Source organism: Neolamprologus multifasciatus, chromosome 19, assembly GCF_963576455.1.
Source record: "Neolamprologus multifasciatus chromosome 19, fNeoMul1.2, whole genome shotgun sequence".
In the NCBI taxonomy this organism is placed as follows: domain Eukaryota; kingdom Metazoa; phylum Chordata; class Actinopteri; order Cichliformes; family Cichlidae; genus Neolamprologus; species Neolamprologus multifasciatus.
Window position 1 is genome coordinate 4,748,408 of NC_140457.1, and position 72,089 is coordinate 4,820,496.

Here is a 72,089-nt window from a genome sequence, read left to right on the forward strand (position 1 = left end):
AGGCGCCCAGGAGGCATCCTTGTCAGATGCCCGAACCACCTCAGCTGGCTCCTTTCGATGTGGAGCAGCAGCGGCTCTACTCTGAGCCCCTCCCGGATGGCCGAACTTCTCACCCTATCTCTAAGGGAGAGGCCAGCCACCCTTCGGAGGAAGCTCATTTCTGCTGCTTGTATCCGCGATCTTGTTCTTTCGGTCACCAAGTTGTCTCTTCATCACAATTTGGCCCTTGTAAGACTTGTTCAAATCCTTAAACTTTTCCTAACTCTTCCTGCTAACAGATCAACTTTAAGGACAAAATCTTCACCTGCTCTCTCATATATTTCTGCCTGATTTGTGGCTTTTGCTGAAACAATAATGGTTGTTTTCCCACATCTGGAAATGATATGGTCTTCACTGCCATCTTGAGTATGATCACAGTCATATTTTACACTTTTATGAATTATGTAGGCTACCATGGAGTCTAATCCATTCATCAAGGATCCAAGAAGCTCCCAGACATAGTAAACGTTTCTTAGCCTCAAATTAACCAAGCAAGTGTAAAAGTGGCCGAGCCATTCAAAGGTTTCAGTGTAACCTCAGGCGAAAATATTTGTGAAACATAGCAGTGGTGGCCTAGAATCCTCTGCATAAAATTAAGACAAGCAATGTGTGGGCTTAAAGAAACAAAGCAAAAATGAAAACAGCATGCCTCTGATACTAGGAGAGGTCTTTGTTTACCACTCAGTATATTCATATGACATGTCATGTGTCAATCATCACATCTGCTGCAACAGAGAGCACCTTCAGATGAAAACCAAGGTTGTTGCCCTTTATTCTTTTGTGTTTTTTTGATCTCATAACTTCATCTTTGTCCTTTTTCCCAACGTGAAAGAGCAGAGGTGCCACAGCAGGCCAAACAATTATCCCGAATAATCTGCTTACATTCGGGTGCGTTTGTATGTGGTCGGTTTTAAACAGAACATCTGTAACGTCTGAACATCAGACAAAGAGAAACCAAAGCTCAATCAGTGGAGCATAATAATTATTGACAATCCTGCATATTATTTTGTAGTTTTGATGTCTTAAGCAGTGTTCTGATTACCGTGGACTCACTCTAAGGTGTACAATCCCAGTTTTGTAATCCACTGCCCTTGTCTGCTCCAAGCCTTTCTATCCCATCTCATTCTGTTTATTGAAGAAGCAGAGAGAAATGAGAGTGTCAGCTTAAGTTCTCCTTTCCTCGTCTTAGCCCTTTTAGAAAATTTTACATTTCTGTTTTTAGATAAGGCTGAGAGGGATGGATTTTTGTTTTTCATACAAATTGGATACATTTTCTGTGAGGAGGAAAAAAAATGTCTGAGTGTATCCAGAATCCTTAACAGTGACAAATGTGAAAAATCCTGTTGTGGAGGTGGAACATAAAAACACGATGAAATAAGTCTGTAATGTAAATTATAGAGTGACACATCGCAAGAAAGAAAACGTGCTCTGTTAGTCAGCGTGAACGAAATTACTTTTCTGCTTTTTCCAGGAGACAGAATTTGTGTAACGGTCCCCTCGTCCTCTCAGGTTCAGATCTGCTCTCTCTCTTATGCCCGCTCCATCTCTCCCGCTCTGTTGTATGCATATGTGTGTGGGTGTATTTGAGTTAGTGATGTCTATCTCCTCCCAGAAGTAGGTGTGGGTGCCCCAGATTTCACTGGCATGCCTGGTGTTCATCTACAATCACCAACGATTCTTAATCCTTACTTATATGTACTTCTAAAGAAACACTTGCCTTCACTCAAGGCTGTGGTGAAACAGAGTACCCTTACCTGCATCTCTGCCTGTGCAAAGCAATGAACATTCACCCATAACCTCCCCTGTAAAAGCAATAACTGATTACCTGAACCCACAACGCATTGGAACAAAGGTAACGCTCACTGATGCATGTGGGAAGCAAAGGTAAGTCTCAAAGTGTTCAGCAAAACCTTTTAATGATTTTTCAGTGGGTCCTGTCCTTGAGTTTTTTGCATGAACTATTAAAAGTTGACGATTTAAACTTTCATCACTGTAGATTTACTATAGAAGGAGGTAAATTGATTGAGCCCCTATTTATTAATAGATACAGGCTATATGGGCTTTTAAAGTATCAGACTTGATGTACTAGAACAGGTTATTAAAAGCACAACCACTTGAGATACTTATAACCTTGCCTTACTCGTTATAGCTTTTTTCCAGCGATTGCATTTTAAATATCTTTGAAGGTTAATGAAGTGATCATTACAATGCCCATTTAAATTGTTACTTTTACTCTCCTAGCTTCACCTTACTCGACCCTCAACTGAATCCAGCAGGATTTAAAGTGAAAATCACATCACATTGTCATTGTCCTTTTATTTATTTCTTTTGAAACTTTTTGCAATTTAAATTCGGATTGGAAAAAAGGCCAGGGAAAATGAGAAAGAAAACTGTAAGAGCCTTCAGGTATCTGGTATTAAAGAAAATACCAAAGCTCAGAAGACATACTGTAATAGACGTGTGTGTATATTTTTCTTGCCTTTGTGAGGACCATTTTGAGGCTTTGACCTTGAGGAGAAGGCAATTCACCCTTCCTTTTTTACATACCTTGAAATGACAGAGGTCTGACTTCGTCTCAGGTTAGGGTTATGGCTGGATTTTTTCTGGTGATGATTTGTGTTAGGGTAACGGGATACATAATGAAATAAACTTTGTGGTTACAAAGAATACACGTGAAAGAAGTACAAATATGTGTCAGTCAAGTTAAGGGCAGGTGATGCTCCAGGGAGAGCGGATCCTGCCAGTCAAACTACAGCCAGCAGACAGGTAGTAAAAAATTGAGAGACCTAAAACTGACCTATAGCTCAGAGCAAACCAGCAGGTGTTCTGTCTGCATCCACCTTTACTTTTCTCCTCTAATTTGCTGTGGGTTTTTTCCTAATTCTGCTTCCTTTTCTGTCCATCTCTGTCTGACACAGACGCTAGAAATAGATAGTGCTAACCAGAAAAACAAAGCTCTCACAAACAAATGAGACCCCCTTTACCAAGGGGTAAAGTCTGGATTGTCTGGATCGTCTTCTCATCTTCCTTCGCTTGTCAAGACGTTGAATCCTCAGTGGAGCAACAGTCACAGGAGCTGAACTGTTTCTATATTGTTAGTGAAACTCTGAAAACTGCAGCATCATCTCAGCTCAATACATACTGTAAATGTTCTTCATCATTTTTTAAAACTCTCCTTCTTGATATTCAAAAGAAAGTACAAAAAAGTAAATTCAATGAAATGTGTCTGATTGTTACTGTCTGATGTGGTTTAAACTGGGAACCACTCCTCCAACTTCAGAATCCTGTAACTATTTGGGTGTCAAACAGCCAATTTACAGTGAAGTGTCTTGAAACTACACGCAACAGTGTTTCTGTTACACCCCTGAAAACAGGGGGAAAAGAATCACGAGAGTGATTGTGACTTGAGTCTCTCATGTAGTAGTTTATTGCAGTCAAAATGAGCAGAAATGTTTCACATTCTGTACTGCTAAATGTCACATGGTGGAAGAAAAACACTAAATAATAAACCGAAATATTAAAGTGCTTACTATACATATACTTGAGCAGGTTTCCTGACAAAACGGCTGACAATCGCGGCATTTTTAGCTCCTGCAGTTATCTTAATGGCCATTACACAGTACAAAACACAGCTCAAAACCGCCACGTATATGTGCACAAAACTGTAATATAATGCTTCTAAAGCTTACAAAACAATGAAGGATTACCTCTTAAATATCTTAACAGTGTACACATTGGAAATATATCAACTTTTAAACACTTTTACCTGAAAACAGGGGGAAAAGAATCACAAGAGTGATTATAACTTGCTTCTCTCATGCAGTAGTTTATTGCAGTGAGGAGAACGCGCGAAAGCCCCCTATTGGAGAATAGAGGCACTACTAATCGATCCCAGAAAAGGCTTACTAGCCGATCACTGATGTATAGATTGCAGTTCTCTTAAATAACATGAAAGCCATTAATATAACATGAAAAATAATAAACTCTTAACCATTTTCTTACCATATTTACATCATTTTTGTCCTTATATCAACTGATATGAATTTGTATTAACTGAACAGTTTTATATGCAGTAGTCCTTCAACCTGTCACATTTCTGTGGCAAAAAAATTAAATCAGGATATTTTGCATTAAATTGAACCACATGTTGACTATAGGACACATTTGCCCTGTTTTCTATAGTTAACACCAGCAGCACCCATTTACAAACAATTGGGGAAGGCCACAGACGGCTATTCAGAATCTCGCGATCATTTTTTGTTGTAGTTAAAAATATATGTTCCTGTTTTTTCTCCTAGCTAACAATGACATGAGTCATTAAAATAATGCGATTACTGCAATAACCAGGCTGACAAAGTAGTGGCTATACATAGATGCAGGTCTTTTAATTTGGGAAAATTTGGAGTCCTGATATAATAGAGAAAGTTGAACTATACCCTCCAGAAGTATTTGAATTTACTCTTGCAATGGCAAGACTATATTTGTACACAATTTGAGGTGATATAACTATCTAGAAAAAAAGGACATTGTTTTTCAGTTATGATGATAAGTAGCTATTGAATGTATTATGTTTGTATCACACCTTAATTGCAGAAAAATATGAACTCAATTAAAAAACTCCCTTGAAGAGCTTCCACACAACATCTGTGATTTAAGAATTCGTTTGATCTGTGTGATGTTTATTTAAAAGACAGCTAAATGTTCAGTACAGTCAAAGTAACAGTTTTCTTTCACCAGTTTGGATTTGGTGTCAGTTTTACACATTTATTGTTATTCTTTCAACTTGAAATTAAAGCTTTCTTTTGTTATGTTTACATTTAGCACTGTGTATCCTTCAGGCACAGCAGATGCCTCTGGAATACCAGACAAGACGAGCAAGGCAAGATTTCTGTGATCTTCCACTTCAGTTAACCAAGTCAAGAATACTCCTGAGAAGGTTAGTGGTCATGTGACTGTCAAAGTCAACAATCAAGAGATACCTTCATGTATGGAAATACAGAGGGTTTACAGCAAGGTGCAAATAACTGGTTACATTCAAGAACAGGAAGGACAGACAACATTTTCCCATGTGTGACTGTCACTGCAACAGGGTTACTAGTGTTTATTGATGATGTGACTACTGATATAAGTAGCAGAAGTTTCTCAGGGCATGTGACCAAGTTAGATAACTGATCTCAACAAGAGAGCATGGTTTTCAGATACTGAAAGGAGAGAGACTCCAAATTAGCAGCAACTAAACGTGGCTGCAGTAATGGCCTGGGAGAGCATCTCAATAGATGGAACAACGCATTTACATTTAAGTATTAAAAATGTAAATAAATAGGACATATTTATAGAAATGGCTGTAATGTTTAAATTTTGCTTTTGTGAACTAAACATCTTGAACTAAAGCTGAAAGTGTGCAGACCAGTCACGTCTGTACCAACTAATCAGACAGCAAGTGTCCTACTTAGTTCAGCAAAAATAAGTCATAATCTTATTGCTATTTCATGCATTTGGCACTGAATATTTCAAGCTATGTTTTTTATTTTATTTTATATATTGTTCACTAAGCAATAAGCTAAAAAAAAAAAATAAAAAAAATAAAAGAGAATAATACGTTTTTGATGTTTGGTGAAAGGCCCACGAGTGTTTATGTACAAGCAGAAGGCAGCTGAGAGAACATTCAACATTCTCACTTTCTTTGTTCTGACAGATTGTCAGAAAAGTCCCACAATGAGTGCAGATTTATAATTTGAATATCATAATGTCAAAAAAATATTTTTTTTAATATATAGGTTGTTTTGATATCACGCTCACAAAACCCTGAGCAGGGACAAGCAATCACATTGTGCTAAAGCATGAAACTGATTATAAAGTCAGTACAAAACTCGAAAGTGGGAAGTCCGTCATAATATTTGGAGGTGTTGTATTTTACATATGCTTGTTTAACATTTTGTCACAGCCTGATTGTGATTACAGACGGTCCTGAATGCTGCTGCAAAGCTTCTCACCTATTCCTCTAAAGGTCCCACGTGATCCCAGCTCTGTCCTCTTTACACTGGCTCCCCATGATGTTTACAGGTCAATATAAGATTCTGGTTAAGGCTTTAGAGCTGTTTGTGGTCAGATGTCTCCATGTATTAGAGAACTTCTACATCCATTCGTGACTCCGAGGTCTTTGAGGTCAATCGATTAATACTTGCTGGTGGTACTTGGTCCAGGTTAAAAACAAAAAGGAGATTGTGCTTCGAAGGTTGTAGACACTGTTGATACCTCAAAAAGAAGCTTAAATCCTATCTGTGCTGGCTTTCTTTTACTTAGTTATATCTATTTATACCATTTTAATTGTTGTGTCTTATTTTATATTGTAAAGCACATTAGGAGCATTACACATTAGGAAGTATACATTTATTTACACTTCATTTCTATTCTAAGAGTGTCTATATCTATGTCTATGTCTAATTTAAAAGGCTTCTTTGGTCTTTAAGCAGCAAGTTTTTAGTCTTTACTCCCTGCTGCCTAACAGCATCTATTCTGGTACCCTTGAAGTTAATACATAACCTCTTATGCCACACTGCCAGCTGGATCAAGATTCTGTCTCCTTACAAAATATTTTCTTTTAAGAAAATAAATATTCCACTCTCTTTTATTCAAATGGAAAACCTATGTGGATATTACACTTGCCTGTTTCACACACTTTGTGTTGTACTATTGCTTCTTCACAATTCACAGAATTACAGTAATATTTCATTGCTTCCTGTCTCCTTGTGGTACGTGTGGCTGTGAGGAACTTCAGCAGCTGTGCAAGACAACACAACAAAACTACACTTCAAAATTAACAGCTTAACTTGGCCTGCATAATACCAAATACCAATCAAAGCCTTTGAGGCCATACTGCACAAAAGAGTTTGAGATGTTGGTGAGAATTTCTTGATACACATTCTAAGCTTTTTGATAGAATGACCGGCAGATTCCACAGGTGAAATATATCACTTAAAATTTGGAGACAAAACATATTCACTTAGTCTATAATGTAGCTGTTTCAGGGTTTAAAGGTTAACAGTTATCACTGAACAAACGCGTAATCTTTAGATTGAATCACAGTAGCAGCCATTTATGAGGAACAAAGCTGAAAAGCTTTCTGAAGAATTTACATTATTCTTTAGCAAGGCCTGGACAAGGACAGACGTTTCTCTATGTGCCCCTTAGATGTTTCTGCAGAAATGAGAAAACAGTGATGGGCTGAAGAAACTTGGTGAAATTTGGTGAATTTCCTTTCCTTTAAAAACTTTCCATGAGCTCAGAGGCAGCAGAAAATATCAGGACACCAGGGAAATCTGGTCAGAAGTGGACTTTAAAAAAAGATGTGCAGCTAAAAAGCAATTCATATTAAAGAGCAGCAAAGCTTAAGGACTTACCTGACAGAATAAAATCTAGTTAGGGCTGGATCTGATGACCCTGAACCACCCCATAGTTATGCTGCTATAGGCTCAGCCTGCAGGGGGAATTTTTTAATGCACATCTCCTACTCTTTTCCTTCACTCCCCTTATATTTATATGCCACTATTTCACGCCTTTAACCTCTTCGTATCAACAGTTCCTAACCTCAGAAATGGGACCTTTCAGCATCCTCTTCTTTTCCCTCTGCTTTCCCCTCACCCCAACTAATCACAGCAGATGACTATCCATTCCTTAGCATGTCTCTGATAGAGATTTCTTCCTCCTTTTTTTGCTATGCAACCATGGAACCAACATTACAACATTAAATATTTGGCTCTAAGAGCAGGCATTCTTCGAATAACAGAGAGGTGAGGTGTGCATGAAAAAGTGACACATGCTTCAGGTTCTTCGCATGTTTGGGATTGCATTTAAGCAATATGAGTCAGGGTTTTGGTCAGGATAATCAATACAAAGCACCCAAACATTAAGCCAGAGACATGAAGAATTATTTGCAGCCTTAGGAAGATCAAACAGCCTGCTCTTGTATCCTGTCTTGATCCAAGCAGTGTTTTACTATATATATATATATATATATAAGAGAGAGTTGTAAATTAGCATTCTCTAATACTCTAATACATCCTCTGTACTCTCCTTGGTGTTGCATATCAACTGACACATCTAGCATAAGAGGAAACGGTGGCAAAAAAATCATTTAGATGCCATACCAGATGAGTTTTTTCCCCAAACAGTAGCATAAAATTCTCCCTGTGAAAGAACAAACCTTTAGAACTGGACGATCATATGTTTTAAATTCAGTTCAGTTTTATTTATACAGCACCAAATCACAACAACAATCACCTCAAGGTGCTTTATATTGTAAGGTAGATCCTACAATAATACATACAGAGAAAAAACCCAATAATTATATGACCCCACATGAGCAAGCACTTTGGCGACAGTGGGAAGGAAAAACTCCCTTTTAACAGGAAGAAATCTCCGGCAGAACCAGGCTCAGGAAGAGGCGACCAGTTGGGGTGAGAGAAAGAAGACAGGATAAATGAGAGCCAGAGATTAATAACAATGTGGAGAGGTTTTTCAACACATAGTGAGTGAGAAAGGTGACTGAAGAAGAAATACTCAGTGCATCATGGGAATCCCCGGCAGCCTACACCTATTGCAGCATAACTAAGAGAGAATTCATGGTCACCTGGTCCAGCCCTAACTATGTGCTTTAGCAAAAAGGAAAGTTTTAAGTCTAATCTTAAAAGTAGAGATAGTGTCTGTCTCCTGAATCCAAACTGGAAGCTGGTTCCACAGAAGAGGGCCCTGAAAACTGAAGGCTCTGCCTCCCATTCTACTTTTAAATACTCTAGAAACAACAAGTAGGCCTGCAGTGCAAAAGCGAAGAGCTCTAATGGGGTGATATGGTACTTGTCACGGCTAGTGAGGCAAGCTGCGTTGAGTGAGAGAAGGAGCCAAAAAATGCAGGCACTGACTTAGATGAGAAGGGTGAGCTTTATTGACACAAGGTGAAGGACAGGAACTAAGAAATAACCTAACTGGGAAGAACTAACTAAAGAAACCTGACACCATGACTTGCGGGGTGATATGCAAGATAACGCAAGAATAACAGAGGGAGGTAACATAGACAGACCAGTGACGAGCACAAGAGAACACACTATAAATACACATAGGGAAAGGAGGAAACTGCACACAGGAGGGAGACACGGCTGAACCTAATTGACATGACGAGACAGGGAGGATGCAAACTAAATACACTGACATAAGACATGGACCTTCACAATAAGACAGGAAACTCAATGCACATACAAAGATGCAAAGACACGGGCTTTACAGAGACCTGACTAAACCGGAACAGAGGGAAAACACAGGCAGGGATGACTAGACACAGAAGGAGGAGCACAGAGTAACACGAGGGGCAAGGGGACCAAAACCTAGGATCTGGAAATACAAAACCAAAACACAGACAGCAATAATGCACAAATAAATAATAAACAACTCAACACACTGGGTCACAGACCCAGGACCGTGACAATAAAGGTCATTAAGATAAGATGGAGCCTGATTGTTTAAGACCTTGTATGTGAGGAGCAGGGTTTTGAATTCAATTCTGGATTTAACAGGAAGTAAAAATAGGAGAAATCTGCTCTCACTTTCTTGTCCCTGTCAGCTTTTCAGGGAAATTTTAGGACATTTTTACGAGGTTTTAACATGTGTTTTAACATTTCTCTTTTTGATCTCAAGTATTTCCTCCTGAAAGTGTATTTCTACACCGTAATGTCAAGAAACCTGGTCATGACAACACTTTTATAAAAACACTGAACTCTTCCCAACCTTCATTTTATACTTCCTAGAATCTCTGGATTCTACACCAAACACAGAAAAGAAAAATCACAAGAAGTTTCTGTGTAGGAAAGTCAACTCTGTGTCTGTTTGAATATTTACAGCTTTCCTACTTTTTGGGGGTTTCAGACACTTCAAACCTCAAACATGAAAACGTATACAGTGTCAAACAATAATATTTGAAGGTTTTGTGTTGGCTTTGTTTTGCAGTCAAAAAAAGAGAGAGAAAAATAGTAATAATAAAAAATAAAATAAAAACCAGCAGGGAGAGATCAGTCACTCTCCCACCCCTACAGTGACAGCACAGATGGGTGCTGAGGTGGTGGGCGAGAAGTTCACAGGTAGGAGCATCTGAGTCAGATCTCACAACTTTATTTTGCATTTTCTGGCTTAACGTTATGCTCATTTTAATTAACAGCATACAGACAGCTGTGTATCACTTTTCAGTTTTTGTATTTCTGGCATTTTCTCAGCATCTTTAGTAAAAAAAAAACAAACATATTTATTCACCTGACCAAGATTGCCTCTGCATGTCCTCGTGACCGATTCATGTCCTCCTAAAGTCTAAAAATAATACATAAACCAACCTTCACCTTCCTCCCTTCTTCCAAACCTCCCATCTTCACTCTGTCCTCCTCTCCTAAATCCCACCCTGGCTAGCACTTTGACTCAAAAGCCTTTGAATTCTGTCTTTGTCTCAGAGCCAAATCCAGCCTGTCAATAATACTCTTGGCTTTACACACACACACACACACACACACACACACACAACCCTGTTCTGTGACTGATAATGTGGGGGCATATTGCAACAAATAAGCCTCGCTCCTACATCAGAGTTCTATCCATGTCGGGTCGGCTGAGGTGGTGGCTAAAGCAACCTGATTTATAAAGAGAAGTAACACATACCTTCTGTGAAAGTGGGCAAAGTCATGATTTTGTGTCCACCAATGTTGAGCTATATTCTAATATATTCTTACATGCTGACGACTAAGCAGTAACGAAAATAAAGCCTCAAATAGCTACTCGAGTCTTTCTCCAAACGTCAGTCAGTCCTCATAGAATCATATTTTAAAATTTCACTTTTACACCAGAAAGAAATCATCTTGACAGCTCGCAGCTGCAGTTATTGGTTTATTCTAGGCGATGGTATTTATTTCTCTGTCCAAAATTGGGGAATGGAAGATACTGTGACCTCTGACAACAAGACGAATTCGCCCAGATGACATTTTCTCTTTTTCAGATCATTCTCTGTAAACCCTACAGATGCTTGTGTGGAGCAATTCCAGTAGATCAGCAAGCTCTGAAGTCCTCAGCCCGTCTTGGCGCCAACAACCATGTGACATATGAGGTCTTCCTCCTCTTCTTTGCATCCTCTTAGTGTGCAGCATATTTCAGTTCCTAAATACTACCGAACACCAGATTTGACATTTAAGAATAATAATATCACTAAACTAACTACATGTTTTCAAACTACACGAGGAGAGTACATCAGGTTCTACCTTGAGGCTCTTATCATCACAGTGGAGCCTGTGCTTTAGTGGAGTATACATATCAAACACATTTTCAAAAAGTAAGCCTGCGACTTTTGTAGTCCCTGGAGTCCTGTTGCCGTGGGCACGTTCCCAGCTTTGCCAGGTTGATAATCCCGCCTTACACGGGTCTCCCCACCACACACATCCTCATTAAGTCTAAACAGCAGGTCTGAGCAGAGCATCTTTAATAAACTTGGTTCAAATAAATTCAGCAAGACTGAAAATGTAAAGTTGTAATAATGATAGATATGAAATTGATGCAATTTATGACCTTTTGTTTTAAATTTCAAGCAGCAATTTCCCAAGTCTTGAATCATGTTAGTAGAAACAGAAGCAATAAGAATGTTTTGCAACAGAGAAAATGGAAATATCAAGTTACACCCTGGACAGTCCACCAGGCTGTTGTAGGGCTAACACAAAGAGAGAGACAACCATTCATGTCACATTGGCACCTCCCCTTTGACTTGCCGGTTAAAATTCAAAGCTTTAGAGCAAAAATGAACACCTTTACAGGCCTGCACCTCTGAATATTAGCTTCTCCTAGCTGATGCTAATAGTATTAATGTTACAAATAAAAAATTGGTACAAACTCATCCATTTTATTATCTTAAGGCTCATGCAAAAAGTAGCAGATATATGATGCAATTTGCAGGCCTTGATACCTGAGTTAGTATCAGAAGATGACTTAGCACTCGTCCTTCTTCTTCAAATATGGTCACGTCTGTCTTGGGACAAAAAGAATTGCGTATTGATATATAGTCTGTGTGGAACAACCACAAAAGTAGCAGTGAAGTGCAGGCATCAACTGAAAGCCACCTGAGACTATCCGTACAGAGTCTATAAATAATAAGTTGAACTCAAGGTAAGACACCTAGACTTCGATCGAAAACATGGTCTCCTGGCTTATGTCTTATATTCCAGGAAATATGATTTCTTTGTCACTGTTGTCTTACCTGAATAATTTATAAATGCTGTGCAACTCCCTGGGGGTGTCACCCAATCTGAGCACAGCCTCCCCCACAGTACAGTGCCTACATTCCCAGTGAGATTTAAAGCCCTATAAATGATCATTCTTAATATTTCACTTAGGATGTGGTCATTTGTAGATTTGTCTGGCCCTGGATCATAAGGTATTTTGAAATTCTTCTTCTTAAACAAATTTGAATGCACTGAAAACAACAACAAATTGCCCAGATTTGGAGACTTAAATAGTATAAATATGACACAATAGCGGATCCCCAAAGAGAAGACTAAAACTTGCACTTTTCCCAAGAAAGCAATTAATTGAAATGAATGCATTGCTTTAAACTAATATGTTGAACTTTGAGAGTTATTTAAACAGCATCAGATGCAACTCAGGAAAGCGGGAAACTTGCTAAAAGGTTTAATCATAAACACATAAAGCAAAAAATAATTAGTCAGTGGTTATGTGCAGAGAGCACTTATGTATAAGATTCTGTTACAGGGAGAAAATAATGACAGACAAATCTTACTGGAAGGGCTAATAAATTATTCATCTGCTGTGTAGTCGCTTTCTCACAAACACACACACACACACACACACACACACACACGGGGATGTAGAGTCTATGCTCAGACACATTTGTGGTCGAGAATAAACAGCATCCCAGATGAAATAAGCTGAGTGCAGGATGACGACATGTCTGAAGCCGTCTTTTTAGTTATTCACTATTTTACACTCAAGGAACACATTAGGGATGCAATAAAATGTCACTTTGACATTTTTATATAAAGTTCTTCACAAAAAACGGCTTCCATATTGTGCTGTCAGTCAAAGAGAGTGATTCAACAAAGAAACATTTAATAGATTTTTTGTCTCTTATATGCACTCTTCTCTTCACCTGTAGTGACACCTAGAAAAGCTTAAAACACTTTAATATATTTTTTTACAAGACAAGACAAGTTCTGTGTAAAGAGCAGTCTACCCTAATTCTAGTAAAGGTAGCAGAGGAAAAATAAATAAATTCATTATCATCCATTAAATGACTAAGCCTAGCTCATTTAATGGAGAGCACAGTATATCAACAGCACACTTCACATTTCAAATAGATTTTGCACCACTCATGGAAACACAAAGCATCAAGTTAGACATCCAGGCCATCATAAAGACAGTAATCTATGCCTTTGTTACTTCTAGGCTGGATTATTGTAACGCACTTTATTTTGGGGTTAGTGATGCGTCCATTAGGCGCCTGCAGGTTGTGCAAAATGCTGCAGCACGTCTTTTAACTGGAACAAAAAAGTCTGAGCACATTACCCCAATTTTAAGTTCACTCCACTGGCTACCTGTACATTTTAGGATTGTTTTTAAAATTCTCTTATTTGCTTTTAAATCTCTTAATGGCCTGGCCCCCCCCCCCCCTACCTCTCGGAGCTACTACAACCATATACACCTGCCCGTTCCCTTAGGTCCGCCAATCAGCAGCTCCTTAAGGTACCGAAAACTAAGTATAAATTTAAAGGTGATCGTGCTTTTGCTGTAGTTGCTCCAAAGTTGTGGAATGATCTACCCTTGCATGTTAGGCAGGCCTCTTCTCTTTCTGAATTTAAAAGTCTTCTTAAAACATATTTATTCGCTGAAGCCTTTGGCATTGATTAGAGGGGTTGACTCTATTTGTTTTAACATGTTTCAATTTATTTTAGTTTTTTAGTTATTTATTTTATCTTATCTCATTTTAATTTTTATTTACTTATGCTATTAGCATGTACAGCACTTTTTGAACTCTGGTTTTATGTTAAAGTGCTTTATAAATAAAGGTGGTATGGTATGGTATGGTATAAAGGATCTTATGATAAAAAATAAATACAGTAAGATTATTAAAAGGACTTGTGGCAGTTGAGTAGGATGTACAGCAGGTGAGAGTAATGGAGTAAGGGAAGAGATGGAAATGTACTAACAAGTGAAGAGAATGTGTTGAGAAGATGGAAAGAGTATTTTGAGGAGCTAATAAATGTGGAAAGTCAAAGAGCGAAAGTGGCGGGATGGATGGAGTACAGTTGGCAAGGAGCTATGAATAAGATGAGTGGACTGCCTGTTGATATATGACAGTGGTTATTTAACCTAATGTTAGAGAGTGGGAGGAATGGAGATGAAGTCTACTGATACTGATTGTCAAGAGCAAAGGTGATGTGCAAAACTGTAGTAACTACAGGGGGATAAATTTGATGAGCTATGATATTATAAAAATACTGGAAAGAGTTTCTCTAGCTACGTTAAGGGAGAAAATAATGACAGACAGCAGTGTGGCTTCGTGCTGTGAAAGAGCTCTACAAACACAATGTTTGCTTTGAGAGTGTTGATGCAGATGTGTAGAAAAGGTCAGGAGTTGCACTGAGTCTTTGTGGATCTAGAGAAAGCATATGATAGGATGCCAAGAGAGGAACAATGCTGAAAAAGTCAGGAGTATGAGAAAAGTATGTGAGGGTGTTGCAGGATATGTACATGCATGTGGACAGTAGACAGTGGCGAGGTGTGCAGTAGCAATGACAGATGGGCTCAATATGTGTGTGGGATTACATAAGGCATCTGCTCTGAGCTTCTTGTTTGCAGTGGTGATGGGCAGGCTGATAGATTAGGTCAGGCGGGAGTGTTTGTGGACTATGAGATGGAGACATTGTGATTTACTGTGAGAGTAAGAAGCAGTTGAAAGAGAGCCTAGAGAGGTGGAGGTATGCACTGGAGAGAAAATCAGTAGAAGTAACACAGGCTACATGCGTGTGACTGAGAAGGAGACAGTTGTAACAGTGAAGCTGCAAGAAGGTGGTGAGTTTAAATACCTGGAATCAACTATCCAGAGCAAAGGACGGTGCAGAAGAGAGGGGAAGACGAGAGTGCAGGCAGGGTGGGGAGGGTGGAGATGAGTATCGGGGTGATTTGTGACACAAGGATTGTAGTAAGAGTGAAAGAGAAGGTTTAAAAGATTGCAAGAAGACGGGGTGTCCAACTCCAGGCCTCGAGGGCCGGTGTCCTGCAGGTTTAAGATCTCATCCTGGGTCAACACACCTGAATCAAATGATTAGTTCATTACCAGGCCTCTGGAGAACTTCAAGACATGTTGAGGAGGTAATTTAGCCATTTAAATCAGCTGTTTTGGATCAAGGACACATCTAAAGCCTGCAGGACACCTGGAGTTGGATACCCCTGCAGCAAGACCTACTGGAGATGATGACACTGACTAAAAGAAAAGAGCCCAAGCTGCAGGTTTTAAAATTTTCATTGAGAATGATCAGCACGGTCAAGATGGACAAGATTTGAAACGAATATATCAGAGGGACACCTCAGGTGGAGCGTTTTGGAGAGAGAGGGATGTGGATAGTGGACGAAGGACGTTGAACATGGAGCTACAGGGCAGGAGGAAAAGAGGAGACCATAGAGAAGATTCATGGATGTAGTGAAGGAGGACATGCAGAGGGTTTTTGTTACAGAGAAGGATGTTAGGGATAAACGGAGATGGAGGGAAACGATCCGCTGTGACTCATTATAGAAAGAATAAATAATCACAGCCTTCCCACAGATGTCACAGTTGTATCATCAAACACTGAAGGTTTAGAAACTGCTGATCTTTATTTAGAATGAATCTGTCCTATTGATCTCTCCATGAGCCAAACTCAATACTTACTTTTCAATGTCTATTAAACCTCATCTCTACCACAATGTCTTACCATTAATTAACACCCATATTAATTGGAGATTATGTATCGGAATTTCAGGAGCGGGACCACGCCTCCAAACACGCTCCTTCCGGTTGTCTTCTATATAGGTTCCCCCCAGTTCTGCAAACTGTTCATTCTCGTTTACGTGCCTCACCCTCCCTCCCTCCTTGCTCTCAATTCTTTAACTTCTTCACTTATATTTAGTACATGGGGATCTGCCAGGCCCGGGAGCCGTCGCCAGTCCCCTTCAAGGCCTTCCCCAAACCGCAGCTCAAATCATGTCCAAGCATTCATCTTTCCCTACTAAAACGCTGTCAAACCTTAAATGAGGACGTGGGCCCAGCTAGTGAAATGTTTTATCTCTCTTTATGAATAGGCGACATACCAAAGTTCGCCATGAGGACACCTTTAAAGATTTTTTTTTTTTTAACTAATATTAGAATCATTTAAAAATAATTGTAACAAATGTGAACATTTGCCAAGACATTCGTTCATTTAAAAAGTTTCAGTCAGTATATGGTATACATCAAAGCAGAGAAACAGCACCAGTGAAGATTAATGATGCTTTCATGGCCTCTGATCCAGGATTCCAAGTGCTACTTTTCATGTTATATATGCTTCCCATAAGCAATGCAATTAGAAGATATGTTTCCATTCATGTGTAGATATTACCCAGTTCTTTTTATCTTTGATACCACATAACATAACTTAGTTGGTTAAAGTAAAGGCATGTCCTAAAGACATAAAGCCTGACTCTCATATTTTGCCCCCTCCCCTTCATTTAGAATTGAATTTAAATCCCCTTTTTTCACATACAAAGTTCTTAATGATCAGAACTTATACCTTAGCAGTCAAAGTACCAAAGTATGCCAAAAGAGGATTTTTCTTTTAGAGCACACAAATGATACATTTTATAGTATATAAGCATCTGTTATGCAGTGTTATTTAAAAAAAAAATCTAAAGATTTTCTACTTTTTAAAGATTAAATTTACTCTATTTGATCCTGAAAACCACTGAAAGATTGTGTCTAACATGTTTAGTTTACTGTGGATGGGCGTTACTTTGCCTGCAGCACTTCTCTGGGGAACATTGGAGGCCATTTTGACCACGATGTGCACTTTTATTCTGACATTGGCAATATTATAAAAAAAAAGAGCCTGAAAAATATTTTTAAAATGAGGAACATCTTCCCTCAGAGTGTAGCTGAAAACAAAAAAGAAATACTTAGATATTTTTACTTTGAGCCTCAGTCATTGTTGCTCTACCTAAAACCACATTGAAGCAACTGCTGCTGTGGTTTGGTGCTGTTTAAATAAAATTGCATTGGATTGAATAAAACAAGCTTTTAGTTGATCTAAAACACCGTTAACTGTGACTCGAACGACAGAAAATTTCAGTTAAATTTAAAATGAAATTTATATACAAAATCCTGAATAATCAGGTTCTATCATAATTTAAAGACATAAGTCATAATATCATATTATCCCTATAGACAACTTTCTCCAAATGCCTGCTTACGTTTGGTTCCTAGAGTTTCAGAAATTAAAATGAGAGAGAATTTACTTTTGGTTATGTTACTTTACGCTTCTCCGTCACCTCTCGGTAACAGTAGCGGTCAGATTTCACTACAAATGGATCACTTTGTCTTGGATATGAATGCGAGCTTTCTTGAACTGAGTTTAAACTTTCTCTAGTTTGTACAATACAGCCAACCAGTGACAAAAACACTTTCAATTTTCTTTCTGTACATCACACATTAGAATAACCTGTGTGTGAGCTGTGAGTTGATGTCCAAATATTGTGGTTGCACATGTAAATGATAATCCTTTAGTAAAAACATTTAAATTGCCATTAAATTGCCTTGAGACTCAAGTGTTCAAATGTACAATTATCATAACTTCACTAAGTAGTTCTTAAATTTATTTGATCTGTTTTCTTTTCACAGGATACATGTTTTAATTTGACCTCATAAATTACTGGAAGGGATTCTGTCACTGGACTGCACTGTGGCTGGAGACTATTAAGTGTTGGCAGTGTCAGACACATCCACCACACATGAACTGTCTACACTCAGTAAACAAGCACACTCTCTTTGCACGTGAATAGGCAATGGAATTGTTTCAGGTCAGGCAGGCTTACAGCTCAGGCTTGGTAAGAAAATTCTGTGAACAGATTACATGGTTCTATGGTTTGTGACAAATTCTCTAACCTGCGGGTGCATAAAACCGCCTTCAAAGCCACTGGATGAACTCCAAAATGCCTGGTGGTCAGGCTAAAACTAACACTGTTTTGTTTAGATACTGAAATCCAGCAGAGATGATGTAGAATATACTGTCTGCACACTGTTTTTCTTCTCTTCTATTGTTCCCCTGTGCACTAAAAATCCATTGTTCTTTATTATCTCTATACTGAACACACAGAGACATCTCTCAACAGTGCAGGAAACTTTTCCAACAGATCTTTAGAGTTGGGTTCAGGTTTATATGTGCACATATTTTCAGACTCACCATAACAAGGAATATAAGGGAAGGTGTAGATTTTATAACATCAATACGCATATCCTGAATTTTTAATGCTTCACATGTCATGTTGCATAAATTACTTTTAAGAGCTCACTCTGAACTCTGGAAAATGTTTATGGATTTTTTTTCACAATTTATGACGATTAATAAGTTAAATTGAAAAACAACTGATAGTTATAGTCCTAGTGCTCAGTTTGGACTCTATTTAAAATTAATATTTCTTTCAAAACACTTATCATGGTCACCAGTGTTGGGGAGTAACGGAATACATGTACCGCCGTTACATATTTAAAATACAAAATCTGAGTAACTGTATTCCGTTACAGTTACCGTTTAAAAAGGTGGTATTTAGAATACAGTTACTTTGTTGAAATAAATGGATTACACGGCGGTACTTCCCTGTTTCATATTGTGGCGGGTCAGGACTGTTTGGGTTTTGTTTGACAGCTACGTTCTGTTGTTCCAGGCGGCAGCGTTGCGGTTGCCATGGTTACAGGGTGACGCTCTCGCTCTTTTTGTTGTTGTTGTGCTAAGCTAATAGGCAGAATGCAGAATGAAACGGGAGCTGGAAGCATGTAAATATAATAATAACCACTGCAGCCAAGAAGAGTGCCTGACGAGCCCAGTTGTAGTAAGTAGTAAGTAAGCTATTAAGACTCGACTGTACGCTGTGTTCGTGTTTTCCTCCGAAACAATAAGTTCTGTTGGAGCAGCCTTTCAACTCCTCTCTCTCTCTCTCGCAAGCAGAGTTGACCCAGACAACAAAGTAAAGCTATTTTTCGGCTACGAGCCCGACACGGAACCCGTATTAGCCAGAGGTCCCTTTACTACGGTTCGGAGCCGCGGACCTTCAGTAATAGTAATAAATCACAGCAATAGTACATTCGCGTAGTTGTAAAATGCATGATAATATGTTAAGTAATCCAAAGTATTCAGAATACCTTACTCTCATTGAGTAACGTATTCTGAATACGTTACAGAATACATTTTGGGGCATGTATTCTGTATTCTGTAATGGAATACATTTTAAAAGTAACCTTCCCAACACTGATGGTCATTTTCTTGTGTTAACTATACTAAATACAAAATGTAAAATGTCTATATATTGTGACAGGTTCAAGTTATTTAACTGGAGAACACATTAAAAATAATAAACTATTACTGGGGTGTTTTATGGGAAATTTACTCTAGTGACAGACTCTCATTCAGCTCCAACAAATTGAGTAAAGCACATGAAGTGATCTTAGTTTTGCAGTAGGAAATTTCAGTAGCAAATTTTTCACAGCTTTCCTTTTCCCCATATCTTTTTAAAAGTGGAATAACTAAATCTTATTTTATGGTAATTGTCCTGCCTAGAGAGGATGTTTCAAAAGTGTCACACTTGGAAAGTAGTCGAAAGAAAGCAATCTACAAAAGATGTCCTAGTTCTACATTACAGGGCTTTTGTAATATTGTGCACACTTAATGGTCTTTGCTGAAGAGCCGTGCTTCAGTTCTACATGTATCACTCTCTTATCACACTCTGTGTGTCTGCCAGAACTTTGCAATTTTGAGAAAAAAAGGGGGATACACCCCACATAAATGCCCTTTATTGCTTTGGTTTCACCTCATTCCATAGCAAATCTGGCTGATGAAGCTGCCAGTGGTGTTTGTGCAAGAATATCTCAGGAAGTCCATGAAAACATAAGCTTAACTTACATTTTTATTCTGTTATATTAGAAATTAATTCACATCAGTCTACAGGAGAAGGGATTATGCAGAGACGGTGTTTGAGAGAAGCATGATAATTACAGTGAGATTTTAAAGTGTGTGTGTGAGAGAGAAGCCGGTTATATATGAATGCTCACAATCTAACCTCAAGCCCTGATCTTGTCGTTTAAGCACTGTATATCCACAGGTGCAATTAAAGTATAAATTTATATCTTTTTCATATCCCACTGACACTAAAATTGCATTGATTTTTTACAGGCACCACCCAGGTTACATATGATATGAAAACAGAATTCCTTAAGGAAGTGGTCACTTTAACTTAAAGATAACTTTGATTTTATTTTGTTTACGTACCGCTATTAAAAACAAACAAACAAATAAAATAAAAACATATTTATATGTCGGCATTGTCGGTGCTGTAAAGCTGAATTTTTCCATTCACTTGAGACAAGAAAAACTAGGGAACTGCAGAAACCTAAAGATATTTTAACATCAGACTATCATTAAAAAGAGATATGACCTCTAACTTAAGTAGCAGATAATCTAAAAAGTTGGGGATTTTTTGATAGTAGTTCAATCTACTGTCTCTTATTTTGCAAAAATTGGCTGGAGTGTATAACATCATACAAAAAAGCAAAGACAAAAAAGAATGAAGTTGATTTATTATTATTTCCTGATTTTATTTTTTGTCAGGACAATGTTATATATACATTTTAAGAATTGACGCTCCTAGTTTTATCATTACTTGGACTCAGACTTTCAAAAATATCAAGACCCATAAATATAACATTAACAGTTTATCAATAAACCTTGTTCTTATGGATCAATGGAGTGCTGAATCTGATCTAGTAGAACAATCTAGCTGATTTCAGAAGTTTTGAAAATTCAGGCTCCAGTTAAACTTTTGGTCTCAAATTTGTCTTCTACTACAGCACGAGCTCATTAAGGTCACTAATTTTAACCAGGACTTCCCCATGAGAAATCCTGAGAAATCTCAGGGGTAAAGGTCAGTTTATTTCAGCATATCAGTCATTAATAAGCCAAACATATGTTCAGGTTGCACATGCTGTTAAAATGACTTCATCTACCTGCATTAAAACTAACTGAAGAACAATGATTCTCTGAATTCCTTCCCTTTTTATCTTTGAACTATACATGCTGGAATTAAAAGCTTCATTGAGACTGGATAAGGAATTGATCTTGAACTCCAACCATAACTTTGGTCTGAAGTTGGAAACTTTTATAACAGCAATGGCAGTTTTGCCTTTGTATTACTGTTGTACAACATTTGAATCAAAAGTAAAACCATGCATGACACTGCCAAAAAACAAACAAACAAACAAAACATTTACTATAATGTTTGAACAGATGCTTGTCCATTGGATTAAGGACCAAACAGAGTGATGGAGTCAATTTTAGAAGGCCTTGGATCTGCAACAGCTTCAATACGTCTGTTTGTGTGGACTTAACTAGTAACACACTCCTATTCTGTCAGGAAGAATATATCGAACCCGTCTCATCAAAATTAAAAAGAAAGCTGACAAACAAAATGTTGTTTAGTATGTTTTGCTGTGTACTGGCCTTGTATTCCTTTACACACATGGATAACAGGCCTCTGAGCGATAGCAAGCAATGCAAGTAACACAAGGGGAAACAAATGGGTCTTCACTGCTTCACATTATTTTGTCCTTTGGAGACATTTAATGCATTTAGTGCAGTATGTACTGTATACACTCCTAAGAGCATCACTATGAGGGAAAAAGCTGCACTTTACTTTGGCTATAATAACTGGGCGATAGCACTGTTTCACAGCTTCAGCCTGCACGGTTTCAACCTTGACACTACTCATGTTCACACTTACCTAGGTGATGTTTGGATTTCTAAGCAAACCGCAGGAGTGAAACATATTCTCAAACACCAAGTGAGGAGACACAGTGGAATTTGGGAATCCAAATGTAAACAAAATATTAATTAATATGATTTTTCTGTCAAAATGACAAATCTTCATCTCATCTCAAGGCATTGGAGGAAAAGTCAGCGTAATACCTCCATCCTCTTGGGGATCATGATTTGATCAAAGTTTTGTATCGTAGATGTTGAGATATTTCACAGGATCATAAATGCTTTTGTTATGTTGTTATGCTGTTATTACATTAAAATAAATGTCTGTGTAAAATCTCAATACAATCCAATTTGTAAACACATGGCAAAAGTCACACTTTGAAGGACAGAGAAGTTAAAATAACTAATGATTAAATGCGGAGTGTATAAACACAGTAAGTTAAAGAAACATCATGGGAAGCGCCCAGCAGCCTAGGGCACATTGCAGCGTAACTAAGGGAGGATTCTAGGTCACCTGATCCAGCTTTATGCTGTAGGATTAAAACTTTAATTTTTGATAATCTTTAAAGTAGAGATTGACTTTCAAAACCGGGAGCTGGTTCCACAGAGGAGGGGCCTGAAACTACTTTTAAATATCCCAGGAACCACAAGTAAGCCTGCAGTGTGAGAGTGAAGTACACGGTACTCAGAATCAGAATACTTTATTCATCCCTGAGGAAATTATGTGGGTTACAGTTGCTCCAAGACAGTAACAGTAACATGTAATATGTTACAGATTTTACACATTGTGGACTTTGGGAGGTACAGAGAAGGTCCACTGCCAGTTCAAATAGAGGGGGAGGAGGTGGAGGTGGTCAACAAGTACAAGTACCTCGGGCTGTGGGTGGACAACAAACTGGACTGGTCATGCAACACAGAGCACCTGTATAAAAAAGCCCAAAGCCGACTGTACTTCCTCAGGAGGCTGAGGTCTTTTAACATCTGCAGGAAGCTCCTGAGGATGTTTTATCAGTCAGTGGTTGCTGGAGTACTTTTCTATGCTGTGGTGTGCTGGGGGAGCAGCACAAGAAAGGAGGACTCATCCAGGCTGGAAAAACTGATCAGGAAGGCTGGCTCTGTGGTCAGCATGAAGCTGGACACTCTGGTGTCAGTGGCAGAGAAAAGGACACTAAAAAATTGCTGGACATTATGGACAATGCTGGGCATCCTCTGCACACGGCCATAAACAACCAGAGGAGTCTGTTCAGTGACAGGTTGCTTCTCCCAAAGACAAGAACCAACAGACTTAAAAACGCCATCAAACTGTTTAACTCCTCTCTGGAGGGGAGAGGGAGGGGAGACAGGAGGCCAAAGGAGGGGGGAACAACTAAGCTGTAGTGCCTCTTCTCTTCATGTGCAAAAGTATTGCACTTTTTGACTATTAACAAAAAGTGCAATACTTTTTGTTAATAGTCAACGGTGCAATAGACTTCAAGACTTCAATACTTGAAATGTGCAATTCCCTTGTATTCTTATTCCTATTTATTCTATTTATCCCTATCGTATATTTTGTTTATATATGTCTCTGTATTTATATATGTGTTTATATATAATATTCTACTCACGTTCTGTAGCTTCTGTCGGTGCTGTGCTATTGGAAACTGAATTTCCCAGAGGAACCCACCCGAGGGATTAATAAAGTTTTATCTTATCTTATTTAAGAAGTAGCACTAACATATACAAATCACTCAATTATAAATATCAAAAATCAACAGAGGAGATTCAAGTATGATTCAAATATCAAGAATATTGACAAGGATATTACAGAGTAGAAAAGAGCATGTGCCAAAAGGTGTAACTATTGCAGTGTTTACAGTGTATTAGATGCAGGAGTTGTACTGTGGGGTCTTTAAGCTGAGATGAGCCCTGATTATTCAAGACCTTGTATGTCAGTGTGTTTCTGGATTTAACACGATGAAGAGAAGCCAATATGGGAGAAATGCTCTCTCTTTCTAGTCCCTGTCCGTACTCTCACTGCAGAATTTTGGATGAAGTGAAGGTTTTTAGGACATCCTGATGATAATGAATTACAGTCGTCCAGCCTAGAAGTTATACATGCATGAACTAGTTTCAGCATCAGTCTGAGACAGATTGTTAATTTTACAGATACTGCAAAAATGCAAGAAAGCATCTTACATATTTGTTTAATATACACATTAGAGGACATATTTGGTCAAAAACAACTCCAAGATTCCCTCACAGTGTTACTGGAGGCCAAGATGATGCCATCCAGAGTAAGTGTCTGGTTAGACCCCATATTGTATAACAGTTTTAATACAGAGTTCAATATCCTCAGCTTTAGCTGAATTCAGAAGCTGGAAATTGAAGGTCACCCAGGTCTTTTAAGTCTTTAATGGAGCAGAAGGACATTGAAAGAAACACTATGTGAGGATAGTACTATAGTGGGAAAACTAAACTACCCTCAATGCCCTCCTGGACAATAACATCTCCTGTTAGATTGTGGTGTTAAAGTAACACAGCCTCGATTAAGTGCGTTACAGACATTTTTCTGTTATAGCCATGCAGCAAACTTCACACCTGCACGCCGCAGACACTGAATCACAGATGCAATCTCCTCTTTCAGAAATGAAATTATGTTAGACTTGTTTTAATGAATCTATTCTCTAATATTCCATTTACACAAATGATCACTCTCTGCAGTCTGACATTTACTAAAACTAAACCTTTGTACCTCTAATCTAAATATAACTAGTAATAGATGAAACCTGTTTGTCTTAAAAGGCAAACAGAAGCATCACAGATGCATTTCCTAGTTTTAACAGCAGATGATATTAGTGGCACTGCTGAAAAGTGTTAATCAAAACACAAGTTTTTCACAGTTGACACTATAATAGTTCTGAGGGGAAATTAACTCTGCAGGATGCACAGCTTTGTAAATGTGAGTGTTAAATCAGCTCTGATAATTAAATGAAAAGAGATGATATGGCTCCTGTGATTTTAAGAGCTGAAGCATCATGTGGAAATAATCATAAAAATGTCTATGACTTAAGAATATTTGTGAGCGCACAGGTGCCAATTACAGATTATTATTAGACATTTAAACCTGAACACTAAGATCATAAACAAATGCTCGTTTAAAGAAAAAAAAAAACTAATTGTAGACCCAGTAATTCTGGAGTGCTTGGATTGATGAAGCAAATCAGTTACGAGCCAGTTTTAAGTAGCTTGTTAATTTAATGTTAGGGCAGCCACGAAAGAAAAAAAGTCAAAATCCTCTTTGGTGGGGAAAAACCCTGGTGACAGTTACAGATGAGTAGTCATGCTGTTCACTCAGCCCTTTAAGATTTAGCTCTCTAACCAATTCAGTCAGCTAAGCGTCAGGTGCTGGCTTCATTTCACACGCTGCTGCTCGTCTCTGCTTTGCACATTTGATTCATTCAGTGTAGCTCCACATGAGCATCTAGTTGTTTGTTGGCTATTTTCCTAAGCTTGTCCTATAAGTGCTATTTCACAATGAAGTCTAGTGGGTTGGACAGCTGCTGCAATATATGAATACTGCAAAATTTATGGCGTAAGCACGATAAAGGATGGGAACAGCAAAGAATAAGATGCTAATTGACACACATACATGGTACCACATTTTGAATAATTAAAAGGGTTTAAGAGACCTTGACTTATTCCAGTCAGAAAGGGGTGTAGAGAGACTAGGCAGGGTAATGCAGACAGAGGGAAAAAAGGTTGGTGATGGCTCAAGGGAAGAGATTTGAAGCAGAAAGAGCAAAACCACAGGTAGGTCTACAGAGAAAGACAGCTGAAATCTTAAGGAGAATTTAGTTTTAAATAAACACTAGACAGTCATCTAATGAAGAGTGGTTGGATGAACCGGTGGAGAGTGATTGATCTGCATGTGCAAACCAGCAAGTCAGGTGAGACCAGACAAAGCCTCTATGCACACTACGTGTCACGGATACCGGAAGGAGTAGACTCAAGAGCAGGACTCATATGAATCAGAGTACAGCGTGTTTAGTTCAATGGTCACCAAAACATGCTATTTACAACATGCAAGGGGAATGGGCCTCCAGGGATCCAACTCTCTTCAGCTCAATACACTCTCTCACAACTCAGTCAGGCTCCAGGGAGGGAATCCAGGCATGGTATGTACAAAGAAAAACACATGGTAAGTATCTTCGAAGCAAAACACGAGTAGAAAGAGCCAGGGCTTCACTAACAAGGTGGTTCAACAAAGTTCAGATTAGTAGTGGCTCCCGATGAGATCACTGGAGACAGGTGGGGTGGTTTCCTCAGGCATGTAGAGGCAAGGGTGGGAACCCAGAACGAGTCCCGCCCAGACAACATCAGGAAGAGAAAACCTGATGACGTCAGCCAGGGAGAGCTGAGGAACCATGACACTACATGTCATCTTCAAAGAGTTAAAGTTCATGTAGAGTACGAAATAAACAACAGGAAAAGAACACAATAAATTAAAAAATTTGCCTAAAGATCAGTTCATTATTTCACTTTCTTCAAATTTTGCAGCTGAAATAAATTAAAACAGTTTTTTCAGTATCAGATGTGTCATGACAAATCCATCAGTGAGACATCCAGATGTTTTATAAATGTCGAGATATGTACATTTCCAAACCATCCTTACCTACCACTGTACTCACCAGTGAAGTAGCGCTCATTAAAACCTATGCAATCAGTGCTACCTCAAGGGTATTTCAAAACTCCTCTTAGAACGATGACTTGTCTGCAATGAAACATTCAAAAACAGTCACGTCTATTATTCGAATTTTCATGTCTCATGGTTAAATTATTTTAATGATTTTTCCTGCTTGCAGAAAAGTTTAGTTTTGGATGTTTTTGCATTTTCGTCTGTTTAAAAATGAAGAAATGTTGGTTACAACGTTGTTGTTTCTTATGTGCTGCTATAGGTTTTGTCATGCACATCGTGTGAGCTTTGTGCAGCCTATAAACATTGGCATTATTCTAATATAATATGTGTCTCTGTGTTTGCACATGTAGTGATGTGAGAAACAGTTTGGCTCTTGTTATAATTTCAGGCCTAGTTGGTGATAATTGAATCAGATAAGAGTCACCATTGAACACTGGCATGCTTTTGTACTGTCAAAAGCCAAAGGTGCTTTAAATCAGGATGTAAACACAGAAACATGAGTAACACTTGAGTGTACAAGTCAATGACTCACTTTGTAGTGAGCTCAGCAACTAATATTCACTTGTTTATATGATGATAATATTATATATATGATATATGATAATATAATATTATGATGATAATATGATAATATTCACTTGTTTATATGATAAAGGTGAGGGACTGATGCTTTAATGGTAAATGGCCTGTATTTATATAGCGCTTTACTAGTCCCTAAGGACCCCAAAGCGCTTTACACAACCAGTCACACACACATTCACACACTGGTGATGGCAGCTACATTGTAGCCACAGCCACCCTGGGGCGCACTGACAGAGGCGAGGCTGCCGAACACTGGCGCCACCGGGCCCTCTGACCACCACCAGTAGGCAACGGGTGAAGTGTCTTGCCCAAGGACACAACGACTGAGACTGTCCAAGCCGGGGCTCGGACCGGCAACCTTCCGATTACAAGGTGAACTCCCAACTCTTGAGCAACAATTGCCGCCCTAATGATCAAAGAAAAGACATGTAGTATTTCTCTCAGTGAGTATTAAAGATAATTGTATTAATCACTCCAAGTTTGAAAAGAGTTTAACATTTTAGAATTTCTTAGTCTTGAATTGTGTACAGTACATTGTGTATTGGCATGAACAAAATTTCTGGACCTACCTTAGAGATATTTAAAGTCTTGAGTGAGTCAGAAAAATAAAATTCCTATATGATGAAAAATGCTGATTTTTTTTTCATTATTTTTTGTGCAAGTATGTTTTTCCTTTTATCCTGATGTATTTCATTGGTTTATATGACAAGCATTTAAACCTCTGACCTAAATCTGAATAAAAAAGAACTAATATAAGACAGATTTAGTTTAAAGTATGTGTGTGCATGACCTCATGCTATCTTACTGGAGTGCTCACAGCATGCTACCATTGCCAAATCAGCTGTCCACATCCCACTAAATCACTGACATCAAAACGTGGTTCTGTGTTGAGAAAAGCAGTCTATGGGGAGCTTATGAAGCATTATTCACGCTCCTATAAACGTCTGTATGCTAAACGGGTTTTGTAGGTGTTTCACTGGTTAAGAAAATGTAATCCCCTGTCTTCCTGTTAATCCAATTGGTTCCAGGGGGATCCTTTCATTCTCTACAGGGAAATTTGAACTCAGGGTCATGTTGTTATGCGATGCAGTGAATTCTCCCAGAAATATTGAAAGTCAGGGCCCTCGAGCCAAATCTGTCACCGTGAACTGATATGAATCATATATTTTAATTGCTTTCTTGTGACTTTTTCTTTGGCCAGACTGCAGCGTTAAAAAAAAGCGAGAAAGAGAGAAAAAAAGAAAAGAAAATCAGGCCAGGTATTACATTAAACTGAACCAAGAGGTTCTTATAACAACTTAGGGTCTGAAATGTCCTCAGTTTACTTTTTTATTAACTGTGCAAAATTAATGTTGTCAAATTAATGATTTGAGTCAACAGCTTCAGTATTAACTGCAGATTTGATTTGGAGATCAAACTTAATGTTAATGGCCATGCAGAAACATACAAATGAACCCAGTGCTTGCTTACAAATGCTATATGTCTTGGTTTATTGGTTTTGCTGTAGTTGAATTTTGTCTCTCTGTCTCTTCCCCTTCTTGTCTCTAACATAGTAACTAGTCGTCCTTTGTTCCCACTTCCTGCTGTATTTGAGTAATTCTGTTTTCTTTTGTCCATCCATCCATCCATCCATCTTCATCCGCTTTATCCGAGGCCGGGTCGCGGGGGCAGCAGCCTAAGCAGAGAGGCCCAGACCTCCCTCTCCCCAGCCACCTCCTCCAGCTTATCCGGGGGAACACCAAGGCGTTCCCAGGCCAGCCGAGAGATATAATCTCTCTTCACCACGACGGACCGGTGCAGCATTACTGCAGCTGCAGCCCCAATCCGTCTGTCGATCTCCAGCTCCCTTCTCGCATCACTCGTGAACAAGACCCCGAGGTACTTGAACTCCTCCACTTGGGGCAGGAACTCATCCCCGACCCGGAGTGGGCACTCCACCCTTTTCCGGCTGAGAACCATGGCCTCAGATTTGGAGGTGCTGATCCTCATTCCCGCTGCTTCACACTCGGCTGCGAACCGTTCCAGTGCGAGCTGGAGGCCCCCACCCGATGAAGCCAACAGAACCACATCATCCGCAAAGATCAGAGATGAGATCCTGAGGCCACCAAAGCGAAAGCCCTCCGCCACTTGGCTGTGCCTAGAAATCCTGTCCATAAAAATTATGAACAGAACCGGTGACAAAGGGCAGCCCTGGCGGAGCCCATCACCCACCGGGAACGAGTCCGACTTATTGCCGGCAATGCGAACCAAGCTCTTGCAACGGTTGTATAGGGATCGAATGGCCCGTAGCAATGGGCCAGACACCCCAGACTCCCGCAACACCTCCCACAGGACACCCCGAGGGACACGGTCGAATGCCTTCTCCAAGTCCACAAAACACATGTAGACTGGTTGGGCAAACTCCCATGCACCCTCAAGTATCCTCGAGAGGATAAAGAGCTGGTCCAGTGTTCCGCGACCAGGACGAAAACCGCATTGTTCCTCCTGTATCCGAGGTTCGACTAGCGGATGAACTCTCCTTTCCAGCACCCTGGCATAGACTTTCCCAGGGAGGCTGAGGTTTTCTTTTGTGTCTTACTTTATTTAATCCATTCTTTTGTTTCCTCCTGTGACTCCTTGATTGTTTTCACCTTGCCTTGTTTCTACGATAGATGAGTGTATGAGTGTGTGTGTGTGTGTGTGTGTGTGTGTGCAGTCCCAGTGTACCAACTTACACACTTTGAAGTGCACTCCTTCAGAGACCTTGAGGGCTTAGGGCTGTCCTAATGTCAAATGTCAGCCAAAGAGCATGAAGGCTCTTTGGCTGACATTTGGAGGCCTGTATATAAACTTGCCATGCCCAATGGAGTTATTCACACTTTACAGCACTGTGATGTTAAACACAAAGTTACCGAAGGATGAAAATATAATTAGTGCAGATTCTAACAAAACAAAATTCATTAGTTAATAATTACTTGTTGGCACCTCTGTAGGACAATAACCTGGCAGGCAGTCCCTTAGTGTATCTTTGCAGTGTTTGAAGCAAAATGCCCTCAAAATAAAATTAAATAAAATGTTCCAAAAGCACAATGCATGAAACAAAGTCAAAGACCAGGTCCTTTTGGAGCAACACTTATGTAGGCATAAGATTTTAAATACATTTTCTTGAATAACAAACAAATACACTGCAAGTGCACTAAGAAATGAAATATGTAAATAAAAGAAAGTTGGGAAAACTGATGGGAATTCAAATGAAACATTTAACAAAGCATCAAGGAAAGCATGCTAAATAAACTTACATAACAAGACCTCCAGTGAACCCACTGTATTCTTCTGAAAAGTTTTCTTTTGGCTGCTAATGTGGATATTACCACTTTACTCGTGCATATGTAGGATAGATTGCATTTAACCTCTTAAACCCCAAGCCTAACTGATCTCCTGCCTTTTGCCCCCGTATCAGGGGGCGTTGGGGCTTAAGAGGTTAAAACACCACCAATTAAATAAAAAGTTGCACAGCATCTACACATGTGTCATCCTGTGTTGTGTTACAGGAGTTACTGTGCGATTTAATTCAAGTATTGATTGTGTTATAGACAAACCCTTACTACAGCCAAAATAAGTTAAAAACACTCAGTTTATTTACATCCAGGTTGAAGACTCACTTATTCTTAGCTGTTTTGATTTTTGATTTTATATACTGTTTGTTGTTTGTTAGTTAGTTAGTTTGCTTGTTTTAATCAATTTTAAATCATGCTTTTTATTTGTTTTTGTTTCTAATGTCTCTGTAAAGCACTTTGAATCACCTTGTTGAATTGTGCTATACAAATAAATTGCCTAAAACCACTAAGTCAAATCTGTGCAAGTATCCATTCTTGAACTCGAGCTTTCAAGGGTTAATTCACCGTTTCCAAGCTGACCCCAACCAAAAAGGTTGCGTCTATTGTAGTATTAAATGGGTTACATGCGTCAAAGTTCCAAAGCTCTTGTGATATTGGATCCATCTACGGCAGAATTATTATCTTCACAAGCCACAGTTGCACAAGAAATGAGCTTCAGCTGTTCTGAGCCAAGTGAGGCGGGGATGCAGCTGTATGTTTCACTTGGAAGCATTTAGATACCATTTTCTCTTGTGGTTCAGCTCAGGAGCATGTTCTGCTTGTCTGCTCTGCTTTGTCAGCTGACTCTGCCATGTTGTTTAATGCAACAGCTGTGAATGACTGCACTGTGCTGGCTGACAACCACCTCATGGCCCAGGGTCCTTTACTATATTTATGCTCCGGTTAAGAGAGCTGCTTAATTAGGTCTATAGTGAATGTAAAAAAACAAAACAAAAAGAATATAGGCAAACTGTTGACATTATTGGTCTTCCTCAATTACCATCATATTATAAATTATCAATATGAAGAACATTTCATGTTTATCTTTTGGGCATTCACGTAGAAAGCAGAGATAAATATAAATAACATGTTAGCTCCCGACAATACCTTCTAATATTATACCGACCAAAAACTCAGAAGAGGTTATTTGAATTTACAGGAATGTGGGAATGGAAACTGTACCACTAATAATGTAGACTTCCTTATACCGAGACTATCGTCAATTTCAAATGTATTCAAATGCCATCAAAGAAAAATCTTCAGTAAGAAACCATTTAAAATACAAGAGTTGATTTCTTGAAATATTATTAATTGATTTGTTTGCCAACAAATACTGTATTTCCTGTGCTATTAAAAGCTGTTTACTTCACATCCATTGTATTGTCACTACAGTGGTCTCTTGTTTATTGCGGGAGTTACGTTCAAAAAATAACCCGCGATAGTTGAAATCCATAAAGTAGCCAGTAGTCTTTTTTTCTTTTTACAATTAGATATAGATGTTTTAAGGCTGTAAAACCCTTCACTACACACTTTATACACTTTTCTCAGACAGGCATGAACATTTTCACACTTTTCTCTCTTGTTTAAACACCCTCAAAGTTCAAACCAGTATTATCCAGTATTATCGAATGAAACAAAAGATCAAACCCTGTTTTAAGTCCAGAACATGGGAACAGAGCATCTGACTGTTTGGTTTCGCTTAATGCGCCTTATAATCTGAAAAATACGGTAACTTCTACCCTCCTCTAGCATGTCCAGAAGTCAAACTTTTTGTGCGATGTTAGCATCTTCCTCCGTCTTTTGGGTGCTATCTTTGACAGTGCAAAATGTTACGTCGACACTGTTGTGTTTTTTGGGGAGAAAACTTGCAAACATACAGTTCAGCACTTCAGAGTCACACTGTTAGCAATCGAAGCTTTATTTAAATGTGACAAGCTGAACGCATTCTGTACTGTACAGGAAACACAGCACGGAGGAGACTGATTGACAATGGTCTACAGCCGATCAGGATGCAGAACACAATGCACTGTAAAAAAACAAAAAACAAACAAACAAAAAAGCATGCAAAATTCCACAAAAAAAAATCTCAGAAACAGCGAGGCAGTGAAAAGGGAACCGCGTTATAGGGAGGAATCACTGTATTGAACATTTACCAAACAGGCATTTGCTCTTGTCTCTACAATCCAACTGTCCCGCAGAGCTAGAACTGCAGATTTCATGTCCTCTGTTGACTTGTTTGATCGGAAAAAGAAGTCTAAAAAGTGCAACATGTACAGCATATCTACATTAATAAACACTTCTAATGGTAACGTGCCAAAACGTATGCATATGTTTAGAGACACTTATAATGGACAACGTTTTTCCTTAACCATAATTAAGCCATCCATCCACTTTTTAACACGTATCTGGAAACAAGTTATAAAAGCAAATTGGTGGATATTGATGCATCCGCAAGTTGCCCAAGTTATATTCTTTCCAGCATGTCCTTATTCCGCCTCACATTCTTCTCAGAGTTGGACATGCGCTAAACACCTCAACCCTAACACACGCACCTAAACTACCTCCAGCAGTTCTGCCCCATCTCTAAGGGTGAGCACAGACACCCTTTACAGAGAGTCTATCCACAATCTTATTCTTTCCATCAAAATCAACAGTTCATAGCCACAGATACACAATTCGACAGCGTTGACTTCACCACAATAGACCAAAACAACATTTGTACCTCTGGAGACTCTGTGCCAGTGTATTAAAGTTACTTGCACTTATATTTGGGATATTCTGCCTGTTTTTTATAACTTTTCAATTTCTTACTCCAAACCTCTAATAAAATTGTGGTAAATAAAAATATCTCAATAATGGGAGGTTTGTGAAAAAAGCTACACCCCTTCCTTACACTCAGGCCTTATAGTTTACAGTCTTAGTTTTTGGAAAGACTTTGTGACAGTAACAGAAAGGTCCCGCCCTCCTTTGAAAACTTAAAATTTGTATTCATCCAATTACCAAGTCATCCCCAACTGGCATTTAAGGTTTAACTGTGAACAATGGAAGAAACAAAAGTGAAATTTCTTTCCTCTCCCATCCTGTATTAACTATTGATGTCTCTTCTTTCTGACATGCCAGGTTGGAGTTCCGTCTCCTACTGTTTCAGAGTTGCTTGCTACTTGTCATATATGTTTAATGACAGAAAGCAAAACGATGCAGGGCAAAGAGGATGGCACGAAGGAGGAGATTAAAATCAAAGAAAACAATCTAATTTTACACAGCTGTCTGGAGGAAGCACACTCTTTCTGCTTTGTTTCATCTTGTTTCCTTCACATGCGATGGTATGTCGTGTAGAATTGTTCCCGCACTCCTCCCATGTGAAGTGACAATGCCTTTGATGACTAAAAGACCCCTTGCTGCAATGCATGTCATCTGCATATGAGCAGTCATGCACAGACACACAGTGCTACACGTTGCATGACAGTCAACATTATATTGAATCATTTATTCATAACAACGCTGAGAATTCAACTGCAGTTTGTTGGGCAAAAAAGAGCAGAGAGGTGGCTGGATTCAGAAATGAGGACTCCATGGGGGACCGTTTCCCTGACAGTAATTAACCAAACTCTGATCTCATTAGAATTAGAAACTGTCAGAGGTCATTTAAGAAGAGGGAAAACTGGAGTCAAAATATTCTGATACTCTTACAAGAGGAATTATTTAAACAGAAGGTACAGATGTAGTCTGATTCTAACTGTGTGGCAGGCAAGAATGAAGGAGCAAAAGTGCAGCCTTATGGAGGCGAAAACGTGCCCTCAACACAGCAACACAGCAGGAGCAATCAGGAAATGGGAGACAGGAGGGAAACACAGCTGGGACAAATTAGACTTAACGAGACAAGGAAAGCAAAACTAGAATCACTGACACGGGCTGTATCCCAATTCAGGGTCTGCAGCCTTAAAGGCCACATTTTAAGGCCGATTACGTCACAGCGACGCAACGAAGGCTGTCCCGATTCGAAGGCTGCTCGAAATGCGGCCCTCAAATGCGTCCTTCATTTCCCTGAATTTTAAGGACGTGGCGGTGTAGACTTCGTGGCCCAACATATCCCAGAATGCATAGCGCGGCGGTGGGTGTGGATAATTTTGCCGAAAGAAAACGGCGAATGAGGGGCGCCCGAAGAGTAAACTTTAAGTAAGTAATGAATATTATGTCACTACTGTTGGCCACATGTCGGCAAAGTTATGTGACATTAGTGACGTTTGTACTAACTTGGTTTTAAAGCCTTTACTTTAAAATATACGCCGTTCAATAGCTGAGCTTAATCTTACAGAGAATGATCAAAGCTCATGTAGAAACAAACAAACAAATGAACAAAAGATTTTCTCCTTCATTTCTATCAAACAAAGCTGTATGAAACGTTTCCAGCTGTTAGTATCATGGTTGCTAGGCAACCTGGGCTGCGCGACGGAGGCTAGACCGTCCGATTTCACAAGCCTCGCACTTCCGGCCTTAGCGGTCTTTAAGTACGCGGCCCTTGTGGACCGTTAAGGCTGCAGACCCTGAATTGGGATATAGCCACGGACTCTCAAAACAGGAAACATAACACAGAAACGTGGACTAGACAAGGGGACACAGCTGACATGGGAGACAGAGCAACTATGGAACACAGAGACAGAAACCAGAAGACTAAAAACTTGAACATAGAAACCAAAGACTAGAAATTATAAATAATGACGAAATCAAAGTTCAATAATAATGCAAAACTCAAAACACTGGGTCAACAACCCAGGACCATGACAGGTATATATGTATATAAAAAGACAGGGCTCACAGCACAACTGCTGGTGCACTTAATTGGTCACGCAGAAGGCTGCCCCCCCTCTCTGAGCCCGTTTCTGCTGGAGGTTTCTTCCTGTTTAAAGAGAGTTTATCCTTTCCACTTTCACCAAGCAGTTGGTCATAGGGGTTGTTTCTACTCTGGTCGAAAGAATCCACGCTTCGTACTGATGTCCACAATTCTTTTATTCCTCTCACAATCATGGAGCACCGTGAAAACTAGAAACAAGCAAAATAATATCAATAGCACATATAATATTCATCTCAGCCACTTATTTCGTTTCACAAAGTGCACAAGTATTAAACAAATAACAGCATAATGATTTTTACCGTGTACGCCTTGAAAATCCAGCAGTAGAAAAGTTGTACATTCCAAAAAAAGTCCGCCGTGTTACCGTTCTGTCTCGTCTCTCCCGCGGACAACTTCCGGTTCCCGCGACTCACAGGAAGTAACTACTTCACAATAATTTTTTAACAGAAACATTTCTTATAAGAAAGATGTATCACTGGATTCATAGATTATCTTTTCCTACTGCAAATGTACACAAGCATGAGAAGCAAATAAAGAAAACAAATAGAAAACAATAACGATCTCAGACGCGCTTTGGTGTTGTCATGGCAACCCACACAAACATTTCAGCGTCAGCTACAGGGGTCATCTGATTGTTGGGGTCTTCTCTGTATTTTTGGAGGGTCTTTAACTTAAAATATAAAGCGCCTCAACTGTTGTTGTGATTTTGCTGTACATAAATGTCATATAATTGAATTGAATCCTACAGTATGTCTCCAGCAGAGTTCCAAAAAACTCTAGTGGGATACTGGATAATCATTCCGCAAGTACATGTTTGCCTAATATGTTAGAATCTCATTTAATTAGTCAACAATGTGCTAAATGCAGCATTTATTAACATAACAGTGGTTACTGATGAGAGTTCTACTCTTTAGAAGTGTTTGTATGTAGTGTTGGTCGTAAGATGTTATGTACTGGGTTTGCTGCCCTATAACAAAGGAAATTACATTTTGGTTCTCAATTATTTTGGCAGTTTCTCTCTCTTCCTCCCCCTCATCACTGCAGAGTTGTTTCAAACTTTAAAGGTTACCAGCTAGCAACCCAGACTAGAGTCAAAGCACAGCAGCATTTTGAACCTTTAAAAAACCTTTAAGAAATTAAATTCAAAATTTGTAGGCAACTAGCATATCATTAAACAAATACCATTGCAAACTGTTAAGTTATGTGGAGATGAGAGAGGCCTGTTATTTCAGCATGGGCAATGTCATGCATTTCATTTGTTTATTCCATTACATGTTAAATCATGTTAGACTTAAAAAGTAGGATTTGATCAGAAATATGCATATGCTTCATAAATAATGTTTGGAGTATTTAATTTTAACTCTGACCTGTTTACTTTCAAGCATGAAGATAAAAAACCCACTAAGACAGTTCATAGTTAACGTTAATTAAGATTTAACAGGCATACAGTTTAACTTAGTAGCATGAAAAAGGCAGTCCTACATCGTGCATTTCTGAGTATAAATCAACCTTTTTGAATCTGAATTTGATTAAACTTAAGTCACTATGGAAAACCGAGTTAGTCTGCTGTCAGTTTCAGTCAAGTTTGCAATTCTGTGCAATCTTTTTTTGATAATATGGAGATAAAGAAATGTGATATATAAATAAAAATCATTCCTGTTGGTGTTTACATGTTCAAGGGTATTTATTCAGGTGTAGCCTGACTCTTGATTTTGGTTCCCTTCAAGCTTTGAGGTTTTCAGCATCATATCATGGCTCTCCAAATTGCCCAGAGTGGAGTCTTAATATAATTTAGGAAATGCATTTAGAAAATTGCAGCGCAGAAGTTATACATTAATTTGCAACCAATCAGTATCCTACAGTTGACTGCGATGTGTTATAAACTGGATGACAATTTTTTGCAAACCTTCACCGAGTCAGGCTGCAAATATTTGGAGACAGTTTGGCTCCCACCAGGCAGCCTGTGCAATCTCTCTGTGATCAAAAGGGGTTGTCGCAACTACTTGCTATCAGGTGCAGATAGCAATAACATGCAATGCAAACACTCCACATCAAATGATTTTTCTAGTCACAAGGAGCCTGCCATCCTAGCTCTGCTCGACTATAACAAAAGCATCAAATAAACCATACATCATTCCCTCATTCTAAAACTCATGAAGCCTTCTCTGGTCAGTGTTTTCTCTGCCTAATAGATCGCTCATGTTACACTTAAATACCAGTGACATAATTATAGTGCTGGCTGAAGATGCTGGACTTGTGATTACTTATGTATAAAGACAGGATCATATATAAATCAGTATGCATATGTAAGGTGATGTGACACATTCGATTAGAAAGATAATCACGTGATTACATCATGTGAGTTCTTCTGTTAATGTGCAAATAACTGAGATAAATATGGATTTTTGCTTCTGCTTCTACTCTTAGCTTTTTATTTGATCTGAGAAAAGAAATGACAAACATAAAAAGCTTCCCTTTGACTTAAGATAAGAAAAAAGAATGATGTCCAACATTAATCTTTAAAATAAACACACACAAATAGATATGTTTAATGTATAAAATTTAACGACTTCAAAGTTTTCATTCCCTCTTGTTTTAATGGACCTGACAAGCTTCTTAAATGTTCCCTGTCATGGTAATGGCGACACAGTAGTGCTCATCATGTCTGAGAACTAAAATAGCTGAGCTGTGTTTATGCTTACACTGCTTTTGTATTTCATTTGGTTTGTGACGACTAAGAAAAGGCAGAGAGAGAACACGACTCCCCCACACAAGACAGATACAAACTTTATATATATCTTTTCCATATGGGAGATCTTAATATCTTGAGATCTTTATTGTTGAGTTGGGATTTTCAGAGTGAGACCTTTGGGCCCTCTTTTCATGCAGGCACCCTGTGCCAGGGACTGCTTTGTGCCAGTAAAGCAAAAGGTTCTTGATGAGCAGCGATATTTTCAAAACGCTGAACAGCTTGTGCCTTTTTGGTGGGTGGTTGATTTGACCTGGGCAAATGTGCGGCATGTGACGTACTGCATTGGTTGGATGCTGGTGGCACAGGGACAAAAAAATCTTAGTTATACAATCTCAAGACGCTGGCAGTGTTACCTCTTGCTAACGTGCATGTTTCTCTGTGATAACTGGCTATCCTTCCACGTGGAAAGCTATTAAGAACCTCGCGGTGATCACACCAGAAGCGACTGGTTATGCCTTGTGTGTTAGAGAAAGCATGTGGCAGTTCACACTCTTCACAGGCCTGTGAGACTCATTAAAAATGGAAAAGGTAAATAGAGTGAATACTGTGAAAAAATTACAGTGGTACAATCAGTGTTGGGAAGGTTACTTTTAAAATGTATTCCATTACAGATTACAGAATACATGCCCCAAAATGTATTCTGTAACGTATTCCGTTACCTTACTCAATGAGAGTAACGTATTCTGAATACTTTGGATTACTTAATATATTATCATGCTGTTTACAACTACATGAATGTACTATTGCTGTGATTTATTACTATTACTGAAGGTCCGCGGCTCCGAACCGTAGTAAAGGGACCTCTGGCTAATACGGTGGGTTCTGTGTCGGGCTGGTAGCCGAAAACTAGCTTTACTTTGTTGTCTGGGTCAACTTTGCTAGAGAGAGACAGAGAGAGGCGTTGAAAGGCTGCTCCAACGGAACTTATTGTTTTTGGAGGAAAACACGAACACGGTGTACAGTGGAGTCTTAATAGCTTACTTACAACTGGGCTCATCAGGCACTCTTCTTGGCTGCAGTGGTCACCCGTGTTTCCTGGGTGAGAGAGGCCTTTTTGTTGTTGTTGTGCTAAGCTAATAGGCAGAATGCTACAGGCATAGCTCTAAAGAATGTAGCATCATAGGCAGTGTAGTCCGTGCTGCAGGGAGAATGGACTGCCATACCCGTTATGTGTCTGTGAGCGAGGGAGGGAGAAAAAGGAAAAGTACGAGCTGTCATCAAGCAAAACCGGGAGCTGGAAGCATGTAAATATAATAATAACCACTGCAGCCAAGAAGAGTGCCTGACGAGCCCAGTTGTAAGTAAGCTATTAAGACTCGACTGTACACCGTGTTCGTGTTTTCCTCCAAAACAATAAGTTCTGTTGGAGCAGCCTTTCAACGCCTCTCTCTGTCTCTGGCAAGCAAAGTTGACCCAGACAACAAAGTAAAGCTAGTTTTCAGCTACGAGCCCGACACAGAACCCACCGTATTAGCCAGAGGTCCCTTTACTACGGTTCGGAGCCGCAGACCTTCAGTAACAGTAATAAATCACAGCAATAGTACATTCACGTAGTTGTAAATAGCATGATAATATATGAAGTAATCCAAAGTATTCAGAATACGTTACTCTCATTGAGTAACGTAACGGAATACGTTACAGAATACATTTTGGGGCATGTAATCTGTAATGGAATACATTTTAAAAGTAACCTTCCCAACACTGTTTATAGATGGCTGACAAACTCATAGTAAGACAGAGCAAACAGCAGTAAAACCAAATACAGTAAAAAACGAGAAGCCCTCACAGATGCCATTTACAGTAATCTAAGAAATCCTCATCAAAAGTAACAAATTGACAATTAAGTGTAAGGTCTGCAAAGAATGTTGAGAAGACAGAAACCGTACAAACCACCAATTACTCCCACTGGCTCACTTCTACCCTCACCCGAGCCCTCATCTGCACCATGCTGTTAGACCAGTTTACCCTCATTACCCTCAGGGATTTGGCTGACCCCTCAAATCGGAGAATCAATTGTCCTGAGGGTGTGAAACAGTGGGAGACTTTCCCTTTTCTTTTTCTCCAGTGCTGTGGGACAAGCAGTCCTGTAATGTCAGAAATGCTGAGTCAGTGCTTCAGTTTAAAAAGTTTGAAAGTCCTAATATTTTATTGTTGCATAGATTGACAATTGTAACGTTGTTATTCTCAGCAGAGTGTAAATTAACCTTTTTATTTACTGTCAGAATACACTTCCCAAGGAGCAAATCTTTATAAACTTGTTTATAATGTTTCCGTTATTGCACAGGAAAAAACTACTTCATCGTTTTTTCCAAAATATGTGATAATGAACAAAAGAGAACAAGAAAAGTATGGAAGGTAACAACCGACTTTATGGAATAAAAAATTCTGCTGTCAAAAATAATTTATACAGCAGGTAGAAAGAGTCCCTCCGTCCCTTCGCCTGGCTCCATGTGCACACATACACACCCAACACACGTATGCACAGACTGAACACCCATCATGTTCAAGCACTCCCCACGCCACCCACACCGCATGCGCACACACACACACACACACACACACACACACACACACACACACGCCAGTGTTTTCTGATGAATACAAAATGACATTTCAATTTGGCTTTTCCCTGTTGTGATGTTGTTGCACATGCATACCAAATCAGCTCCTTCATTTATTTCCCAAATCTGCTCCTTTTCTTTCTTTTCATCTCTTAAAATGAAGAAATGCAAATTGTAGAGAAAAAAAACAAACAACAAATGTTTCTAAATGCTAAATGTGAATGCTGGCATGTTATATAGCAAAAAGGTCTGCAGGTGAGATGATCTGCCAATCATCTGTGTATATAGTTGTGGGCAAAAACAGCATTTTTAGTTTTTTATTTTTATTTCATCATCCTACAGAAATCATTAGAAAAAAACTGCACATTGGAAACTTGAATAAAAGTCAGAGTGCACCATTCATGTGTATCAACAGGGATTACATACAGGATTCATCGATACACAAACTTACCAGAATGAAACACCCGAGGTCTGCAAAAGTGTTTCCTCCTGTCTGATTTCTTTTGTTCCTTCTTTTTTTTAAAGCATATTTTTCACAGTTATCATTTTGTATTTACTCAAGTTATCTATGTTCTAATATTAAAATGTGCTTGATGACCTAGTACAGCGGTCCCCAACCTTTTTTGCGCCACGGACCGGTTTATGCCCAACAATATTTTCATGGACCAGCCTTTAAGGTGTCGCGGATAAATACAACAAAATAAAACTAGTACCGGTACCGAAAAAAATAGGATTTATTCATAACACGTGAAAAGACCCAGGAAAACCAAGTAAACGATAAAAACGATAACAAAATAACGCTGAAAACCGATAAAAACCCTGAAAACTATACATTTCACACCTGAGCCTCAACTCTCGCGGCCCGGTACCAAACGACTCATGGACCGGTACCGGTCCCAGGTCCGGGGGTTGGGGACCACTGACCTAGTATATTTAAGTGTAGCAAAACTAAGACATCAGGAAGAGAGTAAATACTTTTTCACAGGACTGCACATCTGAACAAAACACTCATTTTGGAGGCAAATGCTGTGGATAATTTAAGTTCAGCTCTTTGGTCGCGGAACCTGAGGAGTAAAAATCGTATTGGAAACCTTAATTATTGAGATGAAAATATTCTGTTTTGGGAATGTGTGACAGTGTGTATCACACGGATAGATTAATGAATTCATTCCACTAATTATCATCTAAAATTTCATGCGTTAAGTTAATAAGGGAATAGATTTTTTTGCCACTGTGAGCCAATGCAGTGACTTTGAATGACTCTTGAGTAGCATGGATGCATGATTTTACTCTCCCCAGGCAAGAGCATCATTAAGAAAGTATTTGGTTACATCTTAAAAAAGGTGAGTATCTGCCTCCAAGACACTGAAATATTTCATGAATTGAAATGAACTCTGAGATCTGCTGAATATATTACTAAATCAAGAAACACTATTAGATGGTTATAAATAGTGCAGCCTGTGACAAAGCAGGGTTACTAAATATTTGCACACACTCATTTGTTCTTAGTGTATTAACATTTCTTTAAACACAGTTGCAATGTCTACAAACTGAAACTTGCATACAAGCTAATACCTACTTAATCAGACAGTTGCTGGCTCTTTGGAGACAAGATTATTTATGCTTATTAAATTTAAGAGAAAGAAGATAATATTTAAATTTTTTTTCTTTACATTTTCATACATTTCAAATTAAGTTGGAAGAACTTTTTTCTTAACCCTGTGTGTGCGTAAATGGATTGGCTATACAAACTTTATCTGTGTGTGTGTGTGTGTGTGTGTGTGTGTGTGTGTGTGTGTGTGTGTGTGTGTGTGTGTGTGTGTGTGTGTGTGTGTGTATTTATTCTCAGCCTGCCCAAAATCAGTACCGGTATCAGCGCCCTCACCAATCAGTGCCTGTTGTTCAGGGTAAAAAGTCGAACCAGTAAGTGTTCGCCATTTACAATAAAATAGCAGCCAATCAGAGTAGGTTTTTGTATGAAATGGCATCCAGATGACTCAGCTGGAACATCTGAATGGGGAAATCATAAAAAGACACAGGACTTCAGGTCTAAACCCTTTGTTAGTCAAGCGTGATTCAATCAGTGAACCAGTCGTATTATTATTCAGACTATTCTTTCCTGTAGTATGAATTATTAATTTGCATCCCAAAATTGCTAATTCGTTCACTCCTTTACCTACAAAGCATTTTCTTGTGGCTATATGAGTGATTTTACCTGCGGATAGTTTCTATAATGTCAGTTTTTGTAAGATAATATATATATGTAACATTATGGAAACACCACTACACACACACAACTGCATTCATGTGCATTATCAGAATAAAAGTAAATTACTATGCAGAAAAATGTTCCCCATCAGCATTAAAATGATTCATTTCACTGCTGCAGATCAATGACCGTTTTCTGCAGTCAGTCAGTTTTGCTCATTTTAAATACTTTATACGCTGTTTTATGTCCAGATTATGTTCCATAAATTATATGTTTGTATTGGCTTTCCTGTGGAGATCACATATCTCCGAAAAAGCTTTTGTTCATGAGCTTAGAAACATGTGGCTACATCTTGACTTTTAAAAATAACATATTAAAATAAATCGATAACAAATCATGTCATGTCTTTATATCTTACTGGGAAAATTGCCAATTTCCGCTGCCAATAAGATGCTTTTTACCTACTTTTGTTCACATATGTTTTTTATAACCTATATATTAAATGGAATGACTGGCAAGCCAAAAAAAAGAGAAAAACATCAAATCTTAAAGTTTTGGTTGACAGTTATTTATATGTTTAGAGCATTGGCAGTCAATCTGTCAGTCTCACCACCATCCAGTTGTGTCTAAATCGTTTACCCAGCCAGTCAGTCCCTCACAGAGCTACTCAATTAGAGGACCAGCCAGCTGCTGAGTCAGGGACTCAGCCAAACAGTTGCCTCAGATAGTCAACCAACCAGTCAGTCAGTAAGTATGTGTGTGATATAGTGATTCTATAGATGCCCTGCTTAATTTAGCAAGTCCAATAAATTCCATGCTTCACCGACTGCAAAGTGAAAGCCTTGAAGGCATAAATATCCACGTACACAGTTTTCAAAGGTCATCATAAAGAATGAATCTCCATGCAGAGCCCTGCTCACACATAATCTGTTAATACATGGGTGTATCAAATTGAAATTATACCCGATGTTATAGATACAAAGCTGTTTGGTATTCAGAGGCCAATGCACTCAGGCAAAATAAAGTTTGATTACATTCACTTGGTGTGCCGGTACCTGATTGAATTGCTAAAATATAATCCAGCACGACTTTGAATCCTGAGAAAAACATTAAAGATAAGCTCCTCAACATTAACGTCATCTACTTATTAGTACAGTTTGATTTCTAGTTATTGCTACACTTGCTGTCTGGCAAAATGCAAATGAAGTTTGCAACATGAGATGCTGTTGCAGTGGGTTTCTACTCTGATTCTATTAGACTTTAATAACCATAGTCTTTAATCTCCCTTCTCATTATTTGTTTCAAAGTGTAGAGAATGTCTCCAAAGAAGAAATGGGCAATAAAAGAGATTGAAAATCTCCTGCAACATGTTTTTGTATTACATATCCTAATCTAAATCACACATGCAGTTTTTGTTTCTGCTTTGGTGCTCTGTTTATAATCCCACCACTACCCTCTGGACAGCTCCAAGGCCAACTTTTCTTGGACTTGGCACAACTGGGCTCTCAAAATTCAGGTCTTGTGTTCCTGTAGTAGTATTTTTCCAAATTTTCACTTTGACACTTCATGTTTTCTCTGAATATATCAACCATTTGCTCAACTTTCTGTAGGTTCAACTGGCTCTTTTGAAATGCAGTATGTGCAAGAAAAGACCATATGCTTTGCATGCAGCATGATCTTTTACATTGGAAAACAGGTCCTCAGAATCGTATTGTAGTTGGAACCGATGGTTTTAGGGAGATGCACAGTCACATTGAACCAGGTGACTTCCTTCTGCAGATTTCTGATTAGTGTTATCATTTTGTAGAACATTTAAGTGACATGAAGTTACGACATGCGGGACTGTTTTCAGTGACATCGCGCGTCATCACATTTATACCACAGCTTTGCAGTGGACATAATATGCTCCTGGGCTACAGTTCCTGCATTTGAGCCTGCAAATACTGGACACATTGGACAAACCATCATAGCACCGTCCCCTGCTTTTGTTGTGCCAGTGAGAATCTCATCAGGACCTCTAACAGCTGTTGCTGTTGTTTTCAATGTTTTGTAAAATCTTTTTTCAGTGGATTTATTGGATTTTTGCATGTTGTATCTCATAGTTATATAATGTATTTGATACTAAGTGTTTTCTCTTATTACTATTTACAGTGCCACCCCCTCTCTGCTCTGTGTTCCCTGCTACTCCCCCAACTGAACATCATAAAGATAACAAAAAATGAATGTTGCTCCGTACCTCGTACATCTGGCCTGAAGGTGAACTATGCTGTGACACAGCCAAGACGTTAGAGACACAGAGATACTGCGTGAAGTGGAAAAGGGCCACTTTAAAATCCCGTTACACCAAAATCTGTGACCTACATGCTGACATTCAACCAGACTGTACGTACGCACACACGGCAAGCTGAAAAGAGCAATGCGAAACAGAGAGGTGGGCCAATAATTGTTTGACCTTTATGTTGGCAGTCAGGTTGAAACTGTGGACAAAGGCAAGCTTATCCTGACTGGGGAGAAGTTAAGCCTGACGATACATGCAGGCTCAGTGGCAGAAAACCTCAAGTCCCCAGAGTAGCAGTGTGTTTTTAATTTTCAAGTGTTTGCCCGGCTCAAAAAGTCAAACAAGCTACAGTGTTTTATCTTTACGTTTTGCTTTCCATATATTAAAGTGAAATCAGGTAGAGGTCCTTTATAGAACATATTTATAACAACAAAACAAAGCTGATTAAAGAGAAAAAGAGACTAACTTCTGTATAGGAAACGGTCTTGAGCTAAGGATGTCTTAGCTCAAGACTGGATTCTACAGAAGGTTGAAGTTCTAGGACTTTAAAACTTGAAAATATTTTGGGAGCTCTGACATGAAGCAGTAGACTGTTCCAAAGCTTAGAGGCGGCAACTGAAAAAGCACGAATCCTCTTTATTTACCTCAGATTTATGAACCATCGGGAGCAGGTAATCTACCTGGTCAGACAGTCTGGGTGATCTGGCTCGAATATAGAAGTCAAGGAGCTCTAGAAGATATGAAGGAGCTTCCCTGTTTAAGGGTATGATAATAAAACAAACAGAAAACCAATGTGGTGAGTAAAATTGGTCTTATTGAGGTTTCAGTTAAAAGGGGAGCACACAGCATTTTGGGTAAACTGTAAACATGTAACAGACGTCATGTTTAGTTAAAATTAAACACATTTATCACCACTGTATGGATTTAATGGGAGAAGAATTCAAATCTCCAAACATGAACTCTGCCGTGATCTCACTTAGAGATAAGTTTTCATCCATTAACTGGAGTAAATCAGCAGTTCTGCCTCTAAATTGTAATTTTCATAACACTACTCCTTTCTCCACTAAAGTCTGGTAACATTGGATAACTAGGTATGATTTTTTTCACCAAGCTCTCAGACCTGGTATGGTTAAATTATATTCCTTTATGAAAAACAGTAGGCAATGATCTCACATGTTGGAGAACTTTACCACTTTATCACTTTTTCCATCATTAAAATGATGATTCTACTGAAAATAAACACCTACAAACAACACCCTCTATTTCTCCATATATTCGCACCACGATCACGCAAACACACACGCTCAACGGCAGCACATTTACAACAGCCTCACAGCAAGCACAGACTTACAGGACACATACGCAAGCCACGCTTGTTCATATTAGTGAATAGTCACACACATAGTCAGACTTATGGAGCCTATCACCACACTTTTTTCTCTTTCTATTTACAAACAAGTGATGTTTCCACATTTTCTCCACCCGTCTAAACGGAACACCCAGCTTACATCATTAGACATACACACACAATTATGGGCATGCTGAGGTTTGTCACATGGAATGTAAATGGGGCTGGCACCAGAGGAAAGAGGTTAAAGATATTTAACCAGCTTAAAAAACTACAGGCAGATGTTGTTTTATTACAAGAAACTCACAGACCTGTTACAGGTTTAAACGAACTTAAAACACCTGAGTTTCCTAATGTGTTTGCAGCTTGTTATAATTCTAGACAAAGAGGAGTAGCAATTTTAATACATAAAAATGTTAATTTTACAGTACTTGATACAGTTATGGATCCAGAGGGTAGATTTCTAATTATTAAACTATCAATATTGAACAAAAAACTATGTATTGTAAGTATATATGGTCCAAATGTTGATGAACCCTCATTCTTCCACGGATTTTTTAGTGCACTCTCTGAACACCTTGATTGCACACTCATTCTTGGAGGCGACCTCAACCTTGGACTAAATGAAGAAATGGATAGGCTCAACACAACAGGAACTCAGCGCAATTGGCAATCCACAAATATAATCAAACAGTATATGAGCGACTATGGCCTTTGCGATGCATGGCGCTCCCTTCACCCCAACAGTAAGGAATATACTTTCTTCTCACATGTTCATCACTCCTACTCTCGTCTGGATTATTTTTTGGTCAGCAGCTCACTGCTGAGTGACATTTCAGACACTGAGATTCACCCTATAGCTGTCAGCGATCATGCTCCTGTATCTTTAACACTAATACACAAGAATAATACTACGCCAAGTAAAAACTGGAGATTTAACACATCACTACTTAAAGATGAAGACTTTATTAAATATTTTAAAAAGGAATGGACTTCATATTTAGACTTTAATGACACTCCCGGAACATCTGCTTCTGTTCTATGGGAAGCAGGAAAAGCTGTGATGAGAGGTAAAATAATTTCTTTCTCATCACACAAAAAGAAAGAAGAAAACAAAAATATTCAGGAATTAGAAAAAACCATCAAATCCTTAGAAGAAGCCTACGCGTTCCACCAAGATCAAGAAATAATGAACAAAATATGCAAAACAAAACTAGAATTAAATGAAATTATTAATAGAAAAACACAATTCCTTGTACAAAGACTTCGCTTGCAGAATTTTGAACACAGTAACAAACCAGGTCGATTTCTAGCAAACCAGTTAAAAATAAATAAAGAAAAAACAACTATATGTGCCACTAAAGATTTATCAGGGAACACAATATATGACCCTGGAAGAATAAACAAGATTTTTAGGGATTTCTATGAAACTTTATATTCACCACAAATAAACCCGTCTAAAAATGAAATTGATTTGTTTCTTGACAACGTAACTCTTCCAAAATTACTAGACAGTCAAGCAATGGCACTGGATTCGCCACTGACGCCAGGTGAACTCCAGGAAGCCCTGATAAGTATGCCCATTAATAAAGCTCCAGGTCCAGACGGCTTTCCTGCAGAATTCTACAAAGAATTCTGGACAATTTTGGCACCAGTATTCCATGGAATGTTGCAGGAAATCAAGAAAAATGGCAGACTACCACCAAATATGAATTCTGCTAACATTAGTCTCCTGCTAAAACCAGGAAAAGACCCTTTATTTCCCTCAAGTTATCGTCCAATATCCCTTATAAATGTAGACCTTAAAATAATCTGCAAAGCTCTCTCAAAGAGATTAGAGAAAATAACCCCCCTCTTAATTCATCCTGACCAAACTGGTTTCATAAAAGGTCGGCACTCCTCAACAAATACTCGTAGATTTCTTAATTTAATAGACTACTCATACAATAAAAACATTGAAACCATAATATTATCTCTAGATGCAGAAAAAGCATTTGACAGAGTTAACTGGAAATTTTTATTTGCAACTTTACACAAATTTGGTTTTGGAAACTCTTTCATAAATTGGATAAGAATATTATACAATTCCCCAACAGCTCGTATCAGAACAAATGACCAGACATCCTCCAGCTTTTGTCTCCTGAGGGGCACCAGACAGGGATGCCCACTCTCCCCTTCACTTTTTGCAATTTTTATCGAACCTCTAGCAGCAGCACTTAGACAGGCTACAACAATTAAGGGCATAAAATGTAATAACGTAGAACATAAAATCAGTCTCTATGCAGATGATGTGTTGCTTTTTCTGCAAAACTCACAAATCAACCTCTCTGAGGTAATTACTCTAATAAACTGGTTTTCAAGAGTTTCAGACTATTCAATTAACTGGCCAAAATCTACAGTTCTTCCCATTAACTGCTCCTTCCACAATTCATCTTCTGCCCCACTACAATCTGGAAATATTAAATATTTAGGTATTATTGTTTCTCCTAAGCTTTCAGACTTAATTAAATTAAACCACATCCCACTTCTAAAGAAAGTAGAAGGCGATCTGACTAGATGGAAATCTCTACCCATATCACTCATGGGAAGGGTCGCCACTATAAAAATGATGATCTTGCCAAAAATAAATTACTTATTTTTAATGATCCCTAACAAACCATCACAAGATTGGTTCAGATCTCTGGATTCACATATTTCTAAATTCCTTTGGAAAGATAAACCCCCGCGCATCAGCTTAAAAACGCTACAAAGAACCAAGGATAGAGGAGGACTAGATCTGCCTAATTTTCACCAATACTTCTTAGCCAACAGGCTTCAGTTCATCTCAGAATGGTTAAAATGTACCCTCTTAGATGAGCCCTGGCTAGATGTTGAACAGGCACTATGCAATGATCTAGAGATTTCAGACCTACCATTTATTAGCTCAAACATCAAAAGACATGAATGCTTTAAAAGCATCAACATCAGCTTTTCTCTGTCAGCATGGTGGGAGTTTCTAAAAATAACGGAGTCTTCATTAATCCCATGCAAACGTACACCTATCTGGAATAACCCTGACATATTACAAAACAAAAATATGATTAATTTCCCAGAATGGAGTTGTAAAGGAATTAAATACTTAGAACATATATTAGAGGGAACAGAATTTATTCCATTTGACAGACTAGTTACACAATATGGGATCAACAAGAAAAGATTTTTAGAATATCAACAAATTAAATCCATAGTAAAAAAGAAATTTAACCTCAGTCAAGTTGAATTACAAACACCACCAAGTGTGGTTCAATTTCTTACTCTTAAATCCCCCAAACTATTATCTAAAATATACAGAACACTTTCTAAAATAGATGAATCAATATCCCTTCCTATTGCAAAGTGGGAAGCAGATTTATCAGTCAGCTTAGACCAAAACGTCTGGTCTCAGATTTGCTTAAAAACCTTTAAATTTATTAAAAATCCCAATCTGCAATTAATACAATACAAAATACTGCATAGAGTGCACTATACAGGTCATCGAATGTTTAAGATGGGCTTTACATCCGCCAACAACTGCTCACACTGTCAAGGCAATACACCAGACAGTTACATCCACGCTCTTTGGTTCTGTCCACCAGTGCAGAAGTTTTGGCACGAGATATGTGAGGACTTATCAAAGTGTCTGAAATGTAAAATTCCAACCTCCCCTTTAGTATGCTTGTTGGGAAATTTGGATGATGTCACTACAGAAATTAATACAGTCCACATGGTTTTTATTGCCCTATGCATCGCCAAGAAAACGGTCCTCATGAACTGGAAAAATAAAAATAATCTTAATTCTAGCCAATACAGAAACTATCTAATAGATCACATTAGTCTCGATATAGCCTCTGCCACCACATTAGATCAATCCCTCTGGGCTCCTTTGATCGGCTCCATCACCTAGCGGGGGTGGGGGGTCGTGGTTTGGTCCCGCCTTGGCTATTGTGGTTGATGTGGAGGTTGGGATGGGCTTAGGGCACCTGGAGGACCCCTAGAGACGTTATCCCTGGAGGGCTTAACCCGGGGGTTGTGTTCATAACCTGGTTAGTGGCTCTGGTCGCTCTCAGAGGTTGTTCTCCTCGTGGCCGCGTGCAGCGGGGCTGGAGGATGGTCTGTGCTGGCGGACGTAGGTTACTGGCCTGGTGGCCTGGCTGCCCCTGAGTGGATCCGGGGCGGGCGTGGGGGTTTGGGGTTCGGGGGTGCTTCGCCTCCGTGCTGGGGCTCTGGCTGGGCCTTGGGGGCTTCGGTCCTCGTCGGTGTGTCGCCGAGGTTGTGGGCGGGTGGGTGCACGGGGGCTCAGCCCTGGCGCAGGGGGCCTCTTGTGCATCGGCCTAACCGGGGGGCTCTTGAACTGGCAGGGAGGTTGTTCCATCTTTGCAGGAGTCCACTCTGCAGGTGGGGGAGAGACATAGGAGAGGTGGAGAATAAACTTAACCTGGGTGTCTGTGTCTTGTGTAGTCTGGGAGATGATTGAATGTTGGGGTGGGTACAGTTTCCTCTGCGGTGGGGTGGAGTGGGCTGCCCCGGGTCCTGTGGGGCTTGGCGGTGTTGCTGCCGTAGGCCCCGGTCTGGATGGGCCTGGGCTCCCTTGCCTTGGTGGATACCAGAGGACGGGGGTGCATATTGGGGTCAGCGGGGGAGCTGGCCCTAGGGAGGGACACCCTCCCCTCCCTTCTTTTCCTCCCCATCCCCGGCTGCCTCCCTCTTCACGCTCCACCACACCCACCCACACAGGTAGGGCTTTGGGGTGCGGGTGTGTCACCAGGGTGCAGGGGAGACATTCCCCCCCCCTCTGTCCTCTTCTGGCCACCTGTGCCTCAATTTTATCTCACAACTTAGACATCCACATTACTTACACTCTCATAACACACACATATATATATATATAGGGCCTTGAGGGTGGGCACGTTAACGGCGTCCAGTAGACGGTCTGTGTATTCAAACCTGCCTCTGGCGCCGGTGCCCACCTCTCAATTTTAAATCCATGTAGACATTGAGGGTTCTCGGGAGGGGCCGTGCTATCACCTGCTGCTCTCTGGCAGCAGCACCATGCTCTCCCTTGTTTTAAATACACTTTAGAGCAACACGCAGCAACACTACACTTGAGCGGGAGGAGGGAGGTATGGGGTCTTAACACACCCCTGTTCTCTGCTAGCCATCGGGGCGGGGGGGCTGGGAAGAGATGCTGGCTGTCCGATTGGCCTCCCTGCTGCTGCGGAGCCTGGGGCGGTCTGCTTGCCTCCACCCCGGAGGGAAGGGTAACATCTCTTGGGTCTGGGTGCCGTTTCCATCTCTGGGGGTGAGGATACCTGGACCCGGGATATAGAGTATGTTTGGGGAGTGTGATTGTGTGTACATGTCCATTTACGTTTATTCCTGCGTTGGGTGAGTGCTGAGTGTTTGTATATGTGTGCATGAGGGTGGGAATGCATGTCTGTGTCTGTGTGTGCCTGTTTGTCTGTGTCTATATGTCAGGTCGGGTCTTAGACTTCACCTCTCTGGGAACTCCAAGGCCCTCCAAAGTGTGGAGGCCTATCTCCCCTCACCACACTCCCTGCCGGTGACTGATGCCCTCAGGGGTCGGTGCGTTGGTGGTTCTTGGTGTCCGGGGCTGGGCGCTCAGGTATGTACCAGCTCACTCCCGGTGACTACTTGGCGGGGCCTGGCGCCTGCTGCTCGGTCAGGCCTCTTCCGGGGCGCGGGGGGCCCTCGGGCCTCCGGCCTCTGTGCCTGCGGCTCGGTTCACTCTGGCACAGCTGGCTGCCGGCAGAGCCGGCGGGCACGCCGGTGCAGCCCCCTCTAGCTTCTGCCCGGTGGCTACTGGGTGACCCCTCATCTGGGGATCCTCAGCCCTTCCCATGAAGGTGGCACGGATGCCCCTCCGGTGGTCCTCCTTGGGCTCTTGCACTCTGGGGCCTCTGGATGTCTGGGGCCTGGATCTCCTCCATGCCTGCTTCATGCCCTGGGGGACGGGGCTATGGCTCTCTACATCCTCTAGCAGACCATTACATGGGGAAACCATTTGAATACAAGCGCGCCGATCCACACAGGTGTGCACATGGGTGTTCACTATTCGTAGACTTAAATCACACCTTTCTTGGCTGCTACTTCAAAGCACATTGTGCGCTGTCTGTCCTGCGTGCTGCACAACAACATTCAATATTTAGTATTTACTGCTGTTTACACTTAGCTAGATTAATGCGATGGTGTTGTGTATAGTATGTTGCATTGTTTTGTTTTTTTTTTTTGCTTGTTTTCTATTCTTTTTCTCTCAACAGGTGATCCCGGAGATGTTTTTTCTTCCCCCCTTTCTCACTGTCCCTCTCCCCTTCTGTTTTTCTTTTCCTTCCTCTTTCTTTCTCCCTTTCCTATCCCTCACTCATGTCTGTCCCGTCTGTAACAACTGAAAATAAAATAAATAATAAAAACAAAGGTCGATCAAATGGACCAATACGGCAATGCCATGATGATCCATTTGGCAAAATAAATCCATTGGGTATCCTTGTTGGTCTTCAGACAACAATTCTGACGGCTAAAGAACCAAATGGGACAGGCGAAAAAATAAAAAATAAAAAAAATAAAAAAATAAAAAATAAAAAAATAAACTGCTTATTTTCAGTAATCCCTAATAAACCCTCGCTTACTTGGTGTAGATTGCTAAACTCTAGCATTTCAAGGTTTTTATGGAAAAATAAACTGTAAATTGTTGCTGGTTTGGGGCAGCATCTGCTCGCCAACAAGGTGGGAAAGGTGCACATGTGTCTTTGTCTTTCTGTGTGTCACTGCTGGGTGGGTGAGAGTGAGTATACAAATGGTGTCTGGGTCTGGGGCTTGGCCCTGGTGGGACATGTTACTGCTCCCTGGGACGTGGGCGCTTGTTGGTCTCGGGGTGCGTGACTGGATATGGATTGTTTATTTCTATTTGTTTCTATCCCCCCATTTCTGCCTGTCTTGTCTTTGGCTTCGTTGTACTATTCCACTTGTAATGTAAAATCTGCAATATCACAAAAAGAAATGAATAAATAAACAGATAAAAAGGTTCGCATGAACAAGAGGAGCCTATCCGGTTCTTAAGTGATGACATATGAACCCTACTTCCGGGTCCAAACTGTTTTGCGTTTATTAAAGCTGTTGTGTTTTGAACATGTATTAATGCTTTGTATCTTGTTCTATTTAATCTGAACAAACAAAATGTGTTTGTCAGCATCATGCATTCAGAATGCAAAAGCTGCCAGACAGAACAGGTTATGAAGTAATCATAAAAAGCACTAAACTAGCCTTGATAAGTTAGGTGATCTCAGGTTCCATGGACAAACTCACAACCAGATATTTTAAAAATAAATATTTAATGAGGGATGTTAAAGGGTCAAGATTCAAAACAAGAGTACAGACAGATTCAGTGTAAATGAAAAAGTTGGCTTTCTTAAGCAAAGGCTGCAAAAGAGCACGTTAAAGGCCCCGGGGACATTTCTTAAGCCAAGACTGCTGATAATTATTGGCTCAATTGTGTCAAATGCTCTTTAACAATCTGTGGTTCAAGGCCATATCCTTCAGAGTGTTTACTTCTAAATGGAACAACAGAATTCAGCAGTGAAACAAAGTCTATCGATCATTGGCATGAAATGGTACATGTGGCACAGAGCAGGGAGTTAGAGGCGCAGAATGAGTCCAGAGAGGATGTTGCAGATGAACTTGCTGAATTAGTCTCTGGCACAGGTGGGAGATACTAATCGGCTTTAATGCAACTTCTAGTGATTCCTGAATGCTAAGAAGCAGTGTCAGGGAGATCCGAATGAAAAGTGACGTAGACAGGAAAACAACAAAAATCCAACAGAGCACAGGTAGTGTACAGGTAGCAACTGAAATACTGTTCACACCGATGCCATCAAAGTTTTAGGACTGGATGAATCATGATGTACTAATAACTGAAGCTATTATAAAAGTGTCACATGTCACAACGGTTGAAAGTGGAGAGTGACTTGACCCAAGCGCAAGACATGAAACCTGGACCATGAAAAACCTGAGACTGGGAAACACAATCAGAGATGAGCACTCAATCCAACAACAGGCAGAGGAACACAGAGGACTAAATACACACAGGATAACTAGGGGATGGGAAACAGGAGGGAAACACAGCTGGAAATAAATAGAATTAATGAGACTGGGAGGAAACAAAGCTGAATACACTGAACACGGGACATGGGACTATCAAAATAAAACAGGAAACATGTGATACACACTAAGGGGAGGGAAGGCAAGGAAACACAATGAGAAACTACACACTGGGTAACAGCCCCAGTATCATGACAAAAAGTGATTTGTGTTTGTATCTGAGACATGAAGCAGCGGTCTATTTTTCAATAAACATTAACTAATAGTGTTCTCATTAAAGTGTAATATATACAACATAGATGAAAGCATGAAAAGAGAGGAGTTGGACATTTAAAATTTGAGGTGGGTAATCTCAATCACCCACCTCAAATTTCTTGAGGTGTCCTACAGTCCAAATAAGAAACTTGGACTGTAGACTTTATAAAAAAGGGGAAATTAATACTGAGCAGAATTAAGTTGAACTAACTGGTGTGGATTCATAGTTTATAAAATAAACAGAGTAGTAACTTTAATGATCTTTAAATGTGCTCTGGCATTTTGAGTGCATGAAAATGGCAGAAAGACTGAGATAGCTTTGCTTAATGGTAAACAGCTAAAAACAACAAAAACAACAGAACATAAGGTAATTTTTAGCTGGCTAATTTAACTAGCCATAATAAGATAAAAATGATAACAAGCTGAGTTGACAGGGGCCATAAACTGTTTAAATGATTGTTTTGCAGATAATTAAAGAACCTTTGTAATGCAAGTCACTTTAGTGTTACTGTAACTTTAATGCATTGCATTACTACCTCAACAAAAAATGCAATGTGATTACAGTAGCACGTTACCACCAACACTAGTTCTTGACAGCAAGTTTGGTTTTCTTGTGTTTTTATGCAGAATTACTGGCTTATCATGGCACAGGGGAAACAATAATTGGCCTTACTTGCTACCCCAGTAATTGGTGTCAGAAGTGATTGGTGATTAAAAAAAAAAAAGTGCCTTGATGTCATACACTGATTTTTAGTTCATCTGGTTAAAGGCACAACAGGCTGTCACATTGGTGAAAAAATGTAATTAATAATGCTGGCATGGCTCCACACTGCCCCAATAAGCCAAGGCCCCTTAAAAGTAGGAGAAATTCAGCTGTTATAAAGGTTACTAGTCATACCTGAGCTTCTAATTCTATGAGATGTCAAAATGCCTTCAGCAAGCGTCATCCTTGTAAAAAGAGCTAGAAAAGGCTGCACACTGTGTTTGGTCATTATTGCTCATGGAAGCAGCTGTCTAGCGCTGGGATACTGGTGCAACACAAATGAAGTAAGATGGGTTCAAACAGTGAACTTCGCTTAATTGCCTGCTTCCATTAACAACGCTTATCGCCATCAGCTTCATCATAATCAGCGCTGTTGTTGCCTTTATGTTCACAGTCAATCACTGTCACAGAGCTGTAAAGTTAATTCTTGTGTTAGCCATGCAGCAACAGTCCAGTGAAAACATATGGTGTGCCTACTGTTTGTGAATAGCTTGCGGTTGACTGAGTTCAAGCAGTACACTCACCTTATTCAGACAGATACACAGCAAAGAAGGAAAAACACTCCTGACAGACTATAAATTCAAGGATATTTACTCCTTCACACAATACTGCAGTGCATCATTGCAAATATAGAAAACAACTGTAACAAGCTGAAACAACAAGCAAACTACAAAGTCAAGAATAGAACATCATAAACTGGTTAGCTAGGTAAATACCAGTAATGATGCATTCATGAAAAAGTCAAAAGTCAGAATTTCCAGGTTCTCAGTCGGGATTTGAATGTAGAAAAAAAAAAAAACAACAACAAAAAAAACCTTAATTTGAATTTTCAGGTTCTGTAGATGAATGTGTAGTTTCACTTTTTCTCCAACAATGGAAGATGAGTGCTACCAGAACAATTTCAGGGCATTTTAGAATTCATAGTACAATAACAAATACTATGCTGAAGGCCCCCATTTGCCTGTCTCCCAGGCAAATGGGGGGAAAAACCCACACAAAACATCATTCAGTGGTTTAAAGATGAAAGTTTTAAAGATGATGGCTCTAAAAAGTCTCATATTGTTATTGTCCAGTTAAATTCTGGTCATAGCATATACAATTTGCATAATTTTCATGCTCATCATACTATTAATGAATCCTTGTGCCCTGTGGATCACCTAAAAATCCTAGAAGTGACCACTCCCATTAGATTTGTTTCAGTGACTGATGCTTTAGTCAGTACACTTTTGTATTGAATATAAGTAATCTGTCCTTCAGTGGGGAGAAATGGACCCAAACATTGCCAGACAAATGCCCACCGCAGATAAATGTCTCCCACATCGAAACACAGCTAATTCTTACATCACTGTAGGAGTCAAAAGTCCTGGTGTTTTCCTTTAATGTGTCAGACGTCTCAAGTTACTTGGGGTCTGACAGAATGGAATATTTGACAAGGTTGAAACAGTGTCAGTGTGAACAAACATCTCCCACTCTCCCAGAAGCATGCCTTTCATGAAGTTAAAATAAAAAAAAGCCTTTTTAAATTCAGTTTTGCTTTTTGAATTTCGTTATATCTGATAAAAATTTAAGTCAGTGCAAACATGTACACTTTTTTTAAAGTAAACAGGGCATATCAAAACATAAATTATCTATGGACAGAAAAGAAAATACCCCTGTAAGCCTGTAACGGTCAGGAATTAATGTGAAGAGGACCAGATGAGAGAAAAACAACCACAACAGACGTCAGTCAGTTTCCAGAACTCTGACTATATTTTTCTCAAAGATCCAAAGGTTCAACACTCTCACCAGCAACACATCTAAACACGAACATCCCAGCCCCCCCCTTCTTAAATAGGCACTGATCATACCACCAATAAAATTTAAGAGATTCCCCCCTTCACACTCTAGCTACAAATAAACACATACAGTAAAATACTGCACATATTTTAACACACTCCACATGCATCTGACTACAAAACAAACCCCAGCTAAATAATATACAAACTAACTAAATCAAGTCAAACTGAAGATTCAACCCTCTCCCACCCTCAGCTCTCATCTAATGGTTTACCCCACTAACAGTGGATAATTAGGGAATTCCTTTCAGGTGAATGTCATTAGTCCTTAATCATGTGTGCACTCCATGAATCAGGCCTTGAGGAAGTTGACCTCAAAACAGAGAGTGGTTAGTGGACTTCAAAATCAAAGCATAAAACCAAAACTTCATATCAGACATTGTGAGTGTTTGCTTCACCGTAGTGATGGAGATGCTTCCTGGTACCCTCACAAAGCCATTTTTCCATTACCTAAAAGCCATTTTTCCTGAACCTAGTCAGCGGATTTTTGATTTTTTTTTTTAAAACTGCATCTTTTCCATGATTATTATCTTACAAAGAGCAGCATGAAAACAATGCTGACTTCAGGACTTTTTTACATTTTATACACACTAGTACATACTTATCTTATGCACTTGTTTGATTTTAGTCCTTGGACTTGGATGTTTGTCATTCGCTCACCTTTTGTTAACCCTCAACTGCATTCTGTGTCTGCATTTTAGGTTCAACGTTACACTCCACTCCAGACTGTATAATCTACAGTCTGTGAGAGTATTATTAACATGACTGTGCAGATAACAATTCCATTTTGCCTGATGGTTCATAAACAACTTTGGTTTTGACCCATAGGTTACATTTACACATTTAAATGTCTTATAACAGCTAGACCATTACATTTTAATAACATTTTATTTTATTTTGGTCGACAATACAGGATTACCCTAAAATTAAATTTGCTACATAACATTAACCACAGCACCTATCGCTGCTTGTCTGATCCGATGACATTATGCAACATAAACTAACCGACTAGATCCAATGTTCACATTGAAACTTGCTTGGAGTCTAACTGCAGCCAAAGTCCAAGTCAAGTCAGATCATAAAATAGAGTTGCACATTTAAAATTGAAAGAAATCTATGTGAATATACGATAAAAGTGAAAGAGGAGTGCCATCATGAGCAATATGTTGCCTTTGTCACCCTAGCTGCAGTATTGACAGCAGTTCCATCACTTGAGGAATTACAAGTTTCATTTAATGAAGCTCTCTGATCCCCGGGGAAGGTATTTGAGGGTTTGAAATTGAGTTTTAATCAATTCTTGGATGGAACAAATGACCAAATTATCTGGGAGCAATTTTCTCAAATGCAAAAGTTGCATTTGTTTTCATTTCATTGGTCTGAGGATCAATGTGAGCAAATGCTGTAATCATGAAAATACAATCATTTCACTTTTGGTCAGATAAGCCGGCTCCATAACCACAGTCCCTCAATCAACGGGTTAAATACATGTGAAAATACAATACACTTAAAAACATTGATAGATACATGCCTTTACTTGAAGGCGATTCATTTATCAACATATGCACACATTATTAAATGATCTAAGTGAAAAACAAATTTAAATTGGGCTGCAGATTTGCCAAATTGGACATTCATTAATGTGCAGGTGCATTATTTTAAAAGATGTCATGTGTTTTGGCTGTGTCATGTACAGCAGAAGCAGAAAATATTGAGTTTGCAAAATCCAAAACACTAATGTTACATTACTTTTCTTGAAGCATGACAGTTATAATGTGAATTAGCCTTGTTATTCAAATAAGAATAAGATTTGTGTCTATGGAGGCTGTGTTCTGGCTGTCCCTGATATCACAGAGCAAAATAGACTGGAAATAAAGTCTCCAGCTGTAGAAAGCATGAAAATCTGATAAGAGGTGTAACTGATTGTTTTATGCTGTCTTTTTTTCTCTTATCTACAATACACTATGTCAGTCATTAGGAGAAGTATATTATTCATTTTCAGGTGCACTTGAAATCATTTTAAAACTGATTACATGTAATTATCTCATAGGATATAAGACGGACTAATGAAGTGTAAAAGAATAGAACAATTTACTAAAAACGAACGAAAGCGGTGAGTTCAGTGATAAAAAGTTCCGTAGGAAATCATTTCAGTGGTCCTGTTGCTTCAAACCTGGACTGATTACACTTGGTAGCTTAAATTGTGGTGCTTGAATGTGTGTGACTGTGTCTGTGTGGGTGTGTAAGAGAACAATAGCGTCTGATTAACCCATCCTCACCTCCCCATGGGTCTCCAGCCTCTGGACCTCTGGCAATCATATCCGGTCTCCTTCCATTAATTTGGAATTAAGCTGTGAATTATACTAATCGGCTTTCTTATTAGGCAGTTATGATAAAGTCATTATGTAGCCATCCCAAAGCATTGTGACAATACATTTGTTAGCGATGGTGATTACATGTATGTAATTTGTCGTTATTAAAATGCACGCAGACAGACACACACAGACACACGGAAGGTACCTTAGAGAAAACAGCTGATTAATTGTTGGATTTGGAGGAAAACAATGCTGTGCGGTGCATGCAAACACATTTAAGCAGTTTAAAACCTTTCCAGCAAAATCTTAGCAAACACAGTTTGTAATGCTTGAATACAAGCAGCTGATAGAAGGAATATCATGCAGCTTTATCATGAGGAAAAGGCCAAGGAGAATTTATTAATCTGCAAAAATGCCTTTAAGCTTTTGGCTGTCTGGTGGTAGCAGCTGGCCTTTGCACAGGGATCTATTAATTTCAGTTGTGTTAGTTTTCTGTACTGTTAATTGAGGAGGTGGCAGGATTCTTGTTTTATATATACACATACATATATACACACATATACACATACAGTGGGGCAAAAAAGTATTTAGTCAGCCACCGATTGTGCAAGTTCCCCCACTTAAAATGATGACAGAGGTCAGTAATTTGCACCAGAGGTACACTTCAACTGTGAGAGACAGAATGTGAAAAAAAAATCCATGAATTCACATGGTAGGATTTGTAAAGAATTTATTCGTAAATCAGGGTGGAAAATAAGTATTTGGTCACCTCAAACAAGGAAAATCCCTGGCTCTCACAGACCTGTAACGTCTTCTGTAAGAAGCTTTTCTGTCCCCCACTCGTTACCTGTATGAATGGCACCTGTTTGACCTCATCATCTGTATAAAAGACACCTGTCCACAGCCTCAACCAGTCAGACTCCAAACTCCGCCATGGCCAAGACCAAAGAGCTTTCGAAGGACACCAGGAAAAGAATTGTAGACCTGCACCAGACTGGGAAGAGTGAATCTACAATAGGCAAGCAGCTTGGTGTGAAAAAATCAACTGTGGGAGCAATCATCAGAAAATGGAAGACATACAAGACCACTGATAATCTCCCTCGATCTGGGGCTCCACGCAAGATCTCATCCCAGGGGGTCAAAATGATCATGAGAACGGTGAGCAAAGATCCCAGAACCACACGGGGGGACCTGGTGAATGACCTGCAGAGAGCTGGGACCAAAGTAACAAAGGTCACCATCAGTAACACACTACAACGGCAGGGAATCAAATCCCGCAGTGCCAGACGTGTTCCGCTGCTGAAGCCAGTGCATGTCCAGGCCCGTCTGAAGTTTGCCAGAGAGCACATGGATGATACAGCAGAGGATTGGGAGAATGTCATGTGGTCAGATGAAACCAAAGTAGAACTTTTTGGTATAAACTCAACTCGTCGTGTTTGGAGGAAGAAGAATACTGAGTTGCATCCCAAGAACACCATACCTACTGTGAAGCATGGGGGTGGAAACATCATGCTATGGGGCTGTTTTTCTGCCAAGGGGACAGGACGACTGATCCGTGTTAAGGACAGAATGAATGGGGCCAAGTATCGTGAGATTTTGAGCCAAAACCTCCTTCCATCAGTGAGAACTTTGAAGATGAAACGAGGCTGGGTCTTCCAACATGACAATGATCCAAAACACACCGCCCGGGCAACAAAGGAGTGGCTCCGTAAGAAGCATTTGAAAGTCCTGGAGTGGCCTAGCCAGTCTCCAGACCTCAACCCCATAGAAAATCTGTGGCGGTAGTTGAAAGTCCGTGTTGCTCGGCGACAGCCCCAAAACATCACTGCTCTTGAGAAGATCTGCATGGAGGAATGGGCCAAAATACCAGCTACTGTGTGTGCAAACCTGGTAAAGACCTATAGTAAACGTTTGACCTCTGTTATTGCCAACAAAGGTTATGTTACAAAGTATTGAGTTGTATTTTTGTTATTGACCAAATACTTATTTTCCACCCTGATTTACGAATAAATTCTTTACAAATCCTACCATGTGAATTCATGGAGTTTTTTTTCACATTCTGTCTCTCACAGTTGAAGTGTACCTCTGGTGCAAATTACTGACCTCTGTCATCATTTTAAGTGGGGGAACTTGCACAATCGGTGGCTGACTAAATACTTTTTTGCCCCACTGTACATATATACATACATACATACGCGCATTTATTCATATTATTATTAAAAACAGACGATGGAAGGAAAATTAATGTCTCTCTTTGGTGTTAGCTGTGGTCATTCTTTCGCTTGCTGAATAAATTATGGATGAAAATATCATATCATAGCATGATGAAAAATTGAAAAGAATGAAATGGATTAATTTTACCAAGCCTTACAAAAGAAATCAAAGAAACCTCAATGAAGATACAGTATTTAATGGTCCAGTAGATAAAAGTCTATATACAGGTCCTCAAAAAATTAGCATATTGTGATAAAGTGCATTATTTTCTGTAATGTACTGATAAACATTAGACTTTCATGTATTTTAGAGTCATTACACACAACTGAAGTAGTTCAAGCCTTTCATTGTTTTAATATTGATGATTTTGGCATACAGCTCATGAAAACCCAAAATTCCTATCTCAAAAAATGAGCATATCATGAAAAGGTTCTCTAAACGAGCTATCAACCTAATCATCATCTGAATCAACGAATTAACTCTAAACACCTGCAAAAGATTCCTGAGGTTTTTATAAACTCCCAGCCTGGTTCATTACTCAAAACCGCAATCATGGGTAAGACTGCCGACCTGACTGCTGTCCAGAAGGCCATCATTGACACCCTCAAGCAAGAGGGTAAGACACAGAAAGACATTTCTGAACGAATAGGCTGTTCCCAGAGTGCTGTATCAAGGCACCTCAGTGGAAAGTCTGTGGGAAGGAAAAAGTGTGGCAGAAAACACTGCACAACGAGAAGAGGTGACCGGACCCTGAGGAAGATTGTGGAGAAGGACTGATTCCAGACCTTGGGGGACCTGCGAAAGCAGTGGACTGAGTCTGGAGTAGAAACATCCAGAGCCACCTTGTACAGGCGTGTGCAGGAAATGGGCTACAGGTGCCGCATTCCCCAGGTCATTCATGTCATGAATTGCATGTCATTCGGAAATCAAGGTGCCAGAGTCTGGAGGAAGACTGGGGAGAGGGAAAAATGCCTGAAGTCCAGTGTCAAGTACCCACAGTCAGTGATGGTCTGGGGTGCCATGTCAGCTGCTGGTGTTGGTCCACTGTGTTTTATCAAGGGCAGGGTCAATGCAGATAGCTATCAGGAGATTTTGGAGCACTTCATGCTTCCATCTGCTGAAAAGCTTTATGGAGATGAAGATTTCATTTTTCAGCACGACCTGGCACCTGCTCAGTGCCAAAACCACTGGTAAATGGTTTACTGACCATGGTATTACTGTGCTCAATTGGCCTGCCAACTCTCCTGACCTGAACCCCATAGAGAATCTGTGGGATATTGTGAAGAGAAAGTTGAGAGACGCAAGATCCAACACTCTGGATGAGCTTAAGGCCGCTCTCGAAGCATCCTGGGCCTCCATAACACCTCAGCAGTGCCACAGGCTGATTGCCTCCATGCCACGCCGCATTGAAGCAGTTATTTCTGCAAAAGGATTCCCGACCAAGTATCGAGTGTATAACTGAACATAATTATTCGAAGGTTGACTTTTTTGTATTAAAAACATTTTTTCTTTTATTGGTCGGATGAAATATGCTAATTTTTTGAGTTAGGAATTTTGGGTTTTCATGAGCTGTATGCCAAAATCATCAATATTAAAACAATGAAAGGCTTGAACTACTTCAGTTGTGTGTAATGAATCTAAAATATATGAAAGTAATGTTTTTCAGTATATTACAGAAAATAATTGTCATGGTCCTGGGTCATTTTGACCCAGCGTTTTGTGTTTCCTTGAAGTTCATTTTTGTGCCTTGTGTTTATTCTGATTTTGTTCTAGTTTAGGGTTGAACCTGAAGTTTGGTGTATATTCAGCCCTACCTGTGTCTGTCCTTGGTGCTCTGTTCATGTCCCCGTGTTATGTTGTAAATCAGTCTGTGTGTTTCCTGCTTTACTTTGAAGGCTCGTGTTCTGGATTTCCTGTTCTATTCTGAAGGTCTGTGTCTGTTGTCATTGTGTTCAGCTTGTGTCCTCCAGTCATCATGTGTATTCAGATCAGCTGTTCTTCCCTCCTGTGTGCGATTACCCGATTACCTTGTGTGTGTGTGTGTATATATAGTGGGTGTCGGTCTGTGTTCGTTGTCGGCTCGTCTGCGTTCTATGGTGTTCCGTTCCTGTCTCTGCCCCACACCCCTTTTGTATGCTCTCAGGTTTGTCATTTAGTTCTCCCAGTTTAGGTTCTTCAGTTGTTTTCTCATGCTTCGTTGTCTGTTCTGCCACTGTCACCTGTAAATAAACCCTCACTCATATCATCAGTTGGTTGCCTGCATTTTGGGTCCTCCTTTTCCTCCACACCGCACGGCTCACCCCGCCAGCCGTGACAATAATGCACTTTATCACAATATGCTAATTTTTTTGAGAAGGACCTGTAGATTTTGTGTTACTGCTGTGTAAACAACTCATTACATTCAGCAGTCTTGCTTATCTACACTGACTTATCTGGTGGACACAGATCAATGATATTTTGCTTACCAAATAGGAGCAACACCAAAAAACACAAGGTTAAAGTTTTTTACAAAGAAGCGCAGAGCGTATCATCTGAAAGGTACAAACATTTCTGGGTAAGTCTTTGTGAAGAAGCTGATGGGCCTTTCGATATCTGCGAAAGAACATCCGTGTTCTTATCATTTTGACTACGTGATGCCTGCTCATAACCTTGACTATCAGTGACCAGGACAATACAGCTGTGGTTGCTGTGGATACGGACACGGGAAACCGTGAATCCATTATTATTCGTTGTGTGTGAACTAGTTGCAGTGAAGATAGCGTCTACAGTTTCTGTACTTTACAGTGTAGTAATGACAGCGAAGTCGCACACCCTCTGTCTGTTTGTACACTGAACTTCTAAGTTCTGCATTTTTACCAGTCAACCATTTAATCCTTGTTTCCACGTTGGCTCACTTCATCTCTTTGATTTCCAAAGCTATACTACAGACTACTATCCGATGCTGCCTAGCCATATTCTCCCCTAACACCTGACTGCATCTTCTTCATAAGATGATGTCCACCTGTGACTTGTATAAGGCTCCTGCTCACATAGCCATTTCCATATTATTTGCAAATGACAACTAGTCAGGATTATTGACTATTTAATCAAATTGCATGTATGTGTAGTTATAGGATTAGTGGTCACTTATGTGCTTTAGATATGCAAGCTGTTTAAATGTGTAAAGGTGATTAAAAACGATAGAGGGGTAAGAAGCCCTAATTATCTGGTGTTTGGGTATTTTTGATGCCAGGATAGCCAGGAAGAAACTTTTGTTTTCCAAGTTATTTGCTCATATTTCAGCTGGTTTGATTTATTTTGCAACAATTACATAGTTGACTGCAAATCTGGAGTTTGCAGACTCAAAATTTGTATTCTGTCAGGGCTGTGTGTGCGGGCAGACGGAGAGGAGGATCCAAATGCAGGACTCGAAGACAGAATGCAACTCAAAACCACAGCTTTACTGCTGGCATGAAAACAAAGCATGAAGTAAACATGGAATGCAGAGACCAAAAACATACAGGCATAATCTGAGGGAATGACGCAACAATGAGCAAGGACAAACACAGGGCTAATATACACAGGGATGTAATCAGGGAATGGAAAACTGGAGGGAGACACAGCTGGGAGAAATTGGACTAACGAGACAGGGGAGCAGTCAAACTGAACACACTGACAACAGACTGGGACTTTAAAAACGGTAAATGGTAAATGGCCTGTATTTGTATAGTGCTTTACATAACCTGTTATCCACCCATTCACACACTGGTGATGGCAGCTACATTGTAGCCACAGCCACCCTGGGGCGCACTGACAGAAGCGAGGCTGCCGGACACTGGCGCCACCGGGCCCTCTGACCACCACAGGTAGGCAACGGGTGAAGTGTCTTGCCCAAGGACACAACAACCGAGACTGTTCAAGCCGGGGCTCGAACCGGCAACCTTCCAATTACAAGGCGAACTCCCAACTCTTGAGCCACGATCGCCCCCAAAATAAAACAGGAAACATAAAACAGATCACAAAGACGCAGACTTAACACTAAACTAAATCTGCAATAATATCAATAATCAAAACAGTATCACTAAATAATCAGAACATAAATCATAATTCAGAAAAACACCAAAACCTAAGAAACAGAAAGAGCTGGGTCAAACTGATCCACAACCGTGACATATATATTGCTGTCTGAAAAAAATATATACTAAAAATAGCTTACCAAATCGGCTTTCTAGATGTTGTTGTACTGTATTCATACCATAAAAAGCAAAAGCTAGCGATTGGATGAAAGTAGATTTTCTTAAAGGCAAGTAACAAATTGATGATACAAACAATAAAAGTAGAAATTAACCCTTTAAGACCTAACATAGAACCAAGTCCGCCAGAGCATATATTGGATTTTTACATGCTGTAGTGCCATTTTTGGGAGCATTTCAAGTTGCTATACATCAATACAACCATTATAGCCCAGATTTTAATAATATGTATGCATTAAGTGCATAGTAATTACATAAATTGCAAAAAAGTGCAATAAACTACAAAAAAATTAAATCGTTTTTGCTTTTTTAACATATATTTCTAGTTAGAGAAATTTAAGAGGCTTATCCCTCAAAACTGTAAATACAAAAAAGTTGCACAAAATAGTTTCCCACCACAGGAACTTTATTTTGAGTGTCTTCATAGTTTTATTTTTGAAATACACCAATTTTTATATACTGCAGGAAAAACGAAAATAAATATTATAATTCAAATTTGCAAAAAAGCAGCATATGCATCAAAATAAACTATTTCCAGCAGTGCAATATGAGTCCTAAGCATCCCAGAAACGACACAGAAAGTCATAAAGTCAAACATAACTTTTAAAAACACCAGTATAGGCTCATGAGGCCCTGATGGTAAAAAAAACTACATTTCCGTGAAAATGACGTCACTTCCGGTTTCGGGCAGGTAATGGCGGACATGCAAAAGTTTGCGCTGACGTCTATTCCAACATAGGAAGTGTTACAAACAGCTGATCGGATCGGCAAAGCGTCTTTCTGGAATATTATGTTTTTGTTGCTGCAAGTGCTTTTTCTGCAGTTTTTGCAAAGCTATATGTGGAAGGAAACTGTGACCGAGGACAAGCTGATGGCATAAGATGTAAGTACAACTCCTCCGGTTTCATATGCAAAAAAAGTTATTGCGCTAGCTTACGTGGTTGCAGTGCTACCAGGATTTAAAAATAGTTACGCAAAACAGAGCGTGCCCGCTCTGATCGGCTTTAAAGGGTTAACTGGCTCTGTAATAGTATAACTTTAAAAATGTCTTGTCATTACTCCTTAATGTAACCCATTTTTACTTAATCTGCAGGAGGTATATGTTTGGAATATTAGTGGATATTAACCAGTGTCCTATTAATTATGCAGTATGTTCTCCAGCTAATGAGGGAGCAAGAACCAATCTGGCTGTAGCTGTTCAGTAACTATGTGGGCCCCCCCCCCACACACACACACATGCACAGGGTGGTGTTGGGGCTTAAAGTGAAAAGGGGGCGTCCAACCAGCTAACAAATGTTAAAATGTCAAAGTAAATTAAAAAAAGAATTATATAAATAATATTCAAGTGTTTCTCCCTCTCAGTTAAGGACAGACTTGGAGCACTTATTTATCATTATAGTTTGTTTCAGAGTTACTGCCCGTTATAGTGGTCAGGCCTCCCAGCGCATTGCCACTGCAGTACTTTAAACTGTCATGCATCAGGTGACCCCCACTGTTCTGAGGTGCCAGTGAGGGTCACTGTCAGTTCCCTGCCTTGCTTGGTGACAAGCAGTTCCTCTGCACACATATACACTTACCACATGACCACATAGAAACCCTGGCATCAGGAAAACATTCACACATTTTATCATGTTGCAGCCTTATTGCAAAATGGATTCATTCATTTCATTTTCAAACAGGACAACAACCCTAAGCACACAGCCAAGATAACAAAGGAGTAGCTTCGGGACCAGTATATAAATGTTTTTTGAGTGGCCCAGACTTCAACCTGATTGAGGCAAAATGGCTCTTCATCGAAACTGATGGAGATTGAGAGGCTCTGCAAAGAGAATATGAGAAATAGGCGTGCCAAGCTTGTAGCTTTATACTCAAAAAATACTTAAGGCTGTAATTGTTGCCAAAGGCTCTTCAAAAAAAGTACTGAGCAAATCTTTAATCTTATGTTTCAAATTTATTTTTAATACATTTGAATTTAAAGCAAAATTTCCACATTGTCATTATAGCATATTGTGTCGAATTTTGAGGTGAAACACTGCAACATTACAACAAAATGTGAACAAGAGCTGTGAATACTTTCAGGATGCACTGTAAGTGTTGTTGACTCCTAGATAGCGAGATGTGGCCTAATTGTATTTATGCATGTGTGTGAAAATCTCCCAGAAGCCACAGATGGAGTTATCTCAAAAGCCAGACTCTCCCTGTTATCAAAGGCTCCTAGGCACTGTGATGTTTTCATATCCCGAAAGTTTTTGTGAAATATTAGTGGTTTTAAAAAACATACACAAACCAAACTCATACATAACACCACCACAGCTTTAAGTCATTTGAATCACATGGTTTAAGCTAATTAAGGCAGCATTTACCCCAAAAGCTTGTGGAGACATAGTTAATTTATTAGGTCATTATTAAAAATTGAAATAATAATAAAATAATACTGACATAAACTGTTCTTTGATCAGCCAAATCAAAGCATGTTATTAGTGCTCAGGTAAAAAGCCTGGCAGGTAAGGGGTAGGGCTGGGTATCGTCACTGATTTCTAGAATTGATTCAATTCCGATTCACAAGGTCCCGAATCGATTCGATCCACGATTCGATTTAATTCGATTCGATTCGATTCACTTTGATTTTGACAGTCAGAAATATTATAATTCAGATCAGTACATTTACATATTTTTGTATCTATAAAAAGGAAGCTGACACACGCAAGACTTTATCAAAGGTGTGAGCATCACAGCAGACTTTGTGTCAAAGTAGCTGAAGATAAAACACAGAAAAACATGAAGGCGATTTTCCTGGCCTGGGATTTTATAAAAATATTCTGCAGTACATCAAAAACGAAAGAAAACCATTAATCAACACATGAACATTACTTCTGAAGTTACAGCGGTTTTATTAGAGACACTTTTGCATTTTGCATAATTTTAAAAAGTTTTAATTTGTTCAGTATTGAACGGCAGAAATTAGGTTTTATGTGCATAACAGAGAGAGAGAGAGAGAGGGGGGAGAGAGAGAGGGGGAGAGAGAGCTGTGCATCGTGGTCGAAGCAAAAGAGTGAATACATGAAGATGTTTATGTGAAGCGTAGTTTGGATCTTCTTTTGCTGCTGGTTCGGTCAATATTGTTTGGAGGGAGATCAAACTAACAGCTTTAGAATCAGCGCATAAAGGGCGTGAACACAAAGCGCGGACCCGCCGACAGATCAGAATCAGCGAGCTGTCGGTTTTCAGCCCCGACCGTGAGAAAGGCGACATCTAACTGATTCTGATCCGCGGTTGCGCTGTGTGTTTACATCTTTGTGCAGAATCCGTATTCCTGCTCTCATTTACTGTCTTAGCTGTTTGGTGGTTGTTGAAATTTTGTGAGATTTCACCAGAGATTCTGGCATTTCGGGCAAAATAAATTTATATTAAAAAATCGATTCAGGATTTTAATGAATCTATTTTATGTTATCCAAGCCAGAATCGATTTTAATCGATAAATCGATTATAAAAACCCACCCCTAGTAAGGGGTATGAGGAGTGCATCAGTTCCTATGGAACTAGCAGGTTGCACATCCAGAGGCACCACGAATGCTGAAAAAGATAAAGATATATGGCTTCGTAAAAGTGTCCATATGCTGAACTGACCAGCTCCAGACCTTTAACAAGAAAGTGGGAAACAAAGATGACAACGTACTATCGACAAAGTAGATCCTATCTCTGGCATTACCTTGGCCTCCAGTAACACTGTGAGGAACCTTGGAGTCATTTTTGACCAGGATATGTCCTTCAACGCACATATTAAACAAATATGTAAGACTGCGTTCTTCCATTTGCGCAACATCTCTAAAATTAGAAATATCCTGTCTCAGAGTGATGCTGAAAAACTAGTTCATGCATTTATTACTTCCAGGCTGGACTACTGCAATTCATTATTATCAGGATGTCCAAAAAACTCACTGAAAAGCCTTCAGTTAATCCAAAATGCTGCAGCAAGAGTACTGACAGGGACTAGAAAGAGAGAGCATATTTCTCCTGTTTTGGCTTCCCTTCATTGGCTTCCTGTTAAATCCAGAATTGAATTCAAAATCCTGCTCCTCACATACAAGGTCTTAAATAATCAGGCCCCATCTTATCTTAATGACCTTGTAGTACCATATCACCCTATTAGAGCACTTTGCTCTCGCTCTGCAGGCCTACTTGTTGTTCCTAGAGTATTTAAAAGTAGAATGGGAGGCAGAGCCTTCAGTTTTCAGGCCCCTCTTCTGTGGAACCAGCTTCCAGTTTGGATTCGGGAGACAGACACTATCTCTACTTTTAAGATTAGGCTTAAAACTTTCCTTTTTGCTAAAGCATATAGTTAGGGCTGGACCAGGAGACCCTGAATCCTCCCTTAGTTATGCTGCAATAGATGTAGGCTGCCGGGGGATTCCCATGATGCATTGAGTTTTTCCTTTCCAGTCACCTTTCTCACTCACTATGTGTTAACAGACCTCTCTGCATTGAATCATACCTGTTATTAATCTCTGTCTCTCTTCCACAGCATGTCTTTTATCCTGTCTTCCTTCTCTCACCCCAACCGGTCGCAGCAGATGGCCCCGCCCCTCCCTGAGCCTGGTTCTGCCGGAGGTTTCTTCCTGTTAAAAGGGAGTTTTTCCTTCCCACTGTCGCCAAAGTGCTTGCTCATAGGGGGTCATATGATTGTTGGGCTTTTCTCTGTATCTATGAAGCGCCTTGAGGCGACTTTTGTTGTGATTTGGCGCTATATAAATAAAATTGAATTGAATTGAATTGACAAAAATGGCACCATTCATCTCTGTAAACGCCAGAAACTGGTCTCCTCAGTTGCCAGATGCTTATGGACTGTTCTTAAAAGAAGAGGTCTTGCTACACAGAGGTAAACATGGCTCTGACATTTTTGAAATTTAATGCTATCTTTGAATTCAAAATGTGTTTGTTACAATCCAGTTTAAATATTTGATGTGATTTCTATTGTAAAATAAAACATGGGTTTATAAGATGTGCAGATGACTGTGTTTTTTTATTATTTAAAGTTGAATTGGGTTGGACCTGGTGACATCGATGTCTATGACTTAAGATTCTTTTGTGGTTTTTGTTCTGGCAGAACCCAGAGCAGACTCAAGCGACTCAGCAACACGATGCTTATTGAGACTGAGTAATTTGTAATGTGAATTGGGGGGGTGGAGGTGACCAAGAGACTTTGATCCATTTGAGTTTATTGTTCATTCATGTGATCTTACTTTCTGCAGCATGGAGACTGAGTGGGGAGGGAGCAGTGGGTTGGGTTCCAGAGATTCTCGGGTGAAGGTTGGGCAGGCAGGTTGAGGGCAGGTACAAGAGACAGGCCATGGTGAAGGTGAAGCCAGTGAAGCAGCAAACCTTTTTTCGTATCATTGTTGTTGATGATTGTTGTCCTAGAAAAGAATATGTGTTTGTACTGAACCGTCCCCCTAAGTGTGTACACTTGGGGGGATGGGAAAGCACTTTGGCCTCAACAGCTTGACAGAATTTTTGGTCTTAATTTGTTTCCCATCCTGGATTTCATGAATTAAATAAACAAATGAACAAAATGTAGTTGACACTGTATTACAAAGCAAGGATGCTTTGGTTTGTTATGTAAACAACTGCT

General features: G+C 39.6%; 1 long non-coding RNA gene across 1 annotated transcript; it reads right to left on the minus strand.

Annotated features, from left to right (window-relative positions):
* Positions 1 to 35,001: 35,001 nt before the first annotated feature.
* On the minus strand, positions 35,002 to 39,329 carry LOC146495767 (uncharacterized). Its single transcript, XR_014871274.1, has 2 exons — positions 35,871 to 39,329; positions 35,002 to 35,759 (listed from the first exon to the last, which is right to left on the minus strand). It is a non-coding gene; the product is annotated as an uncharacterized LOC146495767 (long non-coding RNA).
* Between the last annotated feature and the right edge of the window lie 32,760 nt (positions 39,330 to 72,089).